The 70,288-nt window shown below is 44.9% G+C and overlaps 5 protein-coding genes across 5 annotated transcripts; all 5 read right to left on the bottom strand.

Moving 5' to 3' along the window:
• Positions 1–336: 336 nt before the first annotated feature.
• On the bottom strand, positions 337–5,195 carry LOC138604765 (ladderlectin-like). Its single transcript, XM_069676756.1, has 8 exons — positions 5,147–5,195; positions 5,023–5,052; positions 4,880–4,927; positions 3,987–4,058; positions 2,174–2,265; positions 1,040–1,165; positions 802–901; positions 337–407 (listed from the first exon to the last, which is right to left on the bottom strand). The coding sequence occupies exons 1-8, from the start codon at positions 5,193–5,195 to the stop codon at positions 337–339; spliced, it is 588 nt and encodes a 195-aa protein (XP_069532857.1).
• Positions 5,196–39,370: 34,175 nt separating this feature from the next.
• LOC138604764 (ladderlectin-like) lies at positions 39,371–41,124 on the bottom strand. Its single transcript, XM_069676755.1, has 7 exons — positions 41,076–41,124; positions 40,515–40,544; positions 40,384–40,434; positions 40,198–40,289; positions 39,965–40,090; positions 39,754–39,850; positions 39,371–39,441 (listed from the first exon to the last, which is right to left on the bottom strand). The coding sequence occupies exons 1-7, from the start codon at positions 41,122–41,124 to the stop codon at positions 39,371–39,373; spliced, it is 516 nt and encodes a 171-aa protein (XP_069532856.1).
• A 10,072-nt stretch (positions 41,125–51,196) lies between these two features.
• LOC138604763 (serum response factor-binding protein 1-like) lies at positions 51,197–51,934 on the bottom strand. Its single transcript, XM_069676754.1, has 4 exons — positions 51,783–51,934; positions 51,619–51,674; positions 51,491–51,569; positions 51,197–51,449 (listed from the first exon to the last, which is right to left on the bottom strand). The coding sequence occupies exons 1-4, from the start codon at positions 51,932–51,934 to the stop codon at positions 51,197–51,199; spliced, it is 540 nt and encodes a 179-aa protein (XP_069532855.1).
• A 191-nt stretch (positions 51,935–52,125) lies between these two features.
• LOC138604762 (ladderlectin-like) lies at positions 52,126–56,226 on the bottom strand. Its single transcript, XM_069676753.1, has 6 exons — positions 56,178–56,226; positions 55,430–55,474; positions 55,172–55,260; positions 54,371–54,496; positions 53,905–54,004; positions 52,126–52,196 (listed from the first exon to the last, which is right to left on the bottom strand). Exons 1-6 carry the CDS (start codon positions 56,224–56,226, stop codon positions 52,126–52,128), a joined length of 480 nt encoding a protein of 159 aa, XP_069532854.1.
• Positions 56,227–62,597: 6,371 nt separating this feature from the next.
• On the bottom strand, positions 62,598–68,530 carry LOC138604761 (ladderlectin-like). The gene is made up of 5 exons (XM_069676751.1): positions 68,509–68,530; positions 64,432–64,523; positions 63,301–63,426; positions 63,063–63,162; positions 62,598–62,668 (listed from the first exon to the last, which is right to left on the bottom strand). Exons 1-5 carry the CDS (start codon positions 68,528–68,530, stop codon positions 62,598–62,600), a joined length of 411 nt encoding a protein of 136 aa, XP_069532852.1.
• Positions 68,531–70,288: the final 1,758 nt, after the last annotated feature.

Below are 70,288 nucleotides of genomic sequence, written 5' to 3'. Positions count from 1 at the left end.
CTCTCTGGTCCTATTGGACAGAAATATAACACCCTTTGTACCCTGTGGTCACACCGCCATCAAGAGGCCACATTTAAAGCGCCACTACGATATTTAGAGTCAATAAGTCTTTGAGTTCAGTGAGTGTTGGCTTCTTCTCTGCAACTCTCTTTTTGCTTCTCGTTATCTGGAAGCCTTTTTGTTCATAATACACAAAGATCACACACTGTCCCTTCTTACAACAAGTCTTTATTATTGAGAATATTTGACACAACAGTAACTAAACACATCATTTCATAAAACACAAAGTAGAAGAGTAATTCAATAACACACAGCAGAGCTCATGAGTTCGGTTCGTTAACAGCCGAACATGTTCCTGGAGCAGATGAAGCTCCGAACGGATCCACAGTTAGTGTTTCCCCAACCGTCTGAAACACAAATAAAACAACATGAACATTTATCCATGTTTCAGAGAGAGACAGCACAGTCTCTCTGCGACTGACAACAGAAACTCAGCTGCAGCTTCAAAAGATGACGACCTAACGAGGAGTTAGTTTAACAATCACACGTCTCCACGGTCATGTTAGCAACATGTTCAGTTATATTAGTAGTTCCTGAGAGACAGAAATATAGTTTTAATTCTTCATAGAACTACAGTTACATCCATAACTGATGTTCAGACAGAGGGCGTGTGACTGTTGCAGCAGGAGAGAGCCGTGCTGATTCTAACCCAGAGAAACATGTCCAAAAATACCACAGAAACATTGACATATTCCCTGTGAGAAAACCAGGTGAGAAAGGCAGACAGGTGTGTGGACTCACGGTTGGGGCGCAGGAAGATGCAGGGGTAACTGCTGACGGAGGACTGGGCGTAGAAGTTGTCAAAATAGTAACCCTGCCGGTCGATCCACATCCACTGCCCCTGAGAGACAAACAGCACGAGTGTAAGGATTGACACATCCATCCTGTATTTGTGTAGACCTCTAAGGACCAGGTGCAGGTCTAGACCTCCAAGGACCAGGTCTAGACTGCACCTGGACGAGTGTTAATAGATCCAGACCTGCAGGTTGAAGCCTCCCAGCCATGCGGTGCTTTGACCCGTGAGGCGTGTCATCTGTTGCAGGGCGGCGTACTCCTGAGGGCTTGTGGCTGAGGCCAGCTGGGCCCCAAGGCTGTTGCAGTGCTCCTGTTGGACAGAGGGGGCGCACAGATATCACTCATTGTTTGATGAATTGATGAGACAACAACAGGTCATCATCCAGAACATTCCGGGTGTGTGAACATGTTCTACAACAGTGTTCTCAAAGTAGTGTATCAAGCTAAGCTAAGCTAAGCTAGTTACCTCTGATCAGAACAAATATTTTAAATGTCACATAAAGAACCAGAATACACCGCTGCTCCATCACTGTCTGATTCACTAAACAACAACCATCCAGCTGATGTGATGGTATTGTTCTGTTTTCAGCTGTTCTGCTGCTTCAACTTTGTCACAAGTTGTTTTTATTTGTTGTCATTCGATGTAGAAACTGTCTTCACAACAACCTAAACAAGGTAACAAACATCGTCTAAACGCGCCTCTGATGTCACAGATTACAGTACGAAAACATGAATGTGAAGTTTATCAAAGTTTTACTTTTGTTATTGGGCTTTTGAAAGTCCGTTAGACCATTAAAGTTACACCCCCGCTACAAGTTTCTGTTACAAGAAACGCCCCCTTCTTTCTTAGAGGTGTATGACCCTCCAAGGGCATTCTATAAAACACAGAATTTACATAAAGATTGAAGAGTTTCATTGATTATCGATGGATCAAAACAACCTTTGATTTAACACAAAAAGTCTGTGTTAATTAATTGTCCGAAACGGCCGAACTTAAAGCAAACTCAGTGTTCTCTCAATCCTCCCTCCAGGCTGCCAGCCTGCTGCTCCGCCTTCCCGCTTTGACATCTCAGGGGCCGTAGGCTGTCTTGTAACAGGTCTTGAATGGTCTTGCAGTCCGCAGACAACCCCATGTCAATGTTTTTACATTACAGGTAACATACAGTATTTTAAAAATCTCAGGAAGCCCTGCAGTACCCCAAAGTGCCCCTAGAGGGTACTAGTACCTCCATTTGAGAAACACTAACTGTGTGTATCAGAAGTTGTTCACAGAGTGAACTAAAATCACTAAAACATAAAACTGATCCAGCATCAGTACCTCTGCACTGTACCACGTCATGTAGGAGCTGCTGATGAGGAAGCAGCGAGAGCCGTAGCTTATCCAGTCTCGAGGACAGAGATTAAAACGAGCTGCAGAGACACAGAGGAGACGGAACGGTTATTCATATGTATTACATGTAAATATGAATAAAACACATCAAACAGAACTTTCAGTTCCATTCAACATATTCCCACGACGGCCATTTTCCTCTGATGTCACGCTCATTATGAGAAGCTCAAATATCATAATGTCATACCTACGTGTCTTCAGGTGGTACGTTTAATGAAATCAGGAAATCTGAGAGTCATTTTTATTTCAAATATTCTGATTGATGAGAGACTGGACAAAACCGTGATAGTATAAATGTGGAGGGGCCTGGAGCCATGATTCAAGTAGAAACAACTTAAAATGATGGCCCAGTAACAGACAGCAGCTAATGTTCACATTCCCTTCTTACTAGCACGTTATACCGTTAGCTAGGAAGAGACTGAACGCTAATGTAACCTCATTCATTTAGTTGCATGATGGCACAGGAAAGGTGAACATTCCCAGTTAACAGTGATGTTAACATAGAACTGACTGATTTCTCGTATTAGCTGTTGTGATGGTTTAGCTAACGTGTTATTATTAGCTGTTGTGATGGTTTAGCTAACGTGTTATTATTAGCTGCTGTGATGGTTTACCTAACGTGTTATTATTAGCTGCTGTGATGGTTTAGCTAACGTCTTATTATTAGCTGTTGTGATGGTTTAGCTAACGTGTTATTATTAGCCGTTGTGATGGTTTAGCTAACGTGTTATTATTAGCCGTTGTGATGGTTTAGCTAACGTGTTATTATTAGCTGCTGTGATGGTTTAGCTAACGTGTTATTATTAGCCGTTGTGATGGTTTAGCTAACGTGTTATTATTAGCTGTTGTGATGGTTTAGCTAATGTTTTATTATTAGCTGTTGTGATGGTTTAGCTAACGTGTTATTATTAGCTGTTGCGATGGTTTAGCTAACGTGTTATTATTAGCTGCTGTGATGGTTTAGCTAACGTGTTATTATTAGCTGCTGTGATGGTTTAGCTAATGTTTTATTATTAGCTGTTGTGATGGTTTAGCTAACGTGTTATTATTAGCTGTTGCGATGGTTTAGCTAACGTGTTATTATTAGCTGCTGTGATGGTTTAGCTAACGTGTTATTATTAGCTGCTGTGATGGTTTAGCTAATGTTTTATTATTAGCTGTTGTGATGGTTTAGCTAACGTGTTATTATTAGCTGTTGCGATGGTTTAGCTAACGTGTTAATATAAGCTGCTGTGATGGTTTAGCTAACGTGTTATTATTAGCTGCTGAGATGGTTTAGCTAGCGTGTTATTATTAGCTGCTGTGATGGTTTAGCTAGCGTGTTATTATTAGCTGCTGTGATGGTTTAGCTAACGTGTTATCAAACACGTTGTTTTACAAAGTTAAGTCTGTGTTTGCCTTTCTTCATGTGTAACATTTTTAAAAGGTAATCAGGGCATTCAGCCACTTCCTGGCTAACGGTAACATTAGCTTGGAATGCTAACTAAAGCTGTCTGAAAGAAGCTAACGGGTTATTTAATGTATTAACTTGACCTGGGGTTGCTGCTGTACAGTTATCATCAGTCAGAGACTCAAACAGTGATGTGGCTCTTACCTTCAGGATCCTCAGCCTCCATCACAGCTGCTGCTCACACACACACACACACACACACACACACACACAGTGATCAACAGTTGAATCTGGTGTATTAGACACACATACAGATGTGATGCGAGCAGTGACGTGTTTCCTCTCTCTTACCGTCCTCCAGAACAGGGACAGGATCCTCTGGCACCAACTCTTCCTCTTCTTTGGTCATCTCGTCCTCCGGCTCTGAAACATCAACAGCTCCATCAGCCGAGTGTGGACAGGAAGTCACAGAGAGTTCACAGAGTCTGGGCAACATCAGATTCACCAATGATCCAGATTCAAATAAGAATAAGACTTTGATTCACTTTAGAGATGTTCTGATGGAGACACTGTGTCTGACTGTCTGATTCAGCCTAAAATATGGGATCAGGTCCTGACGAGTACGCCAGTATGTGCACCGATCAGACACTGAAATGTATCAGCTCAGAGAAGATCATCTTTTTTCACCACAAACCAACTCTTCTTCATGGCTTCCAAACAGAGCTACACAGGAAGTTGCAACGTGTAAGTTGCATGAAGGTTTTATTGCTGCCAACGGCAACTTCTGTTTCAGAGTGACGAAGAAGAATTGATGACGTGACGACAGCAAACAGCAACAGTGCAGCGCGTTAATCAGCGTTAGAGTGGAGAGAACAACTTCCTGTTAAAATCTGTTTCTAACGCTGTGACGTGTTGAGGGAGCTGCGAGCCGAGCTGACGCTAACGTTAGCTCAGAGTGTTTGAGGTTCAGGTTCCTTCATCGTGCATCATCTCGTGCAGCTGAGTATACAGCAGCTCCCTTTAAAGACTGCTGTCAGATCAGCATCAACAGAGTCACACGCTGAGCTCTCAGAATGGACACTGTGACCATAAATGAGAACATGTGTTTGTGAACACGCTCACTAAGAGCTTTAAAAGAACAAATCCAGACTCGTCTGATGAAATGAGATCAATAAAGAACAGATCAATCAAACTGTTTCAACAGCACTAATACATGTCAGGGAATCAGTTCTCCTCCGGCTCACCTGCAGCCAGGTGTTCCTGCACGAGCTCCACTGCTGCGTCTGCTGCTGCTGTGGGCGGAGCACAGTCATGTTAGTGTGAGACAGGTACATGTCTCTCTCTCTCTGACTGTCTGTCTGTGTGTTTAAATGCCCTCAGTACTGACCTGCAGGCTGCTGCTTGTCTTCAGCCGGAGCTGCAGAGAGAAACACCGTCAGTAACTGTGTGTGTGTGGGTGGGTATGTGTGTGTGTGCGTGTGTGTGTGTGTCTGTGTGTGTGTGTGTCTGACCTGCAGATGCAGCACACAGCAGGATGCAGAGGACCAGGACCGTCTTCATGGTGATGATCAGTAAATGTTGAGTTCTCAGAAGGCGTCTCACCTGTCAGGTAAATGTCAGCTGATGCTGTTCAGGTGAGGATGCAGTGAAGCTCTTTATATACACACACCTGAAGCACAGGTCGTCCCCTGGTTGTGGGCGGGGCCTGTGTTTATCTGTGATCAGCGACCTCTGACCTTGTGACACACGTGAGCCGTTATCATACATACAGGTGTGTGTGTGTGTGTGTGTGTGTGTGTGTGTGTGTGTAATAATGGATGTGCTCATAATGAAACATGATGTTGATGTGTTGATTCTGTTTTTATTGACAGTGTTTCTGGATTCTTTTGTCAGCTGAAGATGATGTAATGAAGTTTATCTAAAGGTCAACACATTGATTGAAACTCTTTCAGAGGTGGACGCTCGCTCGGGTCGCCACCTTCCATACAGAAAAAGAAGGGACACCTGCTGCAGCGGGGCGCCGCTCCCCGGGGCCACGACCGCCACAGGCCCGGTAGCACACAGGTGTATTTTAATGAGGGTGTGCAGGTCACTCCGTGTTGTGATCGGAGCTGGCTGGATGGCTGAGTGCGTCCTCTGGGCTCTGAGTTTGAGGCTTGTCAGAGCGCAAGGATTGGAGCAGAATAGAGCTGCTGTCTTCAGTTCCAGCGTGGAACACAGCAGCTTGAAGTTTGATGCTGGAGCAATGTCTGTTTGCGAGGTCTTCAGCGCGGCAAGGCGCACACAGGCTTTGGGCCTTCTCGCGTGGCAAAATAATAAGGAAAAGAAAAGTGTAGAAAGTCCAGAGGCAGGGTGTGGCGCTCGTCAGCTGCCAGGTCCATGAGGATGCAGGAAACACCCCCCATATTGGATACCTCTGGACTCTCAGCTGCGTGTACACTCCAAACATCGCTGGGTGATGATACACACAATGAGATTAAATATGAATTTAGACCTCAACATATCAGGGTGGATATCCATAAACATACAACCCTTCTTCTGCATGGATATGTGGGTATGTCTGTGCATGTCCTCCTGCAGGAGTTTGGGCTGTTCACAGTCCTTTAATGAAGCATTTGGTTAATAATCACACACGTATTATTCTAAATGCAAATATATAAAACAAAGCCACCATCAACTCAGATCATTGGAGGGAGATTCCATTAGTGTCACTTTGAGTTAGTTAGTTTTATTCAGTGGAACGCTTACATACACCTGTCCTACATTATCATCCGTCTAAGCTACACGACAGAAAGAACAAAAGATTTAAAGCGTTCACACTCAAAACGCAAACAAACCATTCTTTTGAAACCGAAGCGAGTTACATGTTTTTCAATGGATATCAGGATCGATCCATAATTTCAGCCCAACAATAGAAATCATCGTCTTTTAATGTCTTGAGCTTTTTGTACAGTAAACGTACGTCTCAGATCATACCTGCTCTCGTGTGATAACAAACCTTTGTACTCAGTCTGTGTCGTGGCGTTCTGTCCACGTTTCAGAGGAGGCCGCTGATGAGCCGCAGGCTGACGCGAGTGACAGGAGATGTAACTCGGCAGCCAACAACTCCTCTACTGCGCATGACATCCCTCGATATGCTTAAAGGAGCATTAATCCCTGAATATCAAATGAAACATTTCTTTTCTCACAGATGATGGTGCCACATGAATGTTCCTATAACAAGATGAATGAACAGTCTGGGAGTGACTTTGATCTGCATTGTTTTATAATAAACCAAAGCTTTGTTTATAAACAGTGGATTAGTGTGAATAAGCATCTGTATCAATCATACATGTGTCTCTTTTCTGCAGCGTTTCAAAGGCTGATCCCACACAGTGAGATATGTAAGGAAGTATGAGTGAGCAACAGATTATATACAAGACCTTATGATTTAATACATCTGTAGATCTTCCCTTTGATTTAGTCAGTGTGTTGTTTCCCTGTTAGTTTCTGATCAATCACAACCCCTAAGGATTAAGTCACAGACTTTTAATCAATTTCTTTTCCATTTCAAAAACCATGAATTTAGTTTTCTTGATGTTCAGAGACAATTTATTCACATCCAACACGTTTTGAGGATTTCTAGCTCCCTTCAATAACAAACAAAAGCTCCTTTAAATTCCTCCCAGAGCAAAAAACATTTGTTTCATCTGCAAAAATGACACACTTGAACAAATCAGTAACTTTGCACATATCATTAACGTAAAGTGTGAAAAGTTTTGGACCAATCACTGATCCCTGGGGTACTCCACAGCTGTTCATTTGCACACACTGCTGTCTGTTTTCTGAGCAGCTCTTCATCCCATATTTCTTTCCCAATAGTTTGTTGTGAAAGTATCAAAAGCCTTCATGGGTCGATATAAATACCAATGGAGCCCTCGTCATTTTCAGCTGCCCTTTCTTCTACCGTCTCCATCACTGCACAAGTCGTTGGGTTTTCTTAAATCCATGCTGGTGTTCCCTCAGTCATCTTCATTATCAGTGAAGAGATCCAATTGATTCACAAACATTTCTCAAATGTTTAGAAGGAGGGATACTGGTCTGTCGTTGTCCATGTGGTGCTCAGATCATTATTAGCAAAGACACCTCTTTGCAAAGGCTGCCTGCATACATAGAGGTTTCACAATATAATCAATAACTTCTTTAATAATTACCACATCAATGGAGTTTATATCAGTTGAGCTTTTGTTTTTCACTTTTCTTACCGCTTCGATCATTTCAGTGGGGAAGCGTTTGACACTTAAAATAGCAGTTTGTTGAATGGAGTTTGGTGCAGTGGTTCGGGACACAGAGGAGGAAAAGAGGAATATCTGTGATAAAGTTAAACGTGTGTAAACATGTCAGCAGTATCAGTCTGTTATCATGGTGTGAACTCTGACCTTCAGATATCAGAGACACACGGAGGCTTCAGACGTGAGCTTCTGGTGTTTTCTGGGTCAGGTTCAGATCTGTGACAGTCCGAGGGTGTGGAGTGTCGGGAAAGGAACAACAGATAACAGGTCATTATTGAGGAAAAGAAATGTAACATACACGAGCGACTGGCTGCCAGTCAAACATTTAATCTGGTAGTTTTACAGCTGATAACAGAAATAAATCACTGCAAACAGTTAAACTGCTCTCATGTCTCTGACAAGATTTACCATCATCATCCTCCTTGATCCTGTTATTGATCTGCTTCATGAGCAGAGGTCATATTTCATCTGTTTAATGTCATCCACCTGCTGCACCTTCACCTGTGACGTGCATCATGTAACACAGGAGGAGATTTTCTGCTTCTTTAAGGAGTTCACTTTTTACTTTCAGCTTGTTTGATCAAAGTTCAGATTCAAACAGTGACTTGTGATCACATTTACCTGATCATAATAAACACTGAATACACCAATAATGTAAATATAATGTATGTATACGTATGAATAAGATAAGTAAAGCTGTGAACTCAAACAGTTATAAACACATGACTTATTTTGACCTCTAACTTTCTTTTATAGTCTCTTGAAATGAGGCGGCAATAAAAAGACGTCGATGCAGGAACTGTGATAAACTTTATGTTGATGACGATGACAAACTGATGTTTTGAACTGATACGGAGAAACTAACACGACAGCAGCCGCTCAGTCTGCACAGCTCACTCTGAAACATTCACCGCTGCTGTGTCACTGTGAAAGTCACATCTTCATAACGGACCGGTTGAAATCATCGGACATCTTGAAGTTACGAGAGGAACGAGCTGCTCTGAAGGCAGCAGCGGCTCGGCTCGCAGCCCCACCAAAGACTGTTAGGAAAACTCCTTTTTAGAGTTAAACTGCTTCATTCAGTGATTTCACTGCTTTCAGGCCCCAGGTCAGTTTGTTTTGTAGAGGAGGAGACCTCTGAGGAGAATTCAGCTCCCTGTAAAAACCTTAGAGCCAATAATCACTGCAGGAACCTTTACCTAAACACCGAGCTAACGTGGACAGCAGCAGCTCAGCTCGCAGCCCCTCCCGGCGTCCTGCGTCTGCTGTGGCGCTGCAGAGGATCTGAAACTGCTTCATTCACTGATGTTATTACAGTGTTTAAAAAAGAACACAGCCTTTAAATTTACCAGTCGATCTACATCCCCTCGCCTGTGGTCATGAGCTTCGGGTAGTGACCGATAGAATGAGGTCGCGGATACAAGCGGCCGACATGAGTCTCCTGTGCAGGGTGTCTGGGCTCAGCCTCAGAGAGAGGGTAAGGAGGAGCCGCTTCTCCTTTGCATCCAAAGGATCCAGTTGAGGAGGTTCAACCTCTGATCAGGATCCTCCTGGATGCCTCCCTTTGGAGAACCTGGGGCAGACCCTCGCTGGTGGATTAATATCCCACCTGGCCTGGGAACGCCTCGGGATCCTCCAGGAGGAGCTGGAAAAGTTGCTAGGGAGGGGGGCGTCTGGTAACCTGCTGAGCCTGCTGCTACCGCGAGCCGACCTGGATTTAGTTTATCAGCGCATAAGCCTTCATCTGTGTTCATCAGTGTTGGTGAGGAGAGTGTGGATGTCTTCTTGGTTTCATGTGAATCATGTGTCTGTCTTCAGGTGTCTCCGTGATGTGATGGGATTGCGTGTCCTTCACCTGATCTGTGACAGAACGTTCCTGTCGGAGTCTGTGGAGCAGGAAGTTGAACCACTCTGTGTTCGTGCTTTGTCGATGTTCTCCAGGTCCTTCTTTGTTCTGAACGGGTGCTGGGACCTGGTTGGAGCAGATTGTTAGTATTAATAATCATTAACGATGATTAACCTGACTGAATGATGACAGGCAGCCTGCGGTCAGTGAGCTGGGTCTGATAAAACTGAATCACACACTCTGATCAGGGTCACTGAGTGTTAAAATCAGGAGGCGATCAGACTGGAGCAGAGTGCATCAGTGACATCATGCACCTGAGACAGTTCAACTGTAGAGCAGGTGTGTGTGTGTGTGAGAGTGTGTGTGTGTGTGTGTATGTGTGTGTGTGTGTGTGTGTGTGTGAGAGTGTGTGTGTGTGAGTGTGTGAGTGTGTGAGTGTGTGAGTGTGTGTGTGTGTGTGTGTGTGTGTGTGTGTGTGTGTGTGTGTTACAGACTGTAGCTCACTGTGACCTGTAGGAACAACTCCACTGTGATAATAATAATAATAATAATAATAACTTTATTTTTTATAGCACCTTTCATGGGACCCACGGTCGCTTTCCAAAGAGGAACACAGAAACAGTCACAAACAGACTAGACACAGGACATTAAGTGACTGGAGTTAAAGGCTGGAGGCTGAGTTGAATAGATGGGTTTTTGAAAGAGTCCAGTGTGGGAGCATTGCGGAGGTCGGGAGGGAGAGCGTTCCAGAGGGTGGGGGCTGCTACACTGAACGCTCTATCCCCGAAGGTCCGCAATCTGGTGTGAGGAATGGAAAGCTGGCTGGAGGTAGATGAGGAGGGTCCTTGACTGGGTGTAGGGATGGAGGAGGTCAGTGAGGTGCTGGGGTGCCAGACCATGGAGGGATTTGTATGTGAGGAGGAGTGTTTTGTAGGTGATGCGGGACTTGACAGGGAGCCAGTGAAGGTGGATGAGGGTGGGGGTGATGTGCTGCCAGGGTTTGGTGCGGGTAAGAACCCTGGCAGCTGAATTAAGTACATACTGGAGACAGGACTCCATTACAGTAGTCCAGACGGGAGGTGATGAAGGAGTGAATGAGGGTCTCAGCTGTGGAGTCGGAGAAGGAACAGAGGCTGCAGTGAGGGGGACAGCCTGAAGGGGCGGCTGTAGGAGGCTGTAGCAAGAGTGGGGGGAGGGGAGCGGGTGCAGCAAGCTGCTGGTGGATGGTGTCAACTTTTTCCTGAAAGAAGACCTGGAACCTGGAGAAGAGATCGGTGGCATCTGACGGGCGGGGGGGATCAAGGGGGCGGAGTAGACGGTTGATGGTGGAAAAGAGTGACCTGGGGTGATTTTTCTGGTTGCCAATGAGGGTGGAGTAATAGTGTGATTTGGCCTGGGAGAGAGCAGCCTTGTAGGAGGTCACATGGTCCTTATAGGCCTCAAGGTGGACAGTGAGGCCAGATCTACGGTAGAGCCTCTCCAGTTGGCGGCCAGTAGCCTTCAATGTCCGGAGGGCAGACGTGAACACGGATGCAGGGCGGGTGTAGGAGATGGTCCGGGGTTTGACAGGGGCAAGAGAGTCCAGGCAGTGAGACAGTGCAGAGTTGTAGTGTGCAGTCAGATCATCCACCGGGGTGCTTGGGGGAGCTGAAGGCAGGTGGGTGTCAAGGAGGGTGCTCAGGGCAGGTATACTAACTGTCTTGATGTTCCTGTAGGTGATGGTGCGTGGATGACGTAGCCTGGGCAGGGAGACAGGGAGGGTGAAGAGGACGGCGTGGTGGTCGGATACAGATAGGTCAAGGCACTGAAGATGGGATGGGGTTGTGCCAGTGGAACACACAAGGTCCAGTGTGTGGCCTTTGGTGTGGGTGGGACCTTTAATATGCTGTGTGATGTTGAAGAGGTCCAGTAGTGAGAGAAATTCAGAGGCGAGGGGGCAGCTGGGAATGTCCACATGAATGTTGAAGACTAGACTAGACTAGACTAGACTCAACTTTATTGATCCCTTTGGGATGACTCCCTCTGGGAAATTCAGTCTCCAGCAGCTTATACAGTACAATACAATAGGAAAGAATCAGCACACAGAGGGTAAAAAATAAAGATCAAACTATATATATCTATCTATAGATAGATATATATATAAAAAGTACAAAATTAGATAACAAAATATATAAAATATACACTCTTAGAAAATATACAAGTAAACAGTGGGTAATTGACCTGGTATTTAGTTCGATTAAACTAAATTAGGTTATTGCACTGTGGTTGAGAGATTATTGCACATTGACAGATTTTTATTGCACATATGACCCTTTGAGAAATAAATAAATATTACTATTGGATAAAAGAAGATAACTACTATTAACTTTGTGAGGTGAGTTAGTGGCTACCGCTTGTGAGAGAGTCTGTCCCTGTTACCTCCTCCCCCTAAGTGAGGAGTTGTACAGCCTGATGGCATGAGGGACAAAGGAGTTCTTCTGTCGGTTAGTCCTGCACTTTGGAAGGAGCAGTCTCTCACTGAACAGGCTCCTCTGGTTGCTGATGACGGTGTGCAGAGGGTGGCTGGCATTGTCCATAATGTCCAACAGTTTGTTCAGTGTCCTTGTCTCTGCCACCGTCACCAGAGGGTCCAGCTTCATGCCGATCACAGAGCCGGCTCGCCTGATCAGTTTATCCAGTCTGGATGTGTCCTTCTTGGATGTGCTGCCTCCCCAGCACACTACAGTGTAAAAGAGGACACTGGCAACCACAGACTGGTAAAACATCCGCAGCAGTTTGCTGCAGATGTTAAAAGACCGCAGTCTCCTTAGGAAGTACATCCTGCCTTGTGTCTTCCCGTACAGGTGGCTGGTGTGTGTTGACCAGTCCAGTTTGTTGTCCAGACACAGCCCGAGGTATTTGTAGGAGTCCACACTCTCCACCTCAGCTCCCTCTAGTAGGACTGGTCTCGGCTTCGGTCTGGACCTCCCAAAGTCTATGACCAGCTCCTTTGTCTTAGAGGTGTTGAGCTCTAGGTGGTTTGTGCGGCACCAAGCAGCAAAGTCCCCCACCAGACTCCGATACTCCTCCTCTCTGTCGTCCCTGATGCATCCAACGATGGCTGTGTCATCGGCGTACTTCTGTATGTGACACAGCTCTGAGTTGTGACAGAAGTCCGAGGTGTACAGGGTGAAGAGAAGAGGGGCCAGCACTGTGCCCTGGGGGGCTCCAGTGCTGCTGACCACAGTGTCAGACGTGGTGTCCTTCAGCCTGACGTACTGTGGCCTGTCGGTGAGGTAGTTGGATATCCAGGCCACCAGGTGGGGGTCCACTCCCATCCGGTTCAATTTATCTCGAAGCATAGGGGGGTGAATGGTATTAAAGGCGCTGGAGAAGTCCAAGAAGAGAATCCTCGCTGTGCCTCTCCCCTTATCCAGATGGGAGTGGACTCGGTGTAGTAGGTAGAGGATGGCATCCTCCACACCAACACCTGGCTGGTAGGCGAACTGCAGGCGGTCCTGGGCGTGCTGCACCTGGGGTCTGAGGAGGCTGAGGAAGAGCCGCTCCAACGTCTTCATCAGGTGTGAAGTGAGTGCCACCGGCCGGAAATCATTCGGCTCACTGGGCCGGTTCTTTTTAGGAACCGGGACGATGCAGGATGTCTTCCAGAGGGTGGGCACTCTCCCTAGCTGCAGGCTGAGGTTGAAGATCCGTTGTAGTGGTTCCCCCAGTTCTCCCTCCCAGCGCAGGTCTTCAGAAGTCTTGGACACACCTTGTCCGGGCCTGCTGCTTTCCTGGGTCGGAGCTTCCTCAGCTGTCCTCTGACCTGGTCTGTGGTGATGTGAGGTGGAGATTGTGTTGAGGTGGGGGGGGAGGGGGAGGAGGAGGGAGGTGCTGTGGTGTCTGGGGGGAGGTGTGTTGTGGGAAGAAGGAGAGATGGCTGCAGTGCGGGTGGGGGTGGGGGGGGCATGGGCTGGTTGAACCTGTTGAAAAAGTCATTCAGTTCATTCGCCCTCTCCACTGTCCCCCCCACGGCTCTGGTCTTTGTGTTGTGACCTGTGATGGTCCTCACACCTTCCCAGACCTCCCTCATGTTGTTCTCCTTCAGCTTCTGCTCCACCTTTCTCCTGTAGCTGTCCTTAGCTTCCCTCACACGGTGTTTCACCTCCTGCTGTGCTGCCTTCATGGCCTCCCTGTCTCTGCTCCTGAAGGCAGCCTTCTTCATGTTGAGGACAGCTTTGACTTCCCGCGTTACCCATGGCTTGTTATTAGGGTAACAGCGGACAGTCTTAACAGGGGAGACCACGTCTGCACAGAAGTTCAGGTAATCTGTCAGACAGTGTGTCAGCCCCTCGATGTCCTCATCATGCTGGTTGATCAGCACATCCCAGTCTGTGGTGTTATAACAGTCTCTCAGGGCACTTTCCATCTCAGGGGACCATCTCCTGCTGGAGCGAGTTGTTACCGGCTGCTTTCGGACCAGGGGGGTGTACAGTGGCTGTAGGTGAACCAGGTTGTGATCAGACTTCCCCAGTGGGGGGAGGGGTGTGACTCTGTATGCATCCCTCACATTAGCATACAGCAGATCAATTGTCCTGTTGTTCCTTGTAGGACAGTCAACAACCTGGTGGAAAACAGCCAAAGTAGAGTCCAAAGTTGCATGGTTGAAGTCCCCAGAAATGATCATGAAAGCCTCGGGGTGCTGTGTCTGCAGCTTCGCTGTGACAGAGTGGATTTTCTCACAGGCAGTGGCTGCGTCCGCTCTCGGAGGGATGTAAACACAGATGGTGATCACGTGACTGAACTCCCTCGGCAGATAATATGGCCACAAGCTATGTTCACATACATGATGAGTCCCCCACCTTTGCTTTTCCCGCTCGCTTTCGTGTCTCTGTCGGCTCTCACAGCAGTGAATCCCAGCAGGTCCACGTTAGCATCCGGTATGAGGTGGTTTAGCCATGTCTCCGTGAAGATGAAGTCCCCAAGCAGGAGTGTGGAGGAGGACATGGTGCGGATGGATGTTAAACGTTCAGACAGGTCGGACATGAAGGTAGTGGAGGCTTTAGGGGGGCGGTATATGAGGACAACCTGGAGTGGTGAGCGCCTGGGTAGTGAGATGGCAAGGCACTCAAATGAGGCATCACTAGGTACCGGGAGCTGTTTAACCAGGAAGTCTGCCCGGTGAATAACAGCCAGCCCACCACCGCGACCATGACAGCGTGGCCTCTGTATGTATGCGTAGCCCGGGGGTGTGGCTTGATTGAGTGAAATGAAGTCCATTTGATTTTGCCAAGTCTCCGTGAGACAAAGAAAATCCATTTTCCTGTCAGGTATGATGTCATGAATGAGAAGTGATTTATTGTTGAGAGAGCGAGCATTCTGGAGCATGAATACTGCATTGTTGGTGGAAGCTGGAGCAGACAGTGAAGAGGGAATGACACTGTTGACGCGTACCAACTGCCTCAGGTGCTGCTTGTTACCTGGATCAGGTAGATCCCACGTTGCTTGAAAAACCAGAACAAGAATAAATGGGCCTGAGGGTGACCGTAGTGAGATCAGAGGGTTAGTCGGGTCTGTTGAGCCGGACCTCAGAGCTTTCAGTGTCAGGAAGCTGGCTGTGTTTTAACCTGGATAGATCACCATGGTAACTTACTCTGCAAAGCTCACCTGGTGGGGCCCAGGTGATGTTCAGAGTTTGGGCTTTAAGCTCCGCCCTGTCATTGCTAACGATGTTCTCTGGGTAATAAGATCCTCAGCTGAGGCTATACAGAAACTTCTGGAACGTAACATTCGGCATGTAGAGACACAGAACGAAGCTGTGCAGGTAGAGCAGCTCGTACTGTAACATCACATCACAGAGCCTATGACTCAGGTAGTGATCAGTATTATATGACCCCCCTCCAGTCTCCCTTCTCCTCTCTTCGTTTTCTTCAGGTAAAATTTCAGCCAGGGGCGGATCCAGAGGGGTGGTCTGGCCCCCCCCCGTGAAACCTCACTGGCCACCCCACAATCCTAAGCTGTGATTGGCTATTTGCCTTGTCAGAGGCAGGCACATTTCCTTTCATTAGAACGTTCACTCGTGACTCTGGACTGTAGGAGCCACTTTGAGCGTGTGTGTTATGGTTGTCTTAAGTTGTAAATAGTTTGATGAATATGTTGTTGTAATGATTTACTTTGACCACTAGGGTGTGTATTTGAGTTGGGTGATTGGTCACATGACTAGGTCATGTGTTTATAGGTCACAGGTGAATGGAAGTTAGTTGGTGTAGGTGGAGGGAACATACGGTTCTTACCGTAACAAAGACGCTGCTGGAAAGGAAAACGTGCTAAAGTTTGGAATTACCATCACCACAGCACCGTGAGTCACCAAGCCGCCGCCGCAGATCAATGACATTCAACGACAAACGACAAACTGAAATAACTTCTCAACTGGTTCAACAGCAACTTTCAGCATCTCTACAACCAAGAACCACACCAATATTCGATGTTGACCCTTTACAATATGGTTTCTTCAGACGAGCTTTTGTAGCAAGGCATCGAAACAAAAACACACCACAATCAGGATCGCCTTTATTATCGGGAGCATTACACCCAAGGATATCCAAGAGAGCTGGTCAGGAGTTGCCTCCATATGCCAGAGGACATGGGTTATGAACGAGCAAAAACTCTTCTGAAAGAGCTCTTTGGGAACGAAATAAAAATTGCAGCAGCTTACATGGAAAAGGCACGAGGCTGGCCTGTAATGAAGTCTGAGGATGTCGGCTCTCTGCAGGCCTTTTCATTGTTTTTGAGAGGATGCTGTAACATGATGGAAAGTTTACAGCACATGGACGAAATGAGTGTTCCATCTAATCTCAGAATCATTATTATGACGTTGCCGTATAAGCTGAGGGAAAAGTGGAGGACTGTTGCCTGTGAGCTACAGGAGCACAGGGGCTACAGGGCCATGTTCCCTGACTTGGTGAACTTCATTGAACGACAGGTGAAAATTCTTTCTGACCCCTTATTTGAAAACATACAGGAAGCACAACCCAACACCTCTGTCAAATACAAAGCTATGCCAAAAGCTCTCGGCAAAGAAAGAAGCCATGCCACTGTAGCAGCCGTCAATGCCTCTGAAGAAAGAGAGTCCATAGACCAGCAAACTCCAAACTCTGTCTGTCAATCTAAGGGCAAATCTGTCATGTGCTGTTCATGTGAAGGTGGTCATCCTCTGGAGCAATGTGCACAGGTCAAGATGATGACCCGCCGTGCAAAGATTGATCTCCTCAGAGAGAATGGAATTTGTTTTGGCTGTTTAAAACCTGGACACATCAACAAGGACTGTAATAATCGCATCACATGTAGTGTGTGTAACCTAAAGCATCCCGCACTCCTTCACATCAAACCCAAGACCAAAGCAACCGCATCTCAGCAGACGTGTGCTCGCACTGGGGCCGGGAAACAAGACTGTGTTCTTTCAGTTGTTCCTGTACAAGTCAAAGCAAAATGTGGAGACAAAATCTTGGAAACGTATGCGTTCTTAGAGCCAGGAAGTTCAGCCACCTTCTGTACGGAAAATCTAAGAAGGAAACTGAATGTAAATGGCACCAAGACAAGGATTTTCTCCGTACAATGGGCCAGGAGAACACTGTGGACACCCTCGTCTTAGCTGGATGGGAGGTTTCCAGTTACAACGGTGAGCAGTTTTATGATCTCCCCGAGGTTTATACACAAAAGAACATGCCTGTTGATAAAGACAACATTATGACCCAGGAAGACCTGAACAAACGGCCTTATCTTGAAAAGATAAAGATTCCCAGTCTTGATGCTGAAGTGGAGTTGTTGATTGGCACCAACGCCCCAGAGCTTCTTGAACCATGGGAAGTTATCAACAGCTGTGACAATGGACCCTATGCTGTTCGAACCCTATTGGGTTGGGTTCTGAATGGTCCACTGAGAGAAGGTGAGAGTAACTCGGGGAAGATTAGCTGCCCTGGAAAAATTTTTGAATATAGAATATGGTTCACCCAAATACCCAATTCCGAAACTTAAATCAACAATTGAAGCCACAGAGAGCTCAGATGTGGCATGTAAAGATGCAGCCAGCGCCACAATTTTCCCCCAGGCTTACACAGATACGTAGAAAATTCCCCATCGTTAGGAGTCCAGAACAACCCTCCGATTATTTAGTGGCCCCAGCATCGGCAGGGATATCAGGCAGGAGCAAGTGTTTCCTTTCCAGGCCCGAGTGCCACCAGAGGGCCAGCACCAGGGATTCCAGGCCAGATTGTTGGAGGCCATGAAGGACCGGTCCAAGGCAACCATGGGACGCCCCCTGGAACCAAGGCATCGTCCCTACAGCAGGAGCTTCAGGGCACCTTCTCGGGATATGCCACCATCGTGCCAGTGGGATCAAGCACACCAGGGATTCTCCAGGATAAGACGAAACCAACCCCAGAGGCCAAGCCGACAGTGAGCCAGTCTTAACAGCAACCTGTCCAGGATACCGAGTCAACAACTAGTCAAAACTGGCAACCACCCACCCATGTTGATGACAGGAGGGACGACCAAAGTCATGATTGACTCAGTCTGGAGGAACCATGGGAGGACCCTGATGTGCGCAGTAACCCCGCCAGCCCAGAAGATGACAACGAATGTAAGCCGATATCACCAATAGAGTCTGCTGATAGCCCCACAGGACCAGATGAGCAGATACTGGAGGGACATTTGCCTCAGAAAAGAAAGACCCCCTCACCTGTTCCCCCAACACTTGGTAACTCATATTTTCCCAAACCATTCTACCTTTTATTTATGTTTCAGAGAGATTAAGATATATAGACAGACATTTTCTTACTTTAGCACTAAACTAGACAATGTTGAAGCAAGGCTGTCCCCCAGTAAACGGGGTTTGGTAGCAGCAGTTTGTGCAGTTAAAGTTAATCTTCATTAATACTGTGGCAGCCACTGATTCTGTACATCCACTCACCCATGGTTGGTTTACACATAAACCAGGAAAACTAACAATGAAGTAGTAGCTCCTGTTCCTGAATTTGATTCCCAGCGATGCAGCACTTTGAATCTTATGTAGTTGGCTGCAGATGAAGCTTCATGACTGTGACTATGTTCTGAAAATCAAGTTTGACAGTTTTACATTGTTTTTAGATGGTCTTTCTCGACGCTACAGAATGATAATGTTTCTTCTTTTTTTGTTACAGAAGTCCAAACAATGGTTACTCAACTGTGCTCTCTACAGCTATAAGAACTAAAAGTTTTAGTTATACGCAAATTGATTCAAGAGAAGAAAATGCTATATAATGATCAGGCGTATGCATTTTGAGTTTGTAATATTTATGCTATGAGACATCTCTGTGCTGTTCACCCGGCTGCTCTGTGTGGTGCTTTGTACCCTGCTGTGCCTGGTATCTGTCTTCAGGGCTGCAGACCTGGTGGCAGACCAGTCAGCAAGATGGGGCATACCCTGGCCCGAAGTGCCTCATACACAGAGCTGGGAGGTGTTTTGAAAGAGGCTATGTTAGGCAACATTTTGAAGCAAATGCGGTTTGCTTATCAGTGATGGAACAACAGTTGTTTGCAGAAAACACTGTTCTTTTGTTTGAAGCAGTTGTATCTTTGGTTTAGGTGTTGTGTGCTGCAGTTAGGCGCATGGCTTCGACAAGTGCGCAAGGGGGGAGATAAGATATTTCAGCAGCCATGAAATTAATGAAATGTTCATCTAATTGCAGTCAATGAAGTTGTATTTCAGCAGATAAAGGGTGCTACAGAAGAGATGGAAGCTGAAATTCCAGAATGGCTACAGAGGGTGTGTCCAGGAGATTGAGTAGGTGCCAAGGTATCCAAAGGAAGTGGGACTAGCACAACGTGACATTAATGTGGTATTAACAACTCACATAGCCAGAAGAAAATATTTCCTGCACTCTGAGGGTAAAATTATATTTTGTGGACGTAAAATTGTTAAAGAAACGTCTCGTTGGAAGAAGTTTGAAATATCTAAAAAAATCCCTGCCATTTTAATGATGTCCTCATCAAGCTTAAGCTCTGGAGGAAACAAGCCAATAACTAGACTATGAGTATTCTGAAATTGTGCAAGATAACAAAAGGTGAATACAACATGAAGATTTTTAAAAGAAACGCTTTAAAGTCTGCTAAGCGTCCAGTCCTGCTAAGTATCTTGAGATAATTGCAGTTGTGATTTTGTAGTATATAAATCAAATGGATTAAGTAATTTATTGATTGGATTGCCCTAAAACAGTTTTGGTTATATGAAACAATGCTGAACAATACTGTGGTGGGGAAAAACTTTAGGCCAAACGGCAGCTCAAGAAAAGAGCATAGAACAGTCTACTTACGATCACCAGTCCAACTAATCAACCTGTTGAAGATGTGAGACATTATAACCTGATCCTTGATGATGATTTAAACATCGTAAGTTTGATTTTTTACAAGTACATTTAAAAAGCCTGAAGCCTTTAAAAACAGAAATTCTGAGCAATTATGATAAATTCTTCCTAATAAAAACTAAAGTAAACTAATCAATATGTTTTACCCCACAGTTTGACTCTTGAGCAAACTAAGTTAATGAATTGGTGAACCATGAATGATGAACCATGATCTCAAACATGGCATGACCTTACACACAAAGACGGAGAAATTAATCACTACAGTCAGGTTAGGCTCTAATTTGCTTTTAGTACTAACAACAAAGTGGCCAGGCGTTGTAAAGAGGGAATACAATGTGAAGCTAAAAAAGGTGGGCCAGCACCAGGGATTCCAGGCCAGATTGTTGGAGGCCATGAAGGACCGGTCCAAGGCAACCATGGGACGCCCCCTGGAACCAAGGCATCGTCCCTACAGCAGGAGCTTCAGGGCACCTTCTCGGGATATGCCACCATCGTGCCAGTGGGATGAAGCACACCAGGGATTCTCCAGGATAAGACGAAACCAACCTCAGAGGCCAAGCCGACAGTGATACCGAGTCACAACTAGTCAAAACTGGCAACCACCCACCTATGTTGATGACAGGAGGGACGACCAAAGTCATGATTGACTCAGTCTGGAGGAACCTGATGTGCGCAGTAACCCCGCCAGCCCAGAAGATGACAACGAATGTAAGCCGATATCACCAATAGAGTCTGCTGATAGCCCCACAGGACCAGATGAGCAGATACTGGAGGGACATTTGCCTCAGAAAAGAAAGACCCCCTCACCTGTTCCCCCAACTCCTCCTCATCCATCCCCAGTTAGACCGGATCAACCTGAGGACGAGCCCATTGCCGGTCCTCCGAATCCTGCTCAGGTCCCGCTAATGTTTAACCTACCACCTGACCTGGGCACAATGTCCATCCTGCAGTTTAAGCAATTCTTCGATACAGTGCCACCACAGTTTCAGATGGAAGTTAAAAATGAGAGGAGGAAGAGGAAGGTCAAGCTTCGTAAGGCCTAAAATGAACGTCGACAAAGGGAGACAAGTCAATTAATTGTATGCCAACGTAGTATTAGGGAGTTAGAGGATGCCTATGACATTAGAGGATGCCTATGACATTGTGTCATAGGCACCTTCCCCATAGTATCATTATTGTTGCTGCTAATGCTAATAGTAGACCTGTTGACTTCAACTGTTACAATTACGATTACCTCAGCCTTTATCATTACTCTGCTTCTCTCGCTAATTTATTTATTTATTTAGCCAATCTTCACCCTAGTCTACCACTATTATTGGCATTGTAACCATAAGTATGTGTCTGTTGTTGTTCATGTAACAAGAACATATGTTGTTGTTGCTCTCTCTGCCTGTCTCTATCCTGCATCTCCTTCTATCCCATGTTCGGCCCATCCAGTCTCTTCAGATGTCTGTTCAACATGAGTCTGGTTCTGCTCGAGGTTTCTGCCTGTTAAAAGGAAGTTTTTCTGCCAATGTGCCGAATTGCTAAGTGCTACTCATGGTGATTCATGTTGGGCCTCTCTTTAAATAACTTAACAAAGAGTCGGTCTAGACCTGCTCTTTCTGTAAAGTGTCTCGAGATAACTCTGGTTATGATTTGGCGCTATACAAATAAAATTTGATGATTTGATGATGTCACAGATTCGTGAGTGTGAGAAAGAGAGTGAGTTCCTTGGACGACAGAAGGCCTTTGCTGCGGAGCAAATGCTGTTCTATCGGGATGAACTGAACTGGCACCGCATACACTGGGGTCACGCACACATGATGGGACCTGCCCCCATATAAGTAATCTTCACCATCAAAGGACTGCATATCATGATCATAAAAGTCCAATGCCGTGCTGAGTGATACGGTTCCTGATTTATTTCGAGTACAGTAATGATAACTTGTATGTATCGACTTTTGAGTGATTTGAATCGTGTGTTGTATACTCTACAATCTGCGTGCACCTTAAAGTGCATAGTATAGCATCTACATTATCTACTGTTTTCTTCATTGATCTCAATCACATGTTGTTCGATGTTTCTATTTGAGTTTAAGTGAGACTTATAATATACTCACAGTTTGTGGTTATGATAGAAAAGGTTTTGCTTGCCACAAACTTATGTTAGCACCAAAACACGTGCGTGAGCGTATTGTGTCATTTCCTGTCTTCTCGCTGCTACTGTGTTGTTCTGAGCTGTTTGTAGCTGTTAATCGAGCTAAATCGATTAATCTGCTGTAATTATCATCACTGTGGTTATTCAGCTGCTGTGTACATAAACAGACACTAGTTTTCATCAAGCACTCTCGTTGTTGCATTAGCGTCATATCTGCTAAACCCTTAACTTTATACTCGCTTAGCCGTTAGCTTAGCAGCTAGCTTAATCAATTGAAATGTCTTCTCCTTCTCCCTCCTGCTCTCCTGATCTGCCCTGTTCGGTGTGTCAGATGTTTAGCTCTACCTCGACCTCCTTTACGTATAAGGGTACTTGTATGAAATGTAGTATTTTTGAAGCTATGGAGGCGAGGATCACGGAACAAGAGACGCGGCTCCGCACCTTGGAAAACCAAGCATCGCTAGCTGCTGTAGTCAGCAGCAAGCCCCCAGGGCCAGTAGCCGGTGCGGGCCGACCTAGCGTAGCTTCTCCCACGGCAACTCCCGAGCAGCCGGGATGCAGTGGCTGGGTTACTCTCAGAGGGAAGCATAGCCGCAAGACGAAGCACACGGTTCACCACCAACCACTTCACGTTTCAAACAAGTTTTCCCCACTCAGCGACACACCCGCTGAGAAACCAACTCTGGTTATTGGCAGCTCCATAGTCAGAAACGTGAAGTTAGCGAAGCCAGCGGCCATAGTGAAATGTATTCCTGGGGCCAGAGCGGGCGACATCGAGTCAAATTTAAAACTGCTGACAAAGGATAATCGTAAATTTGATAAGATTGTAATTCATGTCAGCGTTAATGACTCCCGGTTACGTCAATCAGAAGTCACTAAAATTAATGTTGAGTCGGTGTGTGCATTTGCAAAGACGATGTCGGACTCCGTAGTTTTCTCTGGACCCCTGCCCAATCTGACGAGTGATGACATGTATAGCCGCATGTCATCATTCAACCGCTGGCTGTCGAGGTGGTGCCCAGCAAACGATGTGGGCTTCATAGATAACTGGCAGACATTCTGGGGAAAGCCTGGTCTGATCGGAAGAGACGGCATTCATCCCACTTTGGATGGTGCAGCTCTTTTGTCTCGTAATATGGCTAAGTTTGTTAGTCGTAAAACCTGACAAACCAGAGTTGAGACCAGGAGGCAGAGCTGTAGTCCTACACACTCCTCTGAGCTTCCCTGTGAGCAGTTTCCCAGCCACAATGTGAATGTTATAGAGACTGTGTCTGCCCCCCAACCCAGGCATTTTATTACAGTTAATTCAAACGCAAATAAAAAAGGAGTAAATCAAAAAAATTTAATAAAAATTAAAACAACAACCAAAGTTATGCCAAAAAATATGAGAATTAAATGTGGTGTGTTAAATATCAGATCCCTGTCATCTAAAGCTCTATTAGTGAACGATCTGATATCAGATTATCATATTGATTTACTCTCTTTAACTGAGACTTGGCTGTGTCAGGAAGAATATGTCAGCTTCAATGAATCCACTCCTCCCAGTCATCTTAATACTCATATTCCTCGAGACACTGGTCGAGGTGGTGGAGTGGCAGCTATCTTCAGTTCTAGTCTTCTAATCAACCCTCGACCCAAACTTAGTTTCAGCTCTTTTGAAAGCCTTGTTCTGAGTTTTTCACACCCAGCTTGGAAAACTTTACAGCCTGTTTTATTTGTGATAGTATACCGCCCTCCTGGCGCATACTCTGATTTTCTAACTGAATTCTCAGAGTTTTTATCAGATTTAGTCCTGAGTTCAGATCAAATAATTATTGTAGGGGACTTCAATATTCATGTAGCTAATTTTAAGGAAACAATTCTTTACCACATCTGTTTCCTACAGAAAGCTCTGATGCTAATGTTAGTCCCTCTCAGCTTGATCAGTTTGTTGATAGTACTGCAGGTTTGCTGAGAAGTACTCTAGACTCGATTGCCCCCTTAAAAAAGAAGATTATCAAACGACAGAGGCTAGCTCCATGGTATGACTCAGAAACTCGTAACTTGAAGCAAATGTCGCGTAAATTTGAAAGAATGTGGCGATCCACCAAAACAGAAGAGTCTCGTTTACTCTGGCAAAATAGTCTTAATAAATACAGGAAGGCCCTACGGCATGCTCGAGGTGTCTACTACTCCTCCCTCATAGAAGAACATAAAAACAATCCCAGGTACCTTTTCAGCACTGTAGCCAGGCTGACAGAGAGTCACAGCTCCACTGAGCCAAGTATTCCTATAGGCCTCAGCAGTGATGATTTCATGAGCTTCTTTAATGACAAAATCCTAAAGATTAGAGACTCTGTAACCTCCTGCCGTTACCTGGTGCAGATGTATCTTTGGAAGCTGCTCACACACCTGATGTTTACACTGTTTTTCTCCAATTGACCTTCCTGAGCTAAATTCTCTGATATCTTCGTCTAAACCATCAACCTGTCTTTTAGACCCGATTCCAACCAAGCTGCTTAAGGAAGTCTTTCCCTCAATTAGCACTTCTTTACTAGATATGATCAATATGTCTTTATCGACGGGCTATGTGCCCCAGCCTTTTAAACTAGCTGTAATAAAGCCACTTCTTAAAAAGCCTACCCTAGATTCAGGCACCTTAGCTAACTATAGACCTATATCTAACCTTCCTTTTATCTCAAAAATCCTTGAGAAAGCAGTCGCTAATCAATTATGTGACTTTCTTCATAACAACAGTTTATTTGAGGACTTTCAGTCAGGATTTAGAGTCCACCACAGCACTGAGACAGCACTGAGAGTTTCAAATGATCTACTTCTTGCTTCAGACAGAGGACTTCTCTCTGTACTCGTCCTGTTAGATCTTAGTGCCGCTTTCGACACGATAGACCATCACATCCTGTTACAGAGATTAGAACATTTAATGTTCATTACAGGATCTGCATTAAGTTGGTTTAAATCTTATCTATCAGATCGATCTCAGTTTGTTAATGTTCATGATGTGTCCTCTATGCAAACCAAAGTTAGTCATGGAGTTCCACAAGGTTCTGTGCTCGGACCGATTCTTTTTACCTTATATATGCTTCCTCTGGGTAATATCATGAGGAAACACTCCATTAATGTTCATTGTTATGCAGATGATACTCAATTATACTTATCTATGAAGCCAGACGAAACCAATCAGCTATCTAAACTAGAAGCATGCCTTAAGGACATAAAGATCTGGATGACTAGAAACTTTCTGCTACTTAATTCAGACAAAACTGAAGTTATTGTGCTCGGCCCAAAACACCTTAGAGACTCTTTCTCTAATGATATAGCTGCCCTAGATGGCATCAGCCTGGCATCCAGCACTACTGTTAGGAATCTGGGAGTTCTGTTTGATCAGGATATGTCCTTCATCTCCCACATAGAACAAATATCAAGGACAGCCTTCTTTCATCTTCGCAACAAACATCAGACACATCCTGTCTCAACACGATGCAGAAAAGCTCGTCCATGCATTCGTTACTTGCAGGTTGGATTATTGTAACTCGTTACTATCAGGCTGCTCTAATAAGTCACTAAAAACTCTGCAGCTGGTACAAAATGCTGCAGCGAGTGTGCTGACAAGAACTAGGAAGAGAGAGCACATCTCTCCTGTATTAGCCTCTCTGCACTGGCTTCCTGTAAAATCTAGAATAGAATTTAAAATCCTTCTTCTTACTTACAAAGCTCTTAATGGTCAGGCACCATCATATCTTAAAGAGCTCATAGTGCCATATTACCCCTCTAGAACATTGCGCTCCCAGGATGCAGGCCTGCTTGTGGTACCTAAAGTCTCTAAGAGTAGTGTTGGAGGTAGAGCCTTCAGTTACCAGGCCCCCCTCCTCTGGAACAATCTACCAGTCAAGGTCCGGGAGGCAGACACCCTCTCTTCTTTGAAGAGTAGACTTAAAACTTTCCTCTTTGACAAAGCTTATAGTTAGGGCTGGCTCAGGCTTGGACTAGCCCATAGTTATGCTGCTATAGGTTTAGACTGCCGGGGGGATCTGACACACCAAGCTTCTCTCTCTCCCTCTCTCTCCCTGACTCTCTGACTCTCTCTCTCTCTCTCTCTCTCTCTTCCTCTCTCTCTAACTCTCTCTCTCTCTCTCTCTCTCTCTGTCATATTAATGCAGCTCATTAACTCTGTATCTTCTGGTCCCATTAACATTACTAACCACATATCTTCCCGGGAGTTCTTGTGCTCCCTTGTCTTGAAGGTTCCTGAGGATCGTTGCTGCAGACCACCTGCTGCTGTGGACCTGCTCGACTGCAACAACTACTAACATCAGCCTTCCCCATAGTATCATTATTGTTGCTGCTAATGCTAATAGTAGACCTGTTGACTTCACCTGTTACAATTACGATTACCTCAGCCTTTATCATTACTCTGCTTCTCTCGCTAATTTATTTATTTATTTAGCCAATCTTCACCCTAGTCTACCACTATTATTGGCATTGTAACCATAAGTATGTGTCTGTTGTTGTTCATGTAACAAGAACATATGTTGTTGTTGCTCTCTTTGCCTGTCTCTATCCTGCATCTCCTTCTATCCCATGTTCGGCCCGTCCAGTCTCTTCAGATGGCTGTTCAACATGAGTCTGGTTCTGCTCGAGGTTTCTGCCTGTTAGGAAGTTTTTCTGCCAATGTGCCGAATGTTGCTAAGTGCTACTCATGGTAATTCATGTTGGGCCTCTCTTTAAATAACATAAAAAGAGTACGGTCTAGACCTGCTCTAACCCTGGTTATGATTTGGCAAATAAAATTTGATTGATTGATTGATTGACCAAAAACAGCCCACTGCAGTAGATTTTTAAAGAGCACAGTTTTTGATTTTGTTTGTGAATTTTTGATGTCTTTTAAAGATAGCTTTCTTCGTTAGGGATTGAGCATCATAGGGTTTTTTTTTCCTTTTTTCGCCAATATAAGGTTTTCCCTTTTGTTCTGTCCAGATAGAGTAGTTAGTCACTGGAGGGCTTTTTTCCACAGCCCACGACGTTAGTCAAGAGAGTTTGCCCACACTACAACTACAGGGTACTCTTAGGGAGGTGGCGTTTTGTCCTCTTGTCAGTAGGTCTGTGCGGGACCTGTTACTTCTGCCAATAGCTCTCTAAAACACGTCTTGTGTTGGTGAGATATTTACTTGGTAACTGACGCCCATGTTGGCTTTGGGGGCAGAACTAACAGGCCTGGTACAGGATAAGCTTTGAATATATCTGTTATGCAATTATATCATTCCTGAATGATCACTTAAAGTTTTTGATATGTGACTTTCCAGTCCCACAGGAGGGAATGTTGGAAAAAATGTTGAAGCTTTATAATCAAATGTTTTAGAGTTGAAGTTATATGATCAAAAGTTTTATAATGATACGTTTTAGTTGAAACTTTATAATCAAATGTTTTAGAGTTGAAGTTATATAACCATAAGATTGATAAATTAAATGTTTTAATGCCTTAAAGTTAAAGGTTTTATAGTTAAAATGTCTTAAAGTTAACTTTCCTATAGTCTAAAGGCCTTAAAGTTAAAGTTTTACAGTCAAGTTTTTTATAGTTGAGGTTTCACAGTCAAATGTTTTATAGTTAAGGTTTTATATTCTAATGTTTTATAATAAGTTTTTATAATCTAAAGTGTTAAAACTCTAAATATAGAATCCTAAGCTGAGAAACTCGCTGGGCTCCGTATGAAAGCCAGGTGCAGGGTGGGCAGCTGGCCAAGAAAAACAGGTGTCCCCCCCAGCCCCTCCCTTTTCTGTTGTACAGTGCATGAACGTGCCTAATTGGCCGGAGTGAAGAAGAGTCCTGCAGAATAGTTGGAAATGGGTCGGGCAAAAACTGAGAGGAAACCAACTGAGGGAAGAGAGCCAGAGCGAGGGGGGGGGGCTCCAACAGGTGTTGGGGCAAGCTGAAGCCCAGCGAGGGAGGGGCTTAGAGTATATAAGCCCCGAGCGGCTGACCCGTGGGCAGTCTCGTCCGGATGGATGGACGGAATAAACTCTTTTTGCATCAGATTCTGCCAGTCTCTAGTGTTTGCTTGTCAGAGTTTTTGAAGACTTTAATTATATTTTTCAACCATGTTTTATTATCTATTGGAGATTGAAATTAAGTTGCAGATAAGGGAGTTTGTGGAACTTTTTTGCCACAACAGAGGGAGGATGGAGGAGGAGAGCAGCAGGTACAGGAGGGTGCAGCTCTGTTCATCACACCTGCATGTCAGATAACTGACCAATCAGAGAGCAGGACTGAACCTGAGGCGTTTGAATGTTGATGCTTGTCGTTGTCTGTCTGCAGACACACAGAGAGAACAGCAGGGGGCGTGTGAGGGTCTGTGTCCTATAAAGAACCCTGACTGCTCTGACGCCCTGCAGCTGGAGGCGTTCACTGTTATTTAAAGATTTAATCTGAAAATGTTCACGTAAATAAACGTCTGTAAGTCTCTCTCTCTCTCTGAATGAGGTAACACAATGCTGACTGAGCCTATGGCCCACTGATGAAAGCCTTTGCATCTGCAGTATATAGTATTATTATGGGCTGGCTGTCTGTGGCGGCGCCCAGTTAGTGATGCGTTTTCCATCAGCCAGCAGTGGTTGGTCTGCCAGAGAGGGTAGGCGGAGCTAAGCGGCTGCTTTTCTGCTCTAATCTACTATGGCTGAACAAACAAAGAAAAGATGGATGACTACAGATACAACTTCAACAAGAAGTGAAAATCCAAAGAAGAAGAAACAAACTCGACGCTCAGACGAAGCAAACAGTCTGAAAAGGAAAGCGACCGTCAGCCAGGGTTAGGGTTAGGGGGTTAGGGTTAGACAAGAATTGTCCCGTTCACAGAGAAACGGTCAAAACATTTTAACACTGGGATGGAAGCACAGGAAGGTTGGACAATGTTACACAGCAGCTCAGACACAAATCTCCCATCTCCAAGAAATCATGTTCTTCTATGACATATTTAAGGTTAAAAGAAACAAACAAAAAAAGAAAGGTGACAGCTTAATCCCAGTGACAGTACAGCCAAGAAAACTACAACGAAGACAAAAGGTACTGCCCCATCTACTTGTTGTCTTATTATTATGCACTACGTGTAGGGTGGGCGATGGGTATTTTAACTGTAACTTTAAATTCAAGTCAAATATATTAAAAATAGTCTTTTGTTGTTCACCTCCAAGCCGACGAATTTAAAAAGCCCATCATATTCGGCCCTCAGGTTAATGAACTGGCCTGTCTGCTCCTTGGTCCCTAACACAAAAAGAAATGTGAGATTACATTTTGCTTTATACCACCATACAAACACAGCCTAGGTACCAAAATAATCCAGCTCATGTTAGCTGTGAAATTAATGTCAGCGTTTGTATTGGACTTTGAAAGTTCAATTCAACTGTTTAAAAACCAGGCAGGATTCACAACCTGTTCAGATGAGTTCCCCTTGATCCATTTCTGTTTGTAATACGGAATCTGAATCATTTATACATTCGGCCAAATCTCTGTGAAATATAAATCAACCTCTTAAGTTCGTACGACGGAGTAAGGACCGCATTTAAGTAACGGTCGGACAGGCAGCCAAACGGCATTAAACAGCTCCAGGTAGCTAGCTGGCTAACTAGCTAACGTCACGTAACTTAACCTATTATTCTAAAGATAATTTAAAGTTTCAAGACCCCGTTCATGTTTTAACATTTGTACCGCTAGCTTTTCGACTAAGTAAATACTTACATTTACTTACAAATACTTACATTTGAAAGTGTATTCCTCTGCCGCTTGAGAGTCTGCCATCTTGTTTGAATCGTCGCACAATGAATCTTGGGATACGTTGGCCCACGAAGGATGCACCCGATGGATCCTTCGCAGCCGGGGAAACGGAGGACGCATTTGTCGGCCGCATCTGAAGGTGCCTTCGAATTTGGACAGCCTTCGACGCATCGCTGTGATGCGATCGGCCTTCAAATACGGCCTGCAGGCTGCAGCCGATGGATTGGGACGCAGCTAATGGCGGACACACCACCAACACTGTCGAAGCAGATACACATCAAACCAGCAGAAATCAGTGTTTTAACTGAACGGTAATCTACAGCTAATTCTATTCAGCAGAACCAGCAGCACTTAGTTTGCTAACAGAGACTGTGGAAAAAACAGAGCCAGCTCAGCAGTAACTCACTGATGTGAACATTTAGCTGTGAGAGCACTGGCACACAGAACGATCAGGAGAAGTCTGACACGGTCACACTGCCTGGACATGTCACAGAGACGTGTTCAGCCACACCGCCATGAAACAACGCTGAACAGCAGCAGCAGCGGGAACAAGCTAACGTTAGCCCGACTGCAGCGTCACAGTAACCGCAGACGTCTGAGCAATGTGAAACAAATACAGCAGACATGAAGCTGGGGTAATTACCTGTGGAGCAGACCTGTCTCACTCAGCATCGCTTTTTGATCCTCTCAGCTCCCGTAGCTCTCTCCACCTCAGAAACGCCGCTCTGATGTTTGCTCTGGTTCGTTTCTGTCTCGGTCCGACTCGTTCTCTTTAGCTTGCTCCTCCTCATGTCTCTTCTTCTGTGTAACGCTCTCTGTAGTGTCAGCCTAGCGATGGAGGGACGGGCAGTTTGTTCATTCCTGGTGGTTGTTTTTCAGCCTTTGTGGACACAAACCGGCTGACGCTGCGCACACTGAACAAATTGAGCTTGACCGTGTGAGCATGTGCGGAGGAGCGGTGCTGCGCAACGTGTGATTGACAGCAGCCTGAGAGACTGCTCGGCTCTGATTGGTTGTTGTGTTAGGAGCAGTAGGAGGAGCCAGAGGAACAGGATTTTTTTCACAGATTATCTCTCTCATGTACGACTGCATGTTTAAAGTGACAGTTTCAGCAAATATGACAAAAGGTTAGTTTTAATAATGTTACCTGCTGAACCTTTAACAAAGTGCTCCAAACAACAAGATCTACAATCAATAACAGTTGATTACCAGCTCACTCTGCTTTCTGTCCTCGTGTTCGTTTCAACTCCCTCCTATAACAACCTGGGTTTCTTGAAACGTGGTATATAAATCTAAGTTATTATTATTGTTATTATTATTATTATTATTAAATGATCAACAGACGGTTCGTTGTCGTCTGTTGTCAGAATGAGACCTTTTGTCCAAAGTGTTGAAACTGTGCGAGGTGGCAGACGGAGTTCTCTCTTCTCTCATTAAGCTCCCATTAACATGACAGGAAGTGCTTTTACTTTGAAACAGAGATATGAGAAAATAAAACTGTTACAGTTCATCTTTATTTAAAACAGTACTTCAGGTCACTGACACACTCACAGCAGAATCCGGTCCAAGCTAACTGCTAATGCTAACATCTGTCCTTTTGGATGCTTAAGATTATCATTGTTATTATTACAGCTCTGCTGGGAATGTGTGCCTCTTTTACTACTTCCTTGTTCCTGGATGTGTGCTCTGTCCTTGAAAGGCATTCTGGGAGATTTTTTTACGATGCTGTTGTTATTCAGTCACTTTGGTGGCGAGTGACGAGACAGCGACGTCTCCCTGCAGCAGGACTCCAGTGAGACGCAGGAGCTAAAGTCCAGTTTTATCGTGATAAAGGTGGAGACTCGGTGTGTTTCTACAGAGCGCAGCCTCACCTGTCATCACTCACACACCTGATACCTGAAGAACACTTCACCTGACTGCTGCTGCTCTCTGTGAGTCTTCATGCCTCCACGTTACTTTCTCCTCTCTCTGCTCTGTTTCATGCTTCCACTCGTATTTTCAGACGTTCATCATGAAGACTCCGCTGATCGTCTCTGTGGTCCTCTGGGCTGCGACAGGTGAGACAGAACACTGACACTGGGATTTATAGATTTACTGAGGTCGAAAGCCTCGTCAGTGTAACCTGTAACCTTTCTGTCTTTTATCACATTTTAGCCTGAAGTCAGAGTCGAGTAAAGGTCTGAGCACAGCGTCCTTAAAAACCACCTCAGGCTTTATCCCCAACATGTTTGGTCATTATGGAACCTAATAATATTTTGGAGCGATGTATGAAGGGGCGGTTTGGGACTGCTCAGGCTTGAACAGGAAACAGAATCAGTGACACTTTGTTTCTGAACAACTCGTTTGGTTCATAAACTTTGAAGGTGTAAAAATGTCTTTTCCATTCTCTCCCTCAGTCGTTCGGTCTGAAGCTACAACAGTTCAGCCAGAGCACAAAACTACACCAACAGCAGGTAAGTGACCCTTCTGTTATTAGATGGGGACGATGCAACTCAACATTATAACAATAAGGAGCATGAGAACGAGTTTGGAGCTCATTGAGCTACACACACCACAACACACAAAAACACACAATCCAAACAGAACACCTGTTATTACGTGTCTGTCATTAGAGTTAGTTCTTATCATGCTGAGTTATGTCACAGTGTTCATTTTTATCACAAGTTTACTTTTAATTAGTTATTTGATGCTGTAAAAAGGGGGTGTGACCTCATGATTGACAGCTCTGTTGACAAATGGGGCTCCTGCAGCGTTCTGTTCCCGAGTAGCAGAGTAGAGGAGGAACGGCGAGAGGAGACTGAGCCCACCTGAGGAGACTCCTGGAGACTCCTGGAGACGCAGAGAGCATATCAGTCAGTAAGCGTATGTTGTTGTGTTTTGCAGAGGAAGCTAATGTCACTGCTACTACTGAAGGAGCAGCTGATCCTCCACAGGGTAAGTAACTCACCTGAAGCAGAGACACATGTGGCTGTTGCTGGAGTTTAATCTAATCATTGTTTTGTCTTCGGGGTTCTCCCGGGTTCTCCTGCCTCGGTTAGATTACTGCCTTGACGATTGGCTGAGTTTTCGTGGTAAATGTTATTTCTTAGCCAACGACCCTGAAAACTGGAGAAATGCACAGGTAATAACACATTTATAAGAAAGGAAAGAGAAATATCACTTGACAGCATGATGAAGTTAACTCCTCCTCTGCAGAGCTTCTGTGCCCGCTATGAAGGCAGTCTGGCCTCAGTCCGCGACGTCCAGGAGAATCAATTCCTCCAGCAGATGGTGCAGACGGGGAAGCAGTCTGTGGCCTGGATCGGAGGTTTCTACTTTGAGGTTTGTTTCCACTTTTAAAAGCCTCACCACTGACTGACTGACTGACTGACTGACTTCCTCATGAGCTCAGATGCTTCTTTGAATCACCCTTCAATTCAACACAAATGGAGACAAATGTTTATACTCAGAAAAAAGGAGCAGATAATTAAAACATACTTTTTTGCCCAACTTTAGCCGAACTGTCAATTCGACACAAATGACATGACTGTAACTTGATGTCCTGCAGGGAGCGTGGAGATGGGTGGAAGGTTTAGCGTTTAGATATACCTCCTGGGGATCAGTGAACTCCACCGACCATAACCAGTGTCTGCAGCTCCACTCTGAAGGTAAGATGTCCCACAGACAGGAGTGTGTGTGCTCATGGAGGAGAACGAGATCAGGCCTGTTCCTACCGTTAAACCTGACTGATGATGTTTTTGCAGAGTCTGACGGCTGGACCAATCGCGGCTGCAGCGTGCCCTCTCCATTCATCTGTCAGGTGACGCCAACCTGTTAGCGTGCTGCACACGTCTGCAGAGGATCCTGGAGCCGCTGTTTGTTCTTCACAACACTGTAAACCTGTGAAACATGCCGAGCCTCCGTCATGCTCAACAAACCAGAGCTCAGCACTGACTGTAAGGTTAATACATGTCTGCTGGTGTTCTGTAGTAACCACAGCAGTGTGAGCTGTTACACTGTTTTACAGACTGTCTGTTTGTCTTCATTACTATTACATTAAAAATGTTATCGACTGTATCTGTTCTTCAATTACAAAGTTTGAGCTGTTGTCTTTCAAAGGCATTAAAGACCGCATGTGTGAGCCAGAGTCAAGCTGTATTATTATTATTAATAAGTTCTAGTGCTGGTCGTAGTATTAGTAGAGCATCAGAAGCTGTTTGCGAGATGGCGGCCATGAGCAGGTCAGTGGCGCAGGGAGCCACAGTCCTGTACGCACAGCGAGTAGTGTTAATAGCTATACAGTGAAGCTATACAGTGAAGCTATACAGAGAAGCTATCAGAGAAGCTATCAGAGAAGCTGTACAGAGAAGCTATACAGTGAAGCTATACAGAGAAGCTATCAGAGAAGCTGTACAGAGAAGCTATACAGAGAAGCTATAAGAGAAGCTGTACAGAGAAGCTATACAGTGAAGCTATACAGTGAAGCTATAAGAGAAGCTGTACAGAGAAGCTATAAGATAAGCTATACAGAGAAGCTATACAGTGAAGCTATAAGAGAAGCCATACAGTGAAGCTATACAGTGAAGCTATAAGAGAAGCCATACAGTGAAGCTATACAGTGAAGCTATAAGAGAAGCTATAAGAGAAGCTGTACAGAGAAGCTATACAGAGAAGCTATAAGAGAAGCTGTACAGAGAAGCTATAAGAGAAGCTATACAGTGAAGCTATACAGTGAAGCTATAAGAGAAGCTGTACAGTGAAGCTATACAGTGAAGCTATACAGTGAAGCTATAAGAGAAGCTGTACAGTGAAGCTATAAGAGAAGCTGTACAGTGAAGCTATACAGTGAAGCTATACAGAGAAGCTATAAGAGAAGCTGTACAGTGAAGCTATAAGAGAAGCTGTACAGAGAAGCGGTACAGTGAAGCTATAAGAGAAGCTGTACAGTGAAGCTATACAGTGAAGCTATAAGAGAAGCTGTACAGAGAAGCGGTACAGTGAAGCTATAAGAGAATCTGTACAGTGAAGCTATACAGTGAAGCTATAAGAGAAGCTGTACAGAGAAGCTGTACAGTGAAGCTATACAGTGAAGCTATAAGAGAAGCTGTACAGTGAAGCTGTACAGTGAAGCTATACAGTGAAGCTATAAGAGAAGCTGTACAGAGAAGCTATACAGTGAAGCTATACAGTGAAGCTATAAGAGAAGCTGTACAGAGAAGCTGTACAGTGAAGCTATACAGTGAAGCTATACAGTGAAGCTATAAGAGAAGCTGTACAGAGAAGCTATACAGAGAAGCTATACAGAGAAGCTATAAGAGAAGCTGTACAGTGAAGCTATACAGTGAAGCTATACAGTGAAGCTATAAGAGAAGCTGTACAGAGAAGCTATACAGAGAAGCTATACAGAGAAGCTATAAGAGAAGCTATACAGTGAAGCTATACAGTGAAGCTATAAGAGAAGCTGTACAGAGAAGCGGTACAGTGAAGCTATAAGAGAAGCTGTACAGTGAAGCTGTACAGTGAAGCTATACAGTGAAGCTATAAGAGAAGCTGTACAGTGAAGCTATACAGTGAAGCTATAAGAGAAGCTGTACAGAGAAGCTATACAGTGAAGCTATACAGTGAAGCTATACAGTGAAGCTATAAGAGAAGCTGTACAGAGAAGCTGTACAGTGAAGCTATACAGTGAAGCTATACAGTGAAGCTATAAGAGAAGCTATACAGTGAAGCTATACAGTGAAGCTATAAGAGAAGCTGTACAGTGAAGCTATACAGTGAAGCTATACAGTGAAGCTATAAGAGAAGCTATACAGAGAAGCTGTACAGTGAAGCTATACAGTGAAGCTGTACAGTGAAGCTATACAGTGAAGCTATACAGTGAAGCTATACAGTGAAGCTATACAGTGAAGCTATAAGAGAAGCTGTACAGTGAAGCTATACAGTGAAGCTGTACAGTGAAGCTATAAGATTGTCATGTCTCGTCGGTTATGTTAAGTTTTATGTTTTTAGTCCTGTCTTCCATGTTTGCCATGTCCGCTTTTATTTTGTAGTAACTGTCCTCTCTCGTTTCAGAAACTTTATTTCCTGCCCTGGTGTTTCCTCGTCAGTGTGATTGTCTGCTCCACCCCTGATTGAGTCCACCTGTTTCCCATTTCCTCATGTATTTTAAGTCTGTGTCTACCTGTGTCCTGTGTCAGATCGTCTTGTCTCTAGTCTCGTCCTGATCCCTCTTGTCCAAGTAAGCGTCGTTCATATTAGTGTGGTCTTTGCTCTGGTCTTTAGTTCCAGCTTAGCTGTGATTTTTTGTTGGTACTTTGGTCAAGCCTTTTTTCCAGCATTGCTGTGATTTTTTGTTTTTCTAAACCTAATCTTAGTTTTCCTGCTTAGCAGCGATTTTATGTTGTACTTTGTGTTCCTTTGGAATTTTTGTAGACTTCCTTTGTTAAAATAAACCTTTTGATTTTCCTGAATTTGAAGTCGTGCTCTTGGGTCCTTTTTTGAGGCTTGTCAGTACGATCTGACCAGTATGGACCCAGCCGACTCCGAGACATTCAGAAATGCCTTAAAGAAACAAGGCAGCCGCCTGCATCAACACGAGGAGCAGCTGTCGGCGATTAATCAGGGAATCAGCGACCTGCACAATCAACAGGGAGATTTCCAGGCCTCAGTCTCTCAGCAAGTTGGCCTCCTGTCTGAGCAGCTTCACCGGGTGCTGACCCAGATGGGAGCTGTCCCACAGACCTCACCGGTTCCCACGACCCCCAGACCGGCCCAGGCGGACACTCACCTCCCGGCTCGACCCGCCTGGCTGCCCCAGAAAGATTTTCGGGCGACTCCGGGGATTGAAGGCCATTCTTGGTTCAATGCGGCCTGCATTACAGCCACCAACCCGCCTCATTTCCCACCGAGCGATCCAAAGTGGCATTCATGATTTCCCACATGACGGGAAGAGCGGCGGCATGGGCCACGGCTGAGTGGGACAGAGACACTAATGTATGTGATTCCATTCAGTTATTCAGTGACACTTTAAAAAAAAATTTTCATCACACGACTCCGGGGCGAGAAGCTGCTCGAGCCCTGGTGGAGTTAAAGCAGCAGCAGCGGCGTGTTTCTGACTACGCCATTGAATTCCGCACTCTGGCTGCCGACAGTGGGTGGAATGAATCAGCTTTATTAGATGCCTTTTTACATGGACTTTCCGGTCCTATTAAGGATCAACTGGCTCCTCTGGACATTCCTGCTGACCTCGATTCTGTTATAGCCATGGCCACAAGGATTGACAACTGTATCCGGGACCGGGTCAGAGACAGAGAATCGACTGCACCACGCTCATCTCGGCACTGGGGGCGCACTCTTCCCCAGCACACCAGGAAGCTACCTTTCTCTGCTGCTTCAGACACCCAGGAAAGAACAGCGCCCTCTAGCAGCGCGGAGGAACCCATGCAGCTGGGACGGGCCAAGCTGACTCCCGAGGAGCGGCAGCGACGTCTACGGGAAGGAAGGTGCTTTTTAATCGTTTCAACTTTACTTTGTCTTACCGACCTGGCTCCAGAAATATCAAGCCTGATGCACTGTCTAGGATGTTTCCTCACACATCTAATGCCAAGGAGCCTGAACCCATCCTTCCACTTAACCGTGTGGTTGGAGCAGTGACTTGGCAGATAGAAACTGTGGTTAAGCAGGCTAACGGTGAGGTTCGTGCACCTAGTGGCTGCCCTCCGGACCGGCTGTTCGTGCCGGAGACGGTGAGGTCACAGGTCATTCACTGGGCTCACACTTCCTTGCTTACCTGTCATCCTGGGGTGAAGCGTACTATGTTTGTGATCAAGCAGAGGTTTTGGTGGCCGGCCATGGAGAAGGAGGTGGGAGAATATGTTGCTGCCTGTCCCACCTGTGCGAGGAACAAGACTTCATCCTCGTCTCCGAGGGGACTCCTTCATCCTCTTTCCATCCCCAGCAGACCGTGGTCGGATATTTCCCTGGATTTTGTCCCGGGACTCCCGGTTTCCCAAGGTAACACTGCCGTATTGACCGTGGTTGACCGTTTTTCCAAAATGGTACATTTCATAGCTTTACCTAAATTACCCTCAGCCAAAGAAACGGCGGAGGTCATGATGCAACATGTTTTTCGAGTGCATGGATTTCCCAGGGATATTGTATCTGATCGGGGCCCACAGTTCGTTTCCCGTTTCTGGAGGGAATTCTGCACTCTGTGTACTCACTGAGACTGTGTATGTGCATGCACCCATCTTGTTATGGGTGTTCCAGGGGGGCTCGTAGGGGCTTTCCCTCACGTTTCTGCCTCATGGCCTTGTACCTGCCCGGGGCACAGAACATGGTGGCAGATTTATCTTCTGCCTGAGGGCCTGAGCCTCTGTGGGATTATTGGCATCAGTCAGTCTGATTACACTGAAATCTGGCGGCCTGTGTTGGAGTTGAAGGTTGTGCCATAGGAAAAGTGTGGCAACAACCAAGGGTCTGTAGCACATCTGACCGCCGGCCATGAGCCATCAGGGTTTGCCTTCCTGGTTCTTTGGGTCCCTGTGGAAGTGATGCCCAGAGCTCTGACCCCTTTGTCCGAACCCAGCAGCGTTGATCAAACTACTCAAAGGAATTCGAGGTCCCTGAGTATCTACCAGGACGAAGAGGTATTTGTCCCTGAAAGGTGGCAGGCTGCTGATGAATCTGATTCGCCTGGACTCCCCACTCAAAGGCCTGCTGTCCCCCATGCATGGATTTATAACTGATGCACTTTGACCTCATGCCGTCGGTCAGTGGGACCAGCAGAACCACTCATTCCATTAGAACTCAGAATGAGTATGAGACAAAAGTCTATCTGCAGATGTGTTAGCAAACTCTGGAGTGGACTCATGTGAACTATCAGCCCATAAATACATAAATAAACATGTACTTACTGTTTAAACACTGAGTACGGTCCAGCATTAGCATGTGAGGTCTGCTTCTATTTGTTTAGGTGTTACAGATTGTACATGTACTCGGAAACAAGGCAAGAAACATTTATCAGGTAAAGCTGGATGTTCTATAAATGTTCTATGTTCTACGTTTTTACACAACTTGAATGAAACGTGCTCATGCTGCTGTCAGCCAATAAAACACCAGAGATACACAGTAGATCAGAATACATTCTTTATTCGTCACAAGTGATTCAAACACGTTTCACAGAGTAAAAAAGGAATCAGCGCTCGGCCTGCGGCCGCTTTACAAACAAGTATATACAGCATGAAGTCATCACGATTCACTGATGAATGAGAAAGAGCTCCTGTGACAGAGACAGAGGCTCACTGTGTTTGCTCACACTGATCCAACATGGCCTCCGTCACTCACGTCAGCTGCTGGTTTAGCAGCTATCAGTTCTCTTCATGCAGATGGACGGCCTCGCAGAAGCACAGAGACCGTTGGACCAGCCCACTGCAAGACAACATGTGCAGTCATGAACACAAGCCCGACAGCGTTTGTTCAGACCAAACAGGAAATGCAAAGACCCGAGAATCTGTGTAACTGAAGTGGTAAATTAATGATTAATGATCCCTTCACCCCTTCAGCCTGTTTATTGTCATTACATCTCAGTAACACCTGTTTCTGGTGGCTTCAGTGAGACAGAGTTCAGCTCACGTGTGACCTGATAGAAATGTGTCGTGGAGCTAAAAGGCTTTCATGTGAACTCCAGAGGTGTTGTGAGTGCGCTGACTGTAAGTGTCAGGTGGACGTGTGGTGTCTCACCCCTGGAATGAACGTAGATGCACTGGTAGCTGCTGACGCTGTTCATAGAGGACCAGTTAGAGTAGCTGAAGCGGCTCTGATCCGCCCACCTCCAGCCCTGCACACATGGACACAGGTCAAACACACAGTCTATGTGGCCTAACCAGGAGGTTCAATCAGCTGAAACACACACTGTGACTGGTTTATTATATATGTGTGAAGCTGTATTAACCTGGAAGTAAAACCCTCCGGTCCAGGCCGAGAGGCTCCCTGCTCTCCTGGTGAGCGACTGCAGGAAACTGTAATCAAACACATCATGGACAGAAGCCAGGGAGGCTCCCAGCCGGGCACAGTTGTACTGAAGGAGACACAGAGAGTCACGTTAAGCTGTGGTGCTTTGGCAAAACAGGTTATGAAACTTTCCTGCAAATAAAGCTTTGGATTGAATGGAACATGTTAAATGACCTCAGCAGCGCTCCAGGATCTGCTCGAGCTCGCGTATAAATAGCATGTGTTCTTGTATCGGGCCCAGCCAGCGGGACAGGTGAAGAAACGGCCTGCAGAGGACAGAGAGAGGAGCGGATCATCACTCTGACAGGACACAGAGTCATTATAGTGACCAGACACACTGAGTCTATGAAGACAGTGGACCTTGAGCTGGTGCATCCATCTCTGCAGCAGCAAACATGTCAGCGTCTTCCTCTACAAGAAGAGAAAGAGTCACATTAGGATCAGAATATAATCGACTCAGGATGCAGCGAATCACGTGTTCAGCTTTTTACCTTCAGGAACAGGAAGTTCATCGTCTACCACTGAGACAGAAACAGAAAACATGAGCTGTGTTACAGAGTGACGAGCTGCAGGCTGCTCACTAACTCACACACAACATGCAGAGGAACACGGCTGTTTACTGTGAGAGAGCAACTTACACTGTTCGTCCTCCTGCAGCTCCGGTACGGCAGCTGCAACATCTGCAACTTCTGCAACATCTGCAACTTCTGCAACTTCTGCAACTGAAAGTAAGAGTCATCCGTCATCTCCCAATTATTAAAAGTATTTCTTACCATTTTCTTTCTTTTTAACAAGTGCAGGTTTGATTCTGCAGCTGTGATGTTTGGAGAACTTGACTCTCTGCAGGAGTTTGTACTGAAGCAAAATGTATAAAAATCAGACTCAGCAGAGCGACACACTGATTATACACAATGTTACGTTTATGCTTCCTGCCTCACGAGCCTGTAAGTGTCGTTGTGTTCTAAACAGCCACATGTGGACAGCACTGAGCCCAGGCCATGTGACACAGCTGTTCCTAAGCAACCCAACAAGGTGTAACACAAAGATCTGACCTGCTGCAGCCGTGAGAGCGAGCACTGAGAGCAGCAGGAGAGCCTTCATGATGACGAGGAGGAGCAGAGGAGACGCCTGCTGGGAGTCAGAGACAGTCAGTTAGAGGAGGTGTTAACATGGAGGCAGACAGAGAGAGAGAGAGAGCGGCTGTCCTACCTGTCAGGTGAATGTCAGCTGATGCTCAGGTATCAGGTAAGTGATGAAGAGGAGGTCGTCCTGCTCTTTATATACACACACCTGAACATGAACTTTGACCTCAGTCTGAACGTGACTGTGTTGTGTCAGAGTGTTAAAGGCGACCTGCTCCAGTTTGTCCACATGAGGCCAATAAGGCAACAGAGACAGAAATACGACTGATCAATTACTGATATGAAAATATGATCTGTGACACGTGATGAAGACACACTTTGATCTGCACGTGAGCGAGTCGTTGGCAGAGAGACTAAACCTTCAGCGTGTCATCAACAAGAACAAATGTTGTTGCACCACACCAGCAGAGCAGGTGAAACAGGTCAGTAATGCTGGGGGGGCTAATAGTTAGCAATGTGGTCTGACTGAACAAAACTTCATCTTCCCCCAAAAACAACAGGTTGGGGCTTCTTAGCATTTCTGAAGCTTGACGTTAGCTGAACGTCACGTCTGCCTGCTTCACTCGAAGGCGCTGTAGGATACAGGACGTAGCTAGCTCGCTACTTCAACACTCTTTACTTTCTCACCTTCAGAGTTTCTGAATCAGATTAAGTGCGTACCAATGAATGCAGGCGTTAGCTACTTTTATCACTTTTGACTTGGGTGTGCGTTAAGCTAGCATATGTAAGCTAGCTAAGCTAACAATAGTTAACTAATTTGAAACCGCTGACTGCCCTTTGAATTAATAAAAAAAACAGGCAGCTAGCTGTGAGTAGCTGCAGTCCGGGATCGTTGCTCCGTCACTTCCCTTTCATCAGAACAACAACACTCCGATACGGGGGAAAACAGGCGCTGTCACATGACGGAGGTAAATTTAGAAACACGTGTAGCATACCTGAAAGAGTTTAACACAAATCACTCTCAAAGTTTCTGATTGTGTCAAGTGTCCTCAGATGAATGCTAATGCTAGCTTATTTTTTATGTAAGGCTTAGCTGACGTTTTAATAAGAAGAGAAGAGAAGAGAAGAGAAGAGAAGAGAAGAGATGAGATGAGAAGAGAAGAGAAGAGAAGAGAAGAGAAGAGAAGAGAAGAGACGAGACGAGACGAGACGAGACGAGACGAGAAGAGAAGCAAGTCAGTAACACAGTATAACAATAAGAATAGATAATAAAAATAAAAAAATACACACTATATACATCTGTTCTCCACGTTGGAGTAAGTGACCAGATAAAGTGACCTGGTCTGCAGGATGAGGTCACACAGTCTGAGCTCGAAGGTTAATGATTGGTACAATTTAAGGTGCAGTATAAAGTGCGTCAGTAATATAACAGTAAAGATTATTATTACATAGTATGATATAGTATACAGTATAGTATGGTAACAATATGGTAATAATTATGAATCATATAGAATACACTATATAATTATAATATCATAAAATAAAACTACTATATAACAGTGAGCAGTAGATATAATAGTATAAGATAGAGCAGTAAAGTGGTGAGTACAGCACAGTATATGAGGACATAACCACCTGGTGGATGTTACAGTATATGGCAGGTATATAAGTAAATCAGAGCAGCAGAGTCAGTGAGGTGAGAGTGATGAGAGTCCTGTACTAGAGTTCAGCAGGAGGACAGTCCGTAGCTTCCACTGCTGGTGTACAGTCTGATGGCCGTGGGCACAAAGGTTCTGCACCTGGGTGGGATGAGGCGCTGGCTGGATGAGCTGCCCATCTGCCCCAGCTCATCATGGAGAGGGTGAGAGGGGCTGTCCAGGATGGCTTTAAGCTTGTCCCTCATCCTCCTCTCAGCCACTGACTCCACAGGGTCCAGTTCAAGCCCGACCACAGAGCGGGCCTTCCTCACCAGCTTGTTGAGTCTGTTAGCCTCCCCAGCCTTGATGCCACCCCACCAGCACACCACAGCAGAGAACAGTGCGTGGTGAAAGGCCTTCAGGAGCCTGCTGCAAACACTGAAGGACCTGAGTCTCCTCAGGAAGAGCAGCCTGCTCTGTCCCTTCCCGGAGAGGGCGTCAGTGTTGTGAGACCAGTCCAGTCTGTTGCTGATTTGGACCCCAAGGTACTTGTATGAGTCCACCGGTAGTCCGCTCCAGCTCCTTGGTCTTGCTGATGTTGAGCTTCAGGTGGTTGCTGTTGCACCAAGTAACAACAATTAAACTGTGGGAGGAAGAAATCAGCACCTAGAAAGAGATTGATCCAGACTGAGTAAGTCTGCATGTGATGTGCTTCTCACACAAATCATTGATATATGTGATGATTGCCATGTTACTGATGTGTGTGTTTGAGCGTGCAGTACCTTTGAGGTTATTCTGTAGAATATCCTGGACTGTATTTGTCATTGTCTTGGAATGTTGCAGTAATAATAAACATACATTTACATAAAGGAAGCATATTTGTCAATTCCCATGTTGATAAGAGGATTAAAAACTTTAAGGTACATTTACAGCACGTAAAAATGTGCGATTCACTTGTGATTAATCACGAGTTACCTTTGGACAACCATGCGTTAAATGGCGATTAAATATTTTAATCGATTGACAGCCCGACGGCGCTGGGACGCTGGGTTTGTAGTCCCGCGATCACAGAGTGGATGACGTCACTCGATGAGGGGATGTAAACAGCAACAGCAATGGCATGTGAGAGCTCCCGTGGCAGATAGTACGGTCTAAATCCTACAGCCATCAGTTCAGTATCGGGAGTACAGATACGGTCCTTCACAGTAACATGTCCGGGATGACACCATTCAGAGTTAACAAAGACAGCAAGACCTCCTCCTCTGTTCTTACCGCTCTGTTTCCCCCGGTCCGCTCGTACCAGCGTGAAGCCGGCCAGCTCCAGCAGACTGTCCGGTATCTTCCCGTGAAGCCATGTCTCCGTGAAGCAGAGCAAGCTGCACTCCCTGTAGACACGCTGACTGTTCATTAAGGCTTTGTTGACGAGTGACCTCCTGTTCCCCATAATGATCGATGGCAGGAAAGGTTTAAATGTCCTGTCCCTCTGTGGCTTTAACGCCGGCTTTCTTCCCGCGGTGACTGCCTCTCCATATCTCCTCTGGGCTGTGTGTTGAGGGAACTCCAGCTCCATGGCTGCAGCGCAGAAGCTCCTCACGTGTGTAGGTGATCATTGTAAACACCGTAAAAACAAAAGTCAGAAAAACAAAGTGGAACTCTGAAATAGTGAAACAATACTAAATAAAAAATAGGAAAAAGAGTTCAAATAAGACAAAGTGACTCAGAGCTGCTGACCTCTGAAGTAATACCCCTAGCAAATGTTAGCGAGCTAAAGCTAACTGATTGTACAAACCTTTAATTTCTAAGGTTTGCTAAATAACCTACAGCTGTGAGTGTGTGTGTGTGTGTGTGTGTGTGTGTGTGTGTGTGTTCAAAGTGTTCTCTGGAAACTCGGTTTAGTGTCAACTAGATATCAGATCATTACAGCCAAGTTATATTGGTCAAATCCTGTGTGTGTGTGTGTGTGTGTGTGTGTGTGTGTGTGTGTGTGTGTGTGTGTGCGTGTGTGTGTCCTTGGCCTCGATCAATAGTTGCTGATACATGTTATCACAGCTATAAGGAAATGAGATGTTGTCAGACAGAGTCGTTGTTCTGTCTCTGTCTTCTAAAACGTGTTTGAGTCTGCACGTGCTCAGTAACGTCTCATTAAAAAAACAAAGTTATTTTAGATCACTTGTTGTTTGTCCTGTTTGTTCTTTATGGGCCACCGTACATTGTGTGTCTCTTCATGGCCTCACCTGTAGCTCTGAATGATCACATGAACCTCATTAAGGTTCCTGTGAGGGTTTCTGAGGGTGGAAGCTCTGAGCCTCTCAGTGCTGCTGTGTTTCTCCCTCCTGACCACAGGAACCAGAACGTTTTTATCCCGTACGATGGTGTGGTCTTGTTGCTAAAGCCATAGATTTGGAAACCTGTTCTGAGCTGATGATCAGGGGTATCTGCGTGACTTACTGGCTAATCGTGTTGGATGCATGTCTGCAAGAAGGGCCGATGTAGGACTGAGTCTGCAATGTCTTGGTGTAAACATGGCCTGTGTGGGTAACATGTCTGTAGTGGAAAAGTAAGTGGCCTAGCTTTCACTTGCGAGCTCTGTGGGCCATTATGCTGCAAACCATGTTCTGTTGTTGAAACCCACAACACTGACAAAGGAGCAGCTTTGGTGAACAGGGGAATGGTCATTGGGGGAGTCGGTTGTTCATCGTAGATGAAGGTGATCCCTTTCCTGTTGGTTGGTTTAGGGAAAGACGGAATTTGGCACAACTTGAACAATCTGGGGAAATGTAATTCAAGAGAGATGTGATAGAGGTACAGATTTTAATAGAAAGGTGTTGGTGTTCAGCGCAAAATGGGACCAAGAGGAAACTGGACATAAGGAAGCTGTCTCAGCTGAGCTGAGTGAAGTGTCAAGAGTTACTCTGAGGCCAACCGAGGCCAACCAAAAGTCCTTCTCCATAGCCTCCCCGAACTCCTCCCACACCCAGGTTTTTGCTTCCACAACCACTGAAGCTGCAACCCTTATTGCCACTCGGTACCCGTCTGCTGCCTCTGGAGACCCCTGGGCTAACCAAGCCCGAAAGGCCTCCTTCTTCAGCCTGATGGCTTCCCTCACCGTCGGTGTCCACCAACGGGTTCTAAGGTTGCCACCACGACAAGCACCGACAGCCTTCTGGCCACAACTCCTTGTAGCCGCTTCCACAATGGAGGCTTTGAACACGGCCCATCTGGATTCCATGTCCCCAATGTCAGGGTTTCGAGTTTAAACAAAAGGTTGAGGACCCAGATGCAGACGGAAATAAGAATTTATTTTAAACAAAAAGGCACAAGGCGAAACAAAAGGCTTACTCTTATGAGGAATCCATAGGGGGCAGGCAAACAAAATCCAATGGTAAAAAGGTCCAAACAAAACAGGCAATAAGTCATCCAAATAAAACAGAAGGTGAAAAATCCAGGGAAGACTGAGAGTACTGACAACAAGATGCATGGACATGGACCAACGACAAAACTCCAGAGAAGGACGACACAGGATGGACGACAAAGACACGGTGGATGACAATGAACTAGCACAGGGACAAGGGAAGACAAAGACTAAATACACTGGGGAGGTGAAACTAATTGGGCACAGGTGAGACAATCAAGGGAGCAGTTGAAAACAATAAGGGCAGGGCACATAATCAAACAGGCGGGAAAACACACAAAGGCAGGAAGGAGAACAAGACAAAACATACATAGGGCAAGAACTACAAAATAAAACAGGAAACACTAAAAACCAAACTCAGGACTGTGACAGCAGAACTCATGCAGAAAATCTCTAGACAATGAAACACAAATGAATTACATAACTAAAGACTAAATCAAGACAAGAACACAAGATATTAAATACAAAATTGAACAATAAGAAGTCATGACACCCAACCTCCCCCGGGATGCAAGAGAAATTCTTCCGGAGGTGGGAGTTGAAGACCTCGCGGACAGACCTGGGGGGGATGCTCGATGGCGAGCGTCTGGTGGTTGGACTTCTGCACATGGTGTCCTGATTATACAAACCTTTCATTTCTAAGAAACTCGGTTTAGTGTCAACTAGATATCAGATCATTACAGCCAAGTTATATTGGTCAAATCCTGTGTGTGTGTGTGTGTGTGTGTGTGTGTAGGTGTGTGTGTAGGTGTGTGTGTGTGTGTGTGTGTCCTTGGCCTCGATCAATAGTTGCTGATACATGTTATCACAGCTATAAGGAAACGAGATGTTGTCAGACAGAGTCGTTGTTCTGTCTCTGTCGTCTAAAGCGTGTTTGAGTCTGCACGTGCTCAGTAACGTCTCATTAAAAAAACAAAGTTATTTTAGATCACTTGTTGTTTGTCCTGTTTGTTCTTTATGGGCCACCGTACATTGTGATTTAGATTCAGATTCAGACAACTTTATTGACCCCAAGCAGGGCAATTCATTTATAACTTACCCCGTCACGAGCTCACAAACAACATCCACACACAACGTCCAAATGTTTCATGTCAAGCACCAACAGTCGAGCAGACAGGCCGAGGTCGCTGAAGGACGGCAAATGAGAACAGTTAGATCAAATATGATGAAAAGCAATAAAACAGATTAAAAGAGAAAAGATAATAAATAAACAATGTCGCACCTTGTTTGTATGTGAATGTTATTCTGACTCTGACAGTCTGACTTGACTATAATCATTGTGTTATTTATAGGAGTCTTTAACAGTCACACAAGGACACACAGATCCAGATAAGATCATTTAAAGACAACAGAGGTCAGAGCTGATCACAACGATGATACAAAGACACAACGACGATAAGATGATTCACCAGACTTTGAGCAGGTGACATTTCAGTTTCTGTTTACCTGCCTGTACTCGGTGCTGCCGGCTGTACCTGCCCACTCTGTTGCTCTCATTCATGTGTTCATTGTTTCTGAAGGTTATGAAGTGTTCAGAGGTCATCAAAGAAGAATCCACTGAACCCTTGAATTTAATTCAGAATTGTTCACGAGACAGAATATTATTAGCAGTTTTTCACCTGTAAACTTTCCATCATATAAACACACTAAATAATTATGAAACAGATGGCTGTGGATAAAATCAGGGATTTTATATTAAATGAGATATTTCAAACTAAGTCAGAAATCCAGTGTGTCATCTTTTACTGTTCATGTCTTTGACAAAGACAAACTGTGTCACCTGCTGAAATCATGTCATCATTATGCACCTGTGAACATGAATGTCTGCGTGTTTCATACAGGTGTGATGTGTGATGACATCACGACGACAGCTGTTGTCATCACGGACTCTTTAATAGGTATTAAACCTGGTTAACATCGAGGTCACCAGTGCCAGGCTCGATCCAGACTCTTGTGTGTCATGTTTGTCCTCTCTGTCACAGTCTGCTCCACTCTGCCAGTCTGCCACACCTCCTCATCAGACCAACTCCCTACACCTGTCTCTGCTCCACTCTACCTGTCAGCCACGCCTCCTCATCAGGCCAACTCTCCACACCTGTGAGAGCCCTGGCTGCATTTAAGCCTGCTCCTGTCTCTGCTTCAGTGCCAGATTGTTCTTGTATTATGCCTGACTTTCCAGCGTTTTTCCCCGGACTGATCACCTGTTGCCGACCTCGTCTGTCCCCGACCTGCCTGCCTCGTCTCTGCCCTGGATATTACCTCAGCCTTCTGTCTTCGACCACGAGTTTCGCCTATTCCCTCCTGGTTACACACCTACTCGGCTCTGTGGCTACACAGCTCACCACTGGACCTGTCTGCCAGCTAGGTAATCCACCTGTTGTTGGCTTTGCCTTCAGTCAGCGACACCAGGCTCCCTCCTTCTCAGATCTCGCAGAAGATCACTGTGAGCCAAGACTTTTCACCCTGCCATTGTATAAACTGTTAAAGACTGCAGTGAATAATAAAGGTCATTACCGACTGATATCCCGTCTGCCTGTGCTGCTTTTGGGTCCTCACCATACCCGTTACACTCTGTGCTCGGTGACAGGAAGGACAGCTCGTGGAAACATCACATCAACACAAACCTGCTTTAAACCTTCGTCCCTCATGTCGACAAGCTTCACAGTTACAAACACTTCACTTCATATTCAGCCCCATTTCTACTCTGGAGTTTTCTTGTCATGAGCAGCCCAACAGACGTGACTGATGATGTCACAGTGATGTCATCAGGACATTTCAGAGTTATAGCAGAGAGTCTGGCACAATGACTGTATATACAGATGGACGACGCGTCTCCATCTGCTCCCATTGTACGAAAGCATAGACTGTATAAATAATGGACGTAGTCTCAGTGACGTCACCCATTGGTTTCTGAAGCCGCGTCTTGAAGCCTGAATTGCGCCGCCGCTGAGGGTCTCCATATTGGAAATGCCAGAGCCGGCTAATCTAGAGACGGGCAAAGAGGAGGAGCGCGACCGAGCTACAGCCTATGGCTGAGCTCTATGGGCGGGCCGCATGAATCAGCCAGCTACGGCTATGAAGCTAGGCTATATGCTCCTCAGCGTAGCTAGCAGTTATTATCCATAGACTGTATAAATCATGAATGAGCTGGTTTGACTTTCCCAGGAGGAGATTCTGTCGGTGACTGACTGCAGGTGTTTAGTTATCAGACTAAAGAAGTAGCGGACTCGCTGCTCGCTCGCCCGGTGAGAGAGCGGCGAGCCGACACGTAACGGGAAGCTTAAAATAAGAGATCTTCTGATCACTGCAGTCCGCTGTAATCTCTTAAACTCCTGACTCCTGTTTACTGACCGACAATTAAATAAATGTTTGATAAACAGTGAACAGGCTAACAAGCAGCTAAAGGGAGCACAGTATACCTGCTACTTAGTGCTAAAAATATTTCAATACAGTAACACTAACATTTAACTCACCGAAAAGCTGGAGCTCAGACTTCTTGCACGGCCATAAAGTTCCATAAATCCCACAGAGAGATTATTTGTCCAAACTTTGAATGAAAAAATCCCCAAAAGTCTCCAACAACACAAACAGGTGAAGGTAAGCTCAGTGTCTGTGTGTCTGTGTTGACGTCTAGCAGACAGCCAGCAGGATCCACCTGTCAATCAAGTGATCATTTAAGGCTTAATATAATTAAAACGGGTGTGTTATAAAAACATTCACCCCCCGTACAGTTATCTTGAACAACAAAATTAGCTATTTATAAGAAAACCGTTTTTTGTAGCAGGCTGTAAACATGTTTATTTCTGCTGTAATGTTAATTCTTGTTTTCTGGAGCCTCAAGTGGCCGCTCGAGGAACCGCAGTTTTTTGCACTTCTGCATTGGCTTCATTTTTCAACACCGGAGGTTGCCGCTTTTACGAAAGTGATTCCAAAACAGCCCCTGTGATAGGCGCTGCCATCTTGTGATGATGACATCATTTGAAGCCAGAGACTGCGCAGTAGAGATCGGCGGGTGAGGCGGCCGTAGCCACTTCCGCTAACCCAAACGCACACTTAACTTACCGTAAAACAGCAAGGATCCATCACGCCGGCGTGTTTCACAGCAGAACAGCTTCTTTGGCGTCAGAACCAGAACAGAACGCTGCAGGAGCCCCATTTGTCAACAGAGCTGTCAATCATGAGGCCACACCCCCTTCTCATTGCATCAAATAACTAATTAAAAGTAAACTTGTCAGAAAAATGAACACTGTGACATAAATCAGCAGGATAAGAACTAACTATAATGACAGAAACCATGTGTGAGAAAAATGTATTTGACGTGTATTTTGATTTTATAGTTTGACTCATGTCCCATCTGTTAACATGGAGGAGGCGGGCTTTATGAGCTATACTGCAGCCAGTCAGCAGGGGGCGACAGAGAGGGTTTGGCTTCACTTTAGGGAGCTGTCATGTTGGCCATCTTTTTATACAGTCTGTGGTACAAACACTCCATTCTTCTTCCTCGAACGATTACACTTAAACCTCCTGTGTCATTTCCTGATGAGACGCCTCCTGTGATTGGTGGTTGTGTTCTTATTAAGCAGTAAAGGTGTAGCAGGATGTTCATCTGTTATAGGAAGTCTTCAACAGTACAGAGCTTTTGAGGTCATTAAAAGAAGTGTGATCCAATAGAAGTCTATGAGAAAATGGTCCTCCTTCTCTCTTGATTTATTCTACCTGTGATTGACAGGTCGCTGCCACAGGGACCTGTAACCATAATGAGTGACCAACCTCTTGTCCAGATATGGTCACATGTGGCTCCAGAAGAACAAGATGGTGATGGTCAAACCTTCAAACTGGAGGCTTCAGTGACGTTCACAAAGTTTCAGTCTATGGTTTAACCCTTTCCTCAGCTGCAAGTCTAAATGACCACCTGTCACCTGAAGGCTATCATTAGATACGCTGACCCTGTTTTATCTTTAACTCACGATTGGCAGAAATCTGATGCACTTTATTGTATTTTTTTATTTCCAGCATTTGGGTTTCAATCGATCAAACGATGCCTACATAACGGCGAATAATGCCAAGGTCATCTCAGGAGACTTTACACAGAGGGCAGGTCTACAGAGAGCAGGTCTACAGAGGGCAGGTCTACAGAGAGCAGGACTACGGAGGGCAGGTCTACAGAGAGCAGTTCTACAGAGAGCAGGTCTACGGAGAGCAGGTCTACGGAGAGCAGGTCTACGGAGAGCAGGTCTACAGAGAGCAGTTCTACAGAGAGCAGGTCTACAGAGGGCAGGTCTACAGAGAGCAGTTCTACAGAGAGCAGGTCTACAGAGAGCAGGTCTACAGAGAGCAGTTCTACAGAGAGCAGGTCTACAGAGGGCAGTTCTACAGAGAGCAGTTCTACAGAGAGCAGGTCTACAGAGAGCAGGTCTACAGAGAGCAGGTCTACAGAGAGCAGTTCTACAGAGAGCAGTTCTACAGAGAGCAGTTCTACAGAGAGCAGGTCTACAGAGAGCAGTTCTACAGAGAGCAGTTCTACAGAGAGCAGTTCTACAGAGAGCAGGTCTACAGAGAGCAGTTCTACAGAGAGCAGGTCTACAGAGGGCAGTTCTACAGAGAGCAGGTCTACACCGCCTCTGTTACATTTGATGCTCATGTTGATACGAGCTGAAGAGAAGTCCGTTATGAAAGGTGAGGGCAATGAACACACACAGAAAGGAAATGATGGAGCTCTGAATGTGTCTGTTCCTCTTCAGCAACTTCTTCTTACCCACACTACCCACACGTGGTCCCATGGGTCATAAATGTCATCAAAGCTACGACACACTTAACATACGTATAATAAGAATAGTGAAGATACACAGTAAGAGTTTAACAAACATTACAGATTTCAGACTTACTGCATAATAATACACAAAACATTGAGTACAAGTGTCCAACAGATGACAGTTAGCGTGAACACAATATGGCAGCTGATGCTAATATGTTAACAACCAAAGGGATTCCTGGAGCAGATGAAGGGGAGACTCAGGCCACACGGGGTGTTGATCCAGCCACCTGGAGACCAGAGAAACATCACCTTATAAACAGGACTTTATTTGTATCTGAAATAAACTGTAAGTAAATATGTCCCGAAAATATACAAGAGCCGTCGACATTTATTTATTCATTTATGCTTTTTTTTGTCTTTATTGTATCGGACGGCTGAAGAGAGACAGGAAACGTGGGGAGCAGAGAGCGGGGGGCGACGCGCACCAGATGATCGGCAGACCGGGAGTCAAACCCACGATCAGTGCGACGAGGACCGCCACCTCACACGAGGCGCCCGCTCCACCAACCGAGCCAAAGCAGCGGCCTCATTTCACTCTGTTAACCTGAGTGAAAACGAACTTGATGAATCAAAGAAGGAAAAACAGCTAGTTAGCATCAGCCTGCTGAAAGGAGGACACAGGATGAGCTGGCAGTTCGTTAACCATTGTACTTAGCAGCAACATAGCTTTCTATGTGTGCGAGTAAAGATCGAGAATATCTGTCGTGAAACATTATTCACTTCTGAATCATCGCTGTCTTCATCTCTGTTAAAGTGATGATGAAGATATTTGACTTTTTCAGCACCCACATTGATGATTGTGAAGTTCAGTCCCACGTGTTGTTACCTAACATGCTATTTCTTTCTGACAGAGCCCGTCGGTGTGCTAACGGTTAGCTGTATGCTAAAGACTAGCTGATGTGACAAAGAGAAAGTCAGTCCTTTCTACAGGGCTGCAGGAGGCTCACTCCTTCATTCATGAAGTGGTTAATATTAGGGTGTAGTTGGGGTTGGGGTTCGGCGTAGTAGCTTTAGTAAGGGGAAGAAACAGAGAGGTACACATGACTGTAAAAACACCTGGTGTTGAAAGAACATCTGGTACATTTAAAGCTTCTGGTTTGGGACTTAAACCTTTTATGGGTCTGTTAGCGTCCTGCGGCAACTTGATCCCACAGAGATACCTGTAATTAACCTGGTGACACCTCAAAGCACGCCACCACGAAAACCGCTTCAGAAGACGTCCTCACACGTCGATAACATCGTGAAACGGTCACCGTTTGGTTTGATTTAGGTACCAAAACTTCTTCGTTAGGAAAGAGATCCTCTTACTTTTGTCAGTAACACCCCTTTCCCACTAAAATGAGCGCGTTGACGCGGGTCTGAAAAACCTGCGTCAACGCGCTAATACATGCAGATTGTCTCTTTTCCCATTGCCAGTGAAGTATCCTTCTGTCTGCCTGTTTTCAGCTACGTCACCGTCTGATGTCACAAACGCGCCGGAGGCAGGGTTAGTAAACAATAGTACGCACAAAGAACTTACATTATACTCTTTGGTAAGCAGCATGGAGCCAGTGAAGATGTTACGGTGGTTAGGTCTTTATTGTATCTGTCACTCATTCAGTCTGTTTATCAAACTCGGCACCGACACACCGGGAACAATGTTCGAGCGCTGCTCGGACGGAGACGGGCAGAATTGTGCGTCATAGCATCGCCCGGGAAAGGGGGTGGAGATTAGCGCATTGACCAGGGTTCAGTGCCGATTTTAATAAACCAATAAAATGTTTAGTATCCACAGCAGCTCTGCCTCCTGTTCAAGTCCAAATCACTGTTGATTTGTTGAACAAATGTAGTTCCCTGCAAAGGTTCTTGGCAGCATACATCTACATGACAGGAAATGGTCACTGCGTAAGGTTCAAGACCAATGTGGAAGTAAAAGTCCTTAAAATAGCGACTTACTGTTGGTAGCCAGGTAGATGCAGGGGTTGCTGTGGGGGGAGAACAGGCAGTGCCAGTAGCTGTAATAGAAACCTTCACGGTCGATCCACATCCAGCGGCCCTGCACACAAAGAGCATTCATCCATCTGTTAAACATTCACTCAACTCAGACTGAAGCCTTTGTTCTGGCTGAATCTTTAACTTCTTCTTCTAGCACAAAGTGAGTTCACTGATGGAGACTGTCCGCAGGAGAAGTGGTGCATGTTTTACTGATCGTTGGGTCTGAATGACTTTCTTCATCGTCTGTTTACGTCTTGTTTTTCTAATGAAGTAAAGTCGACAATCGACTACTCATCACTAATTCTGAATAAACCACATATGTAACGGCATCACCTGTGCATCTTAGCTGAGCACACATCAGGCCAACAAGCAGCTGTTTAAAAGCTAGTGTTACAGGTAAAAACGCCAGGTGTCCATGAATCCAGACCTGCAGGTTGAAGCCTCCGAGCCACGCGCTGCTCAGACCGGCCATCCGAGTGATCTGCTGCAGGAAGGCGTACTCCTGATGGTTTGAGACGGAGGCCAGGTGGGCCCCCAGGCTGTTACAGTGCTCCTGTTGGACAGAGGTGTGGGGGGGCACAGAGGGGATGACTCAGTGAAGAACATGTGATCATTTATTGGAACATATGATAGTTTAGCAGCATGAGAGTCCTCCAGTTTGACGTCTAAACCAGAGTATTTCCCGAAATGTTGTTCAAAGAATTCCAGGACATTAAAGGGAAACTGGTTAGCTCAGGTAGCTGTGCAGCTAGCATCTGTGTTAGCTCAGGTAGCTCTTCAGCTAGCATCTGTGTAAGCTCAGGTAGCTGTGCAGCTAGCATCTGTGTTAGCTCAGGTAGCTGTGCAGCTAGCATCTGTGTTAGCTCAGGAAGCTGTGAAGCTAGCATCTGTGTTAGCTCAGGTAGCTGTGCAGCTAGCATCTGTGTTAGCTCAGGTAGCTGTGAAGCTAACATCTGTGTTAGCTCAGGAAGCTGTGCAGCTAGCATCTGTGTTAGCTCAGGAAGCTGTGCAGCTAGCATCTGTGTTAGCTCAGGTAGCTGTGCAGCTAGCATCTGTGTTAGCTCAGGTAGCCGTGAAGCTAGCATCTGTGCTGGCTCAAAGAGCAGGTAGCGTGAGTGAAACATCACTCCGCCCCTGCAGACCCTGAGACACTGAGTGTGGTGCTTTCACTGTTGGAGCAGCCTATGTGAGGACAGGTGTGAACCATGCAGTGACAAGGTGAGAGTACCTCAGCTCTGATCCAGCTCACAGGATTTTTGACCACCTTGAAGCAGTGAGAGCCGAAGCTGAACCAGTCGCGTGGACAGATGTGACGAGCTGCAGAGAGACGACATTCATACCATCACATCCTATGACATCAAACCCTCTGTCAGCTCACTCTGTAGTGTGTTTGAATTGTATTACAGTCGGACTTAAGTCAGGATTAAAACTGTCTGAGCTTCCTTCAGAGCAACACAAGCACTAGGTAAAGGTGACAGTCTCTCACCTGCAGGTGCTCCTTTCTCCTCCAAGTCTGTAAACCCAGAAGCTGCTGCACAGAAACAGACACAGGGCTTTGATTGAATCGGAACACACAGGACAGAAAATTATACTGCAGCTTTTATAGAACACTTAATACGTCTTTCCCTCCAAATTTTGCGCGTTGACGCAGGTTTTTCAGACCCGGGAAGACCGGCTTATAGATGCTGATTGTCTCTTTCCCATTGTCAGTGAAGTATCCTCCAGTCGGTCTCTTTTCTGCTGCGTCACCATCTGACGTCACAAATGCGCCGGAGACAGGGTTAGTGACCAGTGAAGATGTTACGGTGGTTAGGTCTTCATTGTATCTGTCACTCATTCAGTCTGTTTATGAAACTCGGCGACAAATCTGGAACGATGTTTGAACGCTGCTCGGACGGAGTTTGTAGCTGAGATGACGAGGAGTCGCAGAAGTTACCGACGGAGCATAGCATCACTCCGGAAAGAGGGCGGAGCTTAGCCTGTCGACCAGGTTTTGTGTTCCCATCAATGCCGGTCGGAGCCAAGGCGATAATTACCCGGGTCCACAGCAGAGTCATGTGACCCGGGTCTGAATGCTGATTGGAGCATTTCCCATTAAGCATCAAAGCGGGTGTTAGCGGGTTTTTTGACCAGTGGGAAAGTGGCATTACATTCAGTCACTGCCTCACACAGCTGTACAACAGGTATCACAGTTCGTGTGTGTGTGTGTGTGTGTGTGTGTGTGTGTGTCTGACCTGCAGAAGCAGCACAGAGCAGGATGCAGAGGACCAGGACCGTCGTCATGGTGATGATCAGCTGATGGTAAAGTCAGTCAGTAAACCTGCAGACACTCGGCAGGCGTCTCACTTGTCAAGTAAATGTCCGCTGAGAGATGTAGTGCAGCTCTTTATAGACACACCTGGGTGATCTGTGTGTGTGTGTGTGTGTGTGTGTGTGTGTGTGTGTGTGTGCTGATGATTAACGAGTACGTGAGGGTCTGAGGCTGAGCTCTGATTTATGATCCTGCATGAAGCCAAAAACACGCTGATATGAAGCGTCACAACTTCCTTGTTATCCTTGTTATCGTATCGCTGCCTCGGCCACACAGCGGCTCACATCACTTTGATGTGCAGTTTGTGCAGGCTGATCAACAATCAGAGGCCAAACTTTGGACTTTGAACTGGCAACTGGCTCCTTTCGATGCGAAGGAGAAGCGGCTTGTATCTGCGACCTCATTCTCTTGGTCACTACTCAAAGCTCATGACACCAGGTGAGGGTTGGAACGTAGATCGACTGGTAAATGGAAAGCTTTGCCTTCAGGCTCAGCTCCCTCTTCACCACAGCGGTCCATTACAACCCCCGCATTACTGCTGATGCTGCACCGACCCGCCTGTCAGTCTCACGATCCAGTTTACCCCCATTCGTGAACAAGACCCGAGAGACTTAACTCCTTCACTCGAGGCAGAGACTCACTCCCCACACGGAGGGGGCAATCCACTGTGTTCCAGCAGAGAACCACGGCCTCAGACTTGCGGGTGCTGACTCTCCGCCCAGTGCCTGCTGGAGTCCCAGTTTGATGAAGCCAACAGGACAACATCATCTGCAAAAAGCAGAGATGAAATTCTGAGGTAGCCAAACTGGAAACCCTCCTCCCCTCCTCAAGTCTTGAGTCAATTTTTTGGGGGCAAGACAAGTCCCAAGTCAATTCACTTTTTTTCCACCTAACATCCAGCACTCTTACCTGCAGTACCCGGTCTTTATAAAGAGAGGAGACAAGGTGTTAGCAGCCCGTCTAATCATGATATTATTGGCCAATTTATAACCTGTTCAAAAAGTATGACAGTGAAATGTATCTGTGTTATAATCATTGATAGTCAATTAAATAAATGTCAATTAGATTTACTTAATATTCCCTCCTCATCACTTTTAAACTGACGGCTGGACTACAACATCAAACAGACACAGGCGTGTTAGAGAAAAACTTTGAATTATCATTTGATCAAACAAGAGACGCTGTGTTCTTTTATGCCTGTGTGTGTGTGTGTGTGTGTGTGTGTGTGTGTGTGTGTATTAGTTCACATCAGAATGAGCGTGCATGATGGAGAGCTTTGTGTCGGTCTCTGGCTGTTTTTGGTCCGTGCACTTTCCCTCGTCTTCTGGCATCACCAGCGTGTGCACGTAGCACCTCTCTTTATTTATACTAAACTATAAAATAGCGTTTGTTCCCTGCCGGACGGGAGAACACACAAAATCAATAGAGCTCTTTTGTGCGGGCGGGAATGGTCAGAAATCTGAGGGGAGCGGGATTAAGAAAACAGCCCCGCACAGGGCTCTAATCCGAGTCATCATGCCTCAAGTCTCAGGTCATTAACGTGCAAGTCCAAGTCGAGTGTCAAGTCATCTATTTTTTGTCAAGTCAAGTCACAAGTCAACAAAACAGTGACTCGAGTCGACTCAAGTCCAAGTCACCGTGCCTCGAGTCCACATCTCTGCCTGGAATCAACTTTACCCGGGAGTCTGAGAAGCGTTCTTCCCCGATAGTTGGGACACACCCTCCGGTCCCCCTTTTTAAACAAGGGAACCACCCGCTCTGCCTTTCCACAGGTACTGTCCCAGACCTCCACGCGACACTGAAGAGGCGTGTCAGCCACGACTGTCCTGAGTCATTCTAGTTAGTGATGTTGTTTTGTATTTTGGTGATTAGATATTATTTCCTGTTTTCCTTTGTCACTTTGTCTCTTGTTGTTGTTTAGTTTTGTATTTAGTATAAAATGTTCCTGTCTTGGTTTAGTTGTGCATTCATGTAGAGAATTTCCTGTTTTACTTTGTAGTCCTGCGTTTGGTTTCTAGTGTTTCCTGTTTTATTTTGTAGTCCTGCATTTGGTTTCTAGTGTTTCCTGTTTTACTTTGTAGTCCTGCGTTTGGTTTCTAGTGTTTCCTGTTTTATTTTGTAGTCCTGCATTTGGTTTCTAGTGTTTCCTGTTTTACTTTGTAGTTCGGCGTTTGGTTTCTAGTGTTTCCTGTTTTATTTTGTGGTCCTGCATTTGGTTTCTAGTGTTTTCTGTTTTACTTTGTAGTCCTGCGTTTGGTTTCTAGTGTTTCCTGTTTTATTTTGTAGTCCTGCATTTGGTTTCTAGTGTTTCCTGTTTTATTTTGTAGTCCTGCATTTGGTTTCTAGTGTTTCCTGTTTTATTTTGTAGTACTGCGTTTGGTTTCTAGTGTTTCCTGTTTTACTTTGTAGTCCTGCGTTTGGTTTCTAGTGTTTCCTGTTTTATTTTGTAGTCCTGCGTTTGGTTTCTAGTGTTTCCTGTTTTATTTTGTAGTCCTGCGTTTGGTTTCTAGTGTTTCCTGTTTTACTTTGTAGTCCTGCGTTTGGTTTCTAGTGTTTCCTGTTTTATTTTGTAGTCCTGCGTTTGGTTTCTAGTGTTTCCTGTTTTATTTTGTAGTCCTGCGTTTGGTTTCTAGTGTTTCCTGTTTTATTTTGTAGTCCTGCGTTTGGTTTCTAGTGTTTCCTGTTTTACTTTGTAGTCCTGCGTTTGGTTTCTAGTGTTTCCTGTTTTATTTTGTAGTCCTGCGTTTGGTTTCTAGTGTTTCCTGTTTTATTTTGTAGTCCTGCGTTTGGTTTCTAGTGTTTCCTGTTTTACTTTGTAGTCCTGCGTTTGGTTTCTAGTGTTTCCTGTTTTATTTTGTAGTCCTGCGTTTGGTTTCTAGTGTTTCCTGTTTTACTTTGTAGTTCTCGCCCCTTGTATGTCATGTCTTGTTTGACTTCCTTCCTTTGTTCTGTTTCCCGCCTTTCAGATTGTGTGCCCTGCCGTCATTGTGTTCACCTGTGTTAATTAGTCTCACCTGTCCCTGATTACCCTGTGTGTATTTAGTCTCTGTGTTGCTACCTTTCTGTGCCAGCTCATTTTAGTCTACGTTTGTGACCTGTACTTTGATCCTTGCGTTTCTACCCTGGATGTTGTTGGTGCTTCCCCTGACTCCTCGTGTCCCTTGGATTACCTGTCCCTGGTTTTGTTGTAAGTTTTTTGCTCTGCCTTTTGATTTTTCTTTTTTTTGTTGGATTTCAGATTTTGTTTTTGCATTTTTGCCTTTTGTTTATTAAATAATTGATCTAAGTATGAATCTGGGTCCTCGACCTTCTTGTCTAAAATCCAAACCGTAACAAAGACAGCCCAACAATGTCCAGAGCCTTTAGCGTCTCAGGGTGAATCTCATCCACACCTGGCGCCTTGCCACTGAGGAGCTTCTGGACTACCTGAGTGACCTCTGCCATGGATATAGATAAGGCTTCCCCTGGACCTTTGAACTCTGCCTCCTCATCAGAGGATGTGTTGGTTGGGTTCAGGAGTTCCTTCCACCGTCCGACAATTTCCCCAGTCCAGGTCTAAGTTCAAAGTTCTAAGTCGTCTAACAGTTTGCCAGAACTTCCTGGATGCCAACAGAAAGTCCTTCTCCACAGCCTCCCCGAACTCCTCCCACAGCCTGGTCTTTGCTTCCACAACCACTGAAGCTGCAGCTCCTCTGGCCACTCAGTACCTGTCTGCTGCCTCTGGAGACCCCTGGGCCTCTTCATGAACTCATTTATTCATGTAACGATCTGCATTGACAAAGGTGAACCCAAAAGCACGACAGACTAAGAATCCAAGGAAATGATAAATATTTATTTACCATAAATTCAATAAACAAAACACAAGAAATATCAAGAAAGCCTGAACTCACCCTGATATCACAACCTGACTTCTGGTAGCCGAAATTCTCTCAAGAAAGAAAAATCACTCTTTAAAAGAGGAAAACTTTAACCAACAAACAAAACAACTAATCTAAGAAAGAAATGAAAATCAGTCAAAAGAGGAAATCTAGACTTAATAAATAAACAAAGAAAATCTCAATACTGGCAAAACGCAGAAACAAAAATAGTCTTTCTAATCTAGAACGCTCACCGATCTGACTTGGAACATGAACATGAACATGGAACATGGAACATGGATCAAGGGAATTGCTGGGACGACTGACATGAAGACAAGTACGAACTGGCACAGGACTAAGGGAGACGCCACAATTTAAACATGAGGAAGGGAATGACAGGTGAAACCGATAAGGGAGGGGCCAGACAATCACCAGACACAGGAAACACAGGGGCAGGAAGTAAAGTGATCTGAAACAAGAGGGACCAGGTTACTTTCAAAATAAAACAGGAAATGACAGAACATGAAAGAACGAGACAAAAATGGTAACTTAAAGGAAAAAGATGAGACATGACAATTCGACTTGTACTGAAGTATGTTTTAATACATTGCTGTAGTTTTAAAAACTACAGACACAAAATTAAATGAATTTTTTTTGATTTTTTTTTTTTTTTTAATGATGATGAGTCTGTGAAATGTCGTGACTGACCTTAAAGGCCACCGTATTTCTCTGCCTGGGTTGCTGTAGAAGCTCTTTAGGCCGTCACAGCAGAGAGGTGTGCTATGAAGGGAGGTTCATGGGTTAGCCCGTAATGTTGAGCCTATAAACTCTGGCTCTCTTTTGACTAGGCTAAATCACAATGCTAACTTACTCTGCTAAGCTAACATGGTAAGCAGTGACGTAGTCAGGCTGTTTGAGGGTCAGGTGCAAAAGGAGGGGGCACCAGCACGCTGAAAGTTGTGATTCGAAACAACAACGCGGGCATACTGTGAATGCTGCGGCGCGGGAGCTAACGCGGGTGCTAACGTGGCCGCTGGGCGTGAAAACAGCATCAGGTGCAGCGCGGCACCACTGACAATGCTCAGTTTCTAGTATGTGTGAGGTTTTATGATGAGGCAACCTTAGAGGACACACAAGGGGAGAAGACATCTTTAAGCAATAATGGGAATGCTGAATGAAAGAGGGATAGATGATGGATGATGGAGCTCCAGCCATGAGAGAGAGGACTGGTTCAGTGCCTGAAAGGTCACCACCCTGACCTGATGTCTTGCCACCGCATTATCCATCAGTCTGTCCTTTGTGCAAGTCTTAGAGAAGTGTTCTGTGAAATCATGGCAACAGTGATGGGACTCATATTTGCATCATCTTCACTGCAGCATCGCTCGCTGCGCACATTCCTGACAGAGGTCAGTGCAACCCCTGATGATTTGCTCATGCACAACAATATCAGATGGTTGAGCAAAGACGAGGTCCTGGAGCGGCCATTAGGAAAGAGCTGCAAGTGTTTCAGTCAGAGTAAAAGAGTGCAAAGGCAAAACAGTTCATGGAATTCATGCACAGTGAAGAAAAGAGGGAAGCTGTTGCATGTTTGGCTGATATAACATCTCATCTCAATTTCAAGCTACAGGCGAGAACAACACAGTGTGTGAGCTGACGTCAGTGCGCGGTTTTCAGAAGATACGCCTTTCAATGTTTTCTACCACATATTCCCTGGATGGAACACCTTTTTGATACTTCATCACCCTTTTAAGCAGTGCTACTTTTTCCTTTTGATTCTGACCTACAGCAGGGACTGCTCCACTTCCCAAAGCTTCCTCAGAAGGAATTCCTGGAGACTCACTTGGATGGTTTGCTATTAGGAATCTGTTGATTGAAACCCATTTCTGGTCAGAAAGTTCTCTGCAGAAGCACAACAAACCTTCCCATGGGCCAGTGCTGAAAGAGGCTGACTGTGACGCTCCCACCTTCTGAACAAAGATGGTTGCTGCAGCTGAGTTCCCTCTCCTGCATGAGAAGGCACTTCACATTCTAGTTGTTTAAGCTTGACTGTAAAAAACGGACCTTTGTCTTATTGAAAATGTTCTTTGCGGACCTTTGAGATTTGTATTTGAGTCCAGTGCTCCATCATTCAGCTCATGGTTAATTCCCACCTCTCTGGTCCTATTGGACAGAAATATAACACCCTTTGTACCCTGTGGTCACACCGCCATCAAGAGGCCACATTTAAAGTGCCACTACGATATTTAGAGTCAATAAGTCTTTGAGTTCAGTGAGTGTTGGCTTCTTCTCTGCAACTCTCTTTTTGCTTCTCGTTATCTGGAAGCCTTTTTGTTCATAATACACAAAGATCACACACTGTCCCTTCTTACAACAAGTCTTTATTATTGAGAATATTTGACACAACAGTAACTAAACACATCATTTCATAAAACACAAAGTAGAAGAGTAATTCAATAACACACAGCAGAGCTCATGAGTTCGGTTCGTTAACAGCCGAACATGTTCCTGGAGCAGATGAAGCTCCGAACGGATCCACAGTTAGTGTTTCCCCAACCGTCTGAAACACAAATAAAACAACATGAACATTTATCCATGTTTCAGAGAGAGACAGCACAGTCTCTCTGCGACTGACAACAGAAACTCAGCTGCCGCTTCAAAAGATGACGACCTAACGAGGAGTTAGTTTAACAATCACACGTCTCCACGGTCATGTTAGCAACATGTTCAGTTATACTAGTAGTTCCTGAGAGACAGAAATATAGTTTTAATTCTTCATAGAACTACAGTTACATCCATAACTGATGTTCAGACAGAGGGCGTGTGACTGTTGCAGCAGGAGAGAGCCGTGCTGATTCTAACCCAGAGAAACATGTCCAAAAATACCACAGAAACATTGACATATTCCCTGTGAGAAAACCAGGTGAGAAAGGCAGACAGGTGTGTGGACTCACGGTTGGGTTGCAGGAAGATGCAGGGGTGAGTGCTGACGGAGGACTGGGCGTAGAAGTTGTCAAAATAGTAACCCTGCCGGTCGATCCACATCCACTGCCCCTGAGAGACAAACAGCACGAGTGTAAGGATTGACACATCCATCCTGTATTTGTGTAGACCTCTAAGGACCAGGTGCAGGTCTAGACCTCCAAGGACCAGGTCTAGACTGCACCTGGACGAGTGTTAATAGATCCAGACCTGCAGGTTGAAGCCTCCCAGCCATGCGGTGCTTTGACCCGTGAGGCGTGTCATCTGTTGCAGGGCGGCGTACTCCTGAGGGCTTGTGGCTGAGGCCAGCTGGGCCCCAAGGCTGTTGCAGTGCTCCTGTTGGACAGAGGGGGCGCACAGATATCACTCATTGTTTGATGAATTGATGAGACAACAACAGGTCATCATCCAGAACATTCCGGGTGTGTGAACATGTTCTACAACAGTGTTCTCAAAGTAGTGTATCAAGCTAAGCTAAGCTAAGCTAGTTACCTCTGATCAGAACAAATATTTTAAATGTCACATAAAGAACCAGAATACACCGCTGCTCCATCACTGTCTGATTCACTAAACAACCATCCAGCTGATGTGACGGTATTGTTCTGTTTTCAGCTGTTCTGCTGCTTCAACTTTGTCACAAGTTGTTTTTATTTGTTGTCATTCGATGTAGAAACTGTCTTCACAACAACCTAAACAAGGTAACAAACATCGTCTAAACGCGCCTCTGATGTCACAGATTACAGTACGAAAACATGAATGTGAAGTTTATCAAAGTTTTACTTTTGTTATTGGGCTTTTGAAAGTCCGTTAGACCATTAAAGTTACACCCCCGCTACAAGTTTCTGTTACAAGAAACGCCCCCTTCTTTCTTAGAGGTGTATGACCCTCCGAGGGCATTCTATAAAACACAGAATTTACATAAAGATTGAAGAGTTTCATTGATTATCGATGGATCAAAACAACCTTTGATTTAACACAAAAAGTCTGTGTTAATTAATTGTCCGAAACGGCCGAACTTAAAGCAAACTCAGTGTTCTCTCAATCCTCCCTCCAGGCTGCCAGCCTGCTGCTCCGCCTTCCCGCTTTGACATCTCAGGGGCCGTAGGCTGTCTTGTAACAGGTCTTGAATGGTCTTGCAGTCCGCAGACAACCCCATGTCAATGTTTTTACATTACAGGTAACATACAGTATTTTAAAAATCTCAGGAAGCCCTGCAGTACCCCAAAGTGCCCCTAGAGGGTACTAGTACCTCCATTTGAGAAACACTAACTGTGTGTATCAGAAGTTGTTCACAGAGTGAACTAAAATCACTAAAACATAAAACTGATCCAGCATCAGTACCTCTGCACTGTACCACGTCATGTAGGAGCTGCTGATGTGGAAGCAGCGAGAGCCGTAGCTTATCCAGTCTCGAGGACAGAGATTAAAACGAGCTGCAGAGACACAGAGGAGACGGAACGGTTATTCATATGTATTACATGTAAATATGAATAAAACACATCAAACAGAACTTTCAGTTCCATTCAACATATTCCCACGACGGCCATTTTCCTCTGATGTCACGCTCATTATGAGAAGCTCAAATATCATAATGTCATACCTACGTGTCTTCAGGTGGTACGTTTAATGAAATCAGGAAATCTGAGAGTCATTTTTATTTCAAATGTTCTGATTGATGAGAGACTGGACAAAACCGTGATAGTATAAATGTGGAGGGGCCTGGAGCCATGATTCAAGTAGAAACAACTTAAAATGATGGCCCAGTAACAGACAGCAGCTAATGTTCACATTCCCTTCTTACTAGCACGTTATACCGTTAGCTAGGAAGAGACTGAACGCTAATGTAACCTCATTCATTTAGTTGCATGATGGCACAGGAAAGGTGAACATTCCCAGTTAACAGTGATGTTAACATAGAACTGGCTGATTTCTCGTATTAGCTGTTGTGATGGTTTAGCTAACGTGTTATTATTAGCTGTTGTGATGGTTTAGCTAACGTGTTAATATAAGCTGCTGTGATGGTTTAGCTAACGTGTTATTAGCTGCTGTGATGGTTTAGCTAACGTCTTATTATTAGCTGTTGTGATGGTTTAGCTAACGTGTTAATATAAGCTGCTGTGATGGTTTAGCTAACGTGTTATTATTAGCTGCTGTGATGGTTTAGCTAACGTTTTATTATTAGCTGCTGTGATGGTTTAGCTAACGTGTTATTATTAGCTGCTGTGATGGTTTAGCTAACGTGTTATTATTAGCTGCTGTGATGGTTTAGCTAACGTGTTATTATTAACTGTTGTGATAGTTTAGCTAACGTGTTATTATTAGCCGTTGTGTTGGTTTAGCTAACGTGTTGTTATTATTAGCCGTTGTGATGGTTTAGCTAACGTGTTATTATTAGCTGCTGTGATGGTTTAGCTAACGTGTTATTATTAGCTGCTGTGATGGTTTAGCTAACGTGTTATTATTAACTGTTGTGATAGTTTAGCTAACGTGTTATTATTAGCCGTTGTGATGGTTTAGCTAACGTGTTATTATTAGCTGCTGTGATGGTTTAGCTAACGTGTTATTATTAGCTGCTGTGATGGTTTAGCTAACGTGTTATTATTAACTGTTGTGATAGTTTAGCAAACGTGTTATTATTAGCCGTTGTGATGGTTTAGCTAACGTGTTATTATTAGCCGTTGTGATGGTTTAGCTAACGTGTTATTATTAGCCGTTGTGATAGTTTAGCTAACGTGTTATTATTAGCTGCTGTGATGGTTTAGCTAACGTGTTATTATTAGCCGTTGTGATGGTTTAGCTAACGTGTTATTATTAACTGTTGCGTTGGTTTAGCTAACATGTTATTATTAGCCGTTGCGATGGTTTAGCTAACGTGTTATTATTAGCCGTTGTGATGGTTTAGCTAACGTGTTATTATTAGCCGTTGTGATGGTTTAGCTAACGTGTTATTATTAGCCGTTGTGATAGTTTAGCTAACGTGTTATTATTAGCCGTTGTGATGGTTTAGCTAACGTGTTATTATTAGCCGTTGTGATGGTTTAGCTAACGTGTTATTATTAGCCGTTGTGATAGTTTAGCTAACGTGTTATTATTAGCCGTTGTGATGGTTTAGCTAACGTGTTATTATTAGCCGTTGTGATGGTTTAGCTAACGTGTTATTATTAACTGTTGTGTTGGTTTAGCTAACGTGTTATTATTAGCCGTTGCGATGGTTTAGCTAACGTGTTATTATTAGCCGTTGTGATGGTTTAGCTAACGTGTTATTATTAGCCGTTGTGATAGTTTAGCTAACGTGTTATTATTAGCCGTTGTGATGGTTTAGCTAACGTGTTATTATTAGCCGTTGTGATGGTTTAGCTAACGTGTTATTATTAACTGTTGTGTTGGTTTAGCTAACGTGTTATTATTAGCCGTTGCGATGGTTTAGCTAACGTGTTATTATTAGCCGTTGCGATGGTTTAGCTAACGTGTTATTATTAGCCGTTGCGATGGTTTAGCTAACGTGTTATTATTAGCCGTTGCGATGGTTTAGCTAACGTGTTATTATTAGCCGTTGTGATGGTTTAGCTAACGTGTTATTATTAGCCGTTGTGATGGTTTAGCTAACGTGTTATTATTAACTGTTGCGTTGGTTTAGCTAACTTGTTATTATTAGCCGTTGCGATGGTTTAGCTAACGTGTTATTATTAGCCGTTGTGATGGTTTAGCTAACGTGTTATTATTAGCCGTTGTGATGGTTTAGCTAACGTGTTATTATTAGCCGTTGTGATAGTTTAGCTAACGTGTTATTATTAGCCGTTGTGATGGTTTAGCTAACGTGTTATTATTAGCCGTTGTGATGGTTTAGCTAACGTGTTATTATTAGCCGTTGTGATAGTTTAGCTAACGTGTTATTATTAGCCGTTGTGATGGTTTAGCTAACGTGTTATTATTAGCCGTTGTGATGGTTTAGCTAACGTGTTATTATTAACTGTTGTGTTGGTTTAGCTAACGTGTTATTATTAGCCGTTGCGATGGTTTAGCTAACGTGTTATTATTAGCCGTTGTGATGGTTTAGCTAACGTGTTATTATTAGCCGTTGTGATAGTTTAGCTAACGTGTTATTATTAGCCGTTGTGATGGTTTAGCTAACGTGTTATTATTAGCCGTTGTGATGGTTTAGCTAACGTGTTATTATTAACTGTTGTGTTGGTTTAGCTAACGTGTTATTATTAGCCGTTGCGATGGTTTAGCTAACGTGTTATTATTAGCCGTTGCGATGGTTTAGCTAACGTGTTATTATTAGCCGTTGCGATGGTTTAGCTAACGTGTTATTATTAGCCGTTGCGATGGTTTAGCTAACGTGTTATTATTAACTTTTGTGTTGGTTTAGCTAACGTGTTATTATAACTGCTGTGATGGTTTAGTTAACGTGTTATTATTAGCTGTTGCGATGGTTTAGCTAACGTCTTATTATTAGCTGCAGTGATGGTTTAGCTAACGTGTTATTATTAGCTGCAGTGATAGTTTAGCTAACGTGTTATTATTAGCTGCTGTGATGGTTTAGCTAACGTCTTATTATTAGCTGCTGTGATGGTTTAGCTAACGTGTTATTATTAGCTGCAGTGATAGTTTAGCTAACGTGTTATTATTAGCTGCTGTGATGGTTTAGCTAACGTGTTATTATTAGCTGCAGTGATGGTTTAGCTAACGTGTTATTATTAGCTGCAGTGATAGTTTAGCTAACGTGTTATTATTAGCTGCTGTGATGGTTTAGCTAACGTCTTATTATTAGCTGCAGTGATGGTTTAGCTAACGTGTTATTAGCTGCAGTGATAGTTTAGCTAACGTGTTATTATTAGCTGCTGTGATGGTTTAGCTAACGTCTTATTATTAGCTGCTGTGATGGTTTAGCTAACGTGTTATTATTAGCTGCAGTGATAGTTTAGCTAACGTGTTATTATTAGCTGCTATGATGGTTTAGCTAACGTGTTATTATTAGCTGCTGAGATGGTTTAGCTAGCGTGTTATTATTAGTTGCTGTGATGGTTTAGCTAGCGTGTTATTATTAGCTGCTGTGATGGTTTAGCTAACGTGTTATTATTAGCTGCTGAGATGGTTTAGCTAGCGTGTTATTATTAGCTGCAGTGATTGTTTAGCTAACGTCTTATTATTAGCTGCTGTGATGGTTTAGCTAACGTGTTATCAAACACGTTGTTTTACAAAGTTAAGTCTGTGTTTGCCTTTCTTCATGTGCAACACTTTTAAAAGGTAATCGGGGCATTCAGCCACTTCCTGGCTAACGGTAACATTAGCTTGGAATGCTAACTAAAGCTGTCTGAAAGAAGCTAAAGGGTTATTTAATGTATTAACTTGACCTGGGGTTGCTGCTGTACAGTTATCATCAGTCAGAGACTCAAACAGTGATGTGGCTCTTACCTTCAGGATCCTCAGCCTCCATCACAGCTGCTGCTTACACACACACACACACACACACACACACACACACACACAGTGATCAACAGTTGAATCTGGTGTATTAGACACACATACAGATGTGATGCGAGCAGTGACGTGTTTCCTCTCTCTTACCGTCCTCCAGAACAGGGACAGGATCCTCTGGCACCAACTCTTCCTCTTCTTTGGTCATCATCGTCTTCATCTCGTCCTCCGGCTCTGAAACATCAACAGCTCCATCAGCCGAGTGTGGACAGGAAGTCACAGAGAGTTCACAGAGTCTGGGCCACATCAGATTCACCAATGATCCAGATTCAAATAAGAATAAGACTTTGATTCACTTTAGAGATGTTCTGATGGAGACACTGTGTCTGACTGTCTGATTCAGCCTAAAATATGGGATCAGGTCCTGACGAGTACGCCAGTATGTGCACCGATCAGACACTGAAATGTATCAGCTCAGAGAAGATCATCTTTTTTCACCACAAACCAACTCTTCTTCATGGCTTCCAAACAGAGCTACACAGGAAGTTGCAACGTGTAAGTTGCATGAAGGTTTTATTGCTGCCAACGGCAACTTCTGTTTCAGAGTGACGAAGAAGAATTGATGACGTGACGACAGCAAACAGCAACAGTGCAGCGCGTTAATCAGCGTTAGAGTGGAGAGAACAACTTCCTGTTAAAATCTGTTTCTAACGCTGTGACGTGTTGAGGGAGCTGCGAGCCGAGCTGACGCTAACGTTAGCTCAGAGTGTTTGAGGTTCAGGTTCCTTCATCGTGCATCATCTCGTGCAGCTGAGTATACAGCAGCTCCCTTTAAAGACTGCTGTCAGATCAGCATCAACAGAGTCACACGCTGAGCTCTCAGAATGGACACTGTGACCATAAATGAGAACATGTGTTTGTGAACACGCTCACTAAGAGCTTTAAAAGAACAAATCCAGACTCGTCTGATGAAATGAGATCAATAAAGAACAGATCAATCAAACTGTTTCAACAGCACTAATACATGTCAGGGAATCAGTTCTCCTCCGGCTCACCTGCAGCCAGGTGTTCCTGCACGAGCTCCACCGCTGCGTCTGCTGCTGCTGTGGGCGGAGCACAGTCATGTTAGTGTGAGACAGGTACATGTCTCTCTCTCTCTGACTGTCTGTCTGTGTGTTTAAATGCCCTCAGTACTGACCTGCAGGCTGCTGCTTGTCTTCAGCCGGAGCTGCAGAGAGAAACACCGTCAGTAACTGTGTGTGTGTGGGTGGGTATGTGTGTGTGTGCGTGTGTGTGTGTGTCTGTGTGTGTGTGTGTCTGACCTGCAGATGCAGCACACAGCAGGATGCAGAGGACCAGGACCGTCTTCATGGTGATGATCAGTAAATGTTGAGTTCTCAGAAGGCGTCTCACCTGTCAGGTAAATGTCAGCTGATGCTGTTCAGGTGAGGATGCAGTGAAGCTCTTTATATACACACACCTGAAGCACAGGTCGTCCCCTGGTTGTGGGCGGGGCCTGTGTTTATCTGTGATCAGTCGACCTCTGACCTTGTGACATACGTGAGCCGTTCTCATACATACAGGTGTGTGTGTGTGTGTGTGTGTGTGTGTGTGTAATAATGGATGTGCTCATAATGAAACATGATGTTGATGTGTTGATTCTGTTTTTATTGACAGTGTTTCTGGATTCTTTTGTCAGCTGAAGATGATGTAATGAAGTTTATCTAAAGGTCAACACATTGATTGAAACTCTTTCAGAGGTGGACGCTCGCTCGGG

This window comes from Semicossyphus pulcher, unplaced genomic scaffold, assembly GCF_022749685.1.
Source record: "Semicossyphus pulcher isolate SPU_LCO1_2020_fin unplaced genomic scaffold, fSemPul1.0.p SCAF_27, whole genome shotgun sequence".
Lineage (NCBI taxonomy): Eukaryota > Metazoa > Chordata > Actinopteri > Labriformes > Labridae > Semicossyphus > Semicossyphus pulcher.
This window is presented reverse-complemented; position numbering and strand designations above follow the sequence as displayed.

Coding starts and splice junctions, on each gene's coding strand:
- LOC138604764 (XM_069676755.1), bottom strand. CDS start 41,124: ATGAAGGCTCTCCTGCTGCTCTCAGTGCTCGCTCTCACGGCTGCAGCA. Junction 40,545..41,075: donor CGCTCTCACGGCTGCAGCAG/GTCAGATCTTTG, acceptor TTTCTGTCTCAG/TGGTAGACGATGAACTTCCT. Junction 40,091..40,197: donor GATCCTGGAGCGCTGCTGAG/GTCATTTAACAT, acceptor TGTCTCCTTCAG/TACAACTGTGCCCGGCTGGG.
- LOC138604763 (XM_069676754.1), bottom strand. CDS start 51,934: ATGGGACCACGTGTGGGTAGTGTGGGTAAGAAGAAGTTGCTGAAGAGG. Junction 51,570..51,618: donor TCTCTGTAGAACTGCTCTCT/GTAGAACTGCTC, acceptor TGCTCTCTGTAG/ACCTGCTCTCTGTAGACCTG. Junction 51,450..51,490: donor GACCTGCTCTCTGTAGAACT/GCTCTCTGTAGA, acceptor TGCTCTCTGTAG/AACTGCTCTCTGTAGACCTG.
- LOC138604762 (XM_069676753.1), bottom strand. CDS start 56,226: ATGACGACGGTCCTGGTCCTCTGCATCCTGCTCTGTGCTGCTTCTGCA. Junction 55,261..55,429: donor GGAGAAAGGAGCACCTGCAG/GTGAGAGACTGT, acceptor GTCTCTCTGCAG/CTCGTCACATCTGTCCACGC. Junction 54,497..55,171: donor TGAGCTGGATCAGAGCTGAG/GTACTCTCACCT, acceptor TCTGTCCAACAG/GAGCACTGTAACAGCCTGGG.
- LOC138604765 (XM_069676756.1), bottom strand. CDS start 5,195: ATGAAGACGGTCCTGGTCCTCTGCATCCTGCTGTGTGCTGCATCTGCA. Junction 4,928..5,022: donor AGACAAGCAGCAGCCTGCAG/GTCAGTACTGAG, acceptor CTCCGCCCACAG/CAGCAGCAGACGCAGCAGTG. Junction 902..1,039: donor TGGGAGGCTTCAACCTGCAG/GTCTGGATCTAT, acceptor TTTGTCTCTCAG/GGGCAGTGGATGTGGATCGA.
- LOC138604761 (XM_069676751.1), bottom strand. CDS start 68,530: ATGGAGGCTGAGGATCCTGAAG. Junction 64,524..68,508: donor GGAGGCTGAGGATCCTGAAG/GTAAGAGCCACA, acceptor GTGTCTCTGCAG/CTCGTTTTAATCTCTGTCCT. Junction 63,427..64,431: donor TGACGTGGTACAGTGCAGAG/GTACTGATGCTG, acceptor TCTGTCCAACAG/GAGCACTGCAACAGCCTTGG.